This window comes from Rousettus aegyptiacus, unplaced genomic scaffold, assembly GCF_014176215.1.
Source record: "Rousettus aegyptiacus isolate mRouAeg1 unplaced genomic scaffold, mRouAeg1.p scaffold_m13_p_5, whole genome shotgun sequence".
NCBI classification, from domain to species: domain Eukaryota; kingdom Metazoa; phylum Chordata; class Mammalia; order Chiroptera; family Pteropodidae; genus Rousettus; species Rousettus aegyptiacus.
In genome coordinates, this window is record NW_023416308.1 from 53,067,892 (window position 1) to 53,139,980 (window position 72,089).

General features: G+C 35.1%; 2 protein-coding genes across 2 annotated transcripts; both read left to right on the forward strand.

Annotated features, from left to right (window-relative positions):
• Positions 1-1,559: 1,559 nt before the first annotated feature.
• Positions 1,560-31,525, forward strand: LOC107504294. The gene is made up of 19 exons (XM_016133414.2): positions 1,560-1,576; positions 1,913-2,179; positions 4,541-4,600; positions 7,654-7,769; positions 8,415-8,588; positions 8,996-9,230; positions 9,644-9,787; positions 12,112-12,221; positions 12,685-12,781; positions 13,993-14,094; positions 14,527-14,634; positions 19,371-19,625; positions 23,233-23,354; positions 24,177-24,350; positions 25,540-25,774; positions 26,646-26,789; positions 27,732-27,841; positions 29,296-29,399; positions 31,044-31,525. Exons 2-18 carry the CDS (start codon positions 1,915-1,917, stop codon positions 29,392-29,394), a joined length of 2,550 nt encoding a protein of 849 aa, XP_015988900.2. The 5' UTR covers positions 1,560-1,576; positions 1,913-1,914; the 3' UTR covers positions 29,395-29,399; positions 31,044-31,525.
• Positions 30,710-49,578, forward strand: LOC107504291 (caspase-12-like). Its single transcript, XM_036221564.1, is given in 14 exon segments — positions 30,710-30,735; positions 36,927-37,064; positions 38,255-38,334; positions 38,749-38,934; positions 38,937-38,996; positions 40,308-40,367; positions 40,535-40,723; positions 43,260-43,354; positions 43,773-43,946; positions 44,722-44,959; positions 45,305-45,451; positions 48,279-48,388; positions 48,792-48,911; positions 49,496-49,578. Coding segments are annotated over 13 exon segments (1,602 nt in total). The 3' UTR covers positions 48,891-48,911; positions 49,496-49,578.
• Positions 49,579-72,089: the final 22,511 nt, after the last annotated feature.

Sequence of the window (72,089 nt, forward strand, 5' to 3'; positions counted from 1 at the left end):
GGGATTCTTGTTTGTCTTCCCTTTTTGAATATGAGGTTATGAGGACAAGAGACCATTGTCTCTTTTGACTGAAACTCTGACACCTAGAACAGTGTCTGACCTGGAGTAAGTCATTCATAAATATTTGCTAAGTGAATAATGAATGAGATGCACGAGGACTTGCACAAAAAATAAATTTAACTAGATAATCTTCAAATAATTATTCTTGGATATTTTTCTAGTGTAAAATATTTGTATTAATAATAATAATAATAACAAATAATAACATTGTGTGCTTATGATGGGCCAGGCAATGTTTTATGCAGTTTCTACATTTCCACTCGCTTAATACTCAAAGATGTATAGGTGTGTACTATTAATGAAATTATTTTACAAATAAAGTAACCAATACATGGGAAAGTTCAAAACCTTGCCCAAGAATGAAAAGCTAAAATGTTAAGTCAGACATTCTGAATCTACTGCCTGAGCTGTTAATCTCCATAGTGTCCCTCAAAACAAAGTCATCTGAAGAGAAAGAGTATTAGATTAGGAACTATTTGATTCTGGTGAAAATGTTTCCATTCCTAATAGCAGAACTGCTTCACAATGATACATAGTTCCTAAGACACAGCCCAGAGCTGTGGGATGCGGGCATGGGTTTCAGTGGTTCAACTTCTCCAAATGCTATAGATTGAATGTTGGTCTCTCCCAAATTCACATGATGAAAACCTAATGCCCAAAATAAAAGTATTAGCAGGTGGGGCCTTTAGGAGTTGAATTGATCATGAGGGTAGAACTCTCATGAATGACATCAGTGCCCTTATAACAGAGACCCTTTCCACCATGAGAGGACATGGTGAGAAGCTGGAAGTCTGCAACCCCGAAAACAGCCTTCACCGCTACCCAACCATGCTGGCACCCTATCTTGGACTTCCAGACTGCAGAACTGTGAGAAATAAATTTCTCTTGTTCATAAGCCACCCGGTCTGAGGTATTTTATTACATTACCCTGAATAGACTAAGACAACAAAGGATGGGTTACTTTTCTAGATCACACTTTCTAATGAATGGGAGATTCATTATTGTGTTAGTTTAATTGTGAACATACTTTCTTATTCCTTTCTTATTCTCTAAGGCCTACTTCTTCCTACCTTGACCTGATCCAAGTGTTGCTGAAGGAAATTAACACTCTTTGATTCACTCCAAGGTTAAGCAATCTAATTATTTCTTCGGGTAAAAAAATAAAGGCATGCATATTCATGAGCAGTGGTTATTTCTCAATATATGTATACGCCCTGCTAAAAGGAAGGTAACACGCTTTCAGTTTCATATCACTTATCGAGGCTAAGAGAGAAAAGTCATGGCTGGTGAGTTTTGTTTGTGTTTGTTCAAAAGAACATGTCTTGGAGAAAAAAATTTGGAAAGGGGCTTGCTTTTTCAGAAGCCATAATTAGGTTCTGTGAATGTTTAGGTAAACAGAACTGAAGGAGTGGAAAGAAGAGGAGGAGGGAGGGCAAAAAGAAGGAAGGAAGGGGCCCAGAAGACTTTCATAATTCTTAAATGTCATGTCTGACAGAGGGTTCAGAAGTAGCACTAGATAAGTATTAGCAGCTATTGTCCCCAAAGGAAATAGGCTATCACTGTTTTATTATTTTATTATGCAGAGTTGAATAAGCATGGGTCAGTGTCAGGATGATCCCTGGTTTTCAGGAACTCATTTACAGATAGTAAATTTCAGACTTGGGGCCACTCAGTGAGTATAAGAGGGTAATAGTGAGGGAAGCATGAGAAATGTGGACATCCTCAGGATGACTGAACTGTGAAGAGAGGGACATTTTATGGATTAAATCTAAAGGAGGCTATTCCCTGTTGCCGACGTGAGAGGAAAATGAGATTGTTTTCATGGCTTGAGGAATCCTTGTGCTTCAAACAGACATGCTGCTGAAGCAGAAGAGGAGGCTGTTTATCCGTTCAGTGGTTGCAGGCACAATAAATGGCTTATTGGATGAACTATTAGAGAAAAGAGTGCTGAACCAGGAGGAGATGGAGAAAGTAAGATATGAAAATCCTACAGTTATGGATAAGGCTCGAGCTTTGATTGACTCTGTCATTCGGAAAGGGCCCCAGGCGAGCCAAATATGTATCGATTATATTTGTGAAGATGACTGCTGCCTTGCACAGGTGCTGGAGCTCTCCTCAGGTAAGACTGATGACTCAGACTAAAGTTCACATCGGCACTGTGTCTTTGTGCCCATATCTGATTCTTTTATTGGCCACGTTAGTTTGCAGACAACTGTCTTACATCTGGCTTCTGGGCCTCATTTCTGTGGTAGTGCTGTTATTGCATGTCCCCTGTTTCTTTTCCTCTTTGTTCCTGTTCCTTTGGTCTCAGAAGTCTTCTTTTGATTGAAACTCATTTCTCATCCTGAGTACATGATAGCTCATTTGTTGAAGTTCATGAGAATTTTCTGAAAAGTTTCATACTGTATTCTCCAGTCCTCCTGCCAAGGCACATTAGTTAGTTAGTTAGTTAGTTAGTTAGTTAGTTAGTTAGTTAAAGTCTAGGGCTCTCTAGGAATTTATGTAGTTATCTGACACAAAAACTTAAGATCTGTAACCAGATAATTCTTATAACTCCTCTCCAAAATTTTGTTCTCCAGAAGGAATAGAATGTATTTACTGATGGTGAACCATTCAAAGAATAAATTCAATGTTTACTGAAAAGCAAAGCTTTTTAAAGCAGACTCTTCTAATTTCCCCCTTGCATTTTCTTTTGAGCAGCCTTGTTCACTAGCATGAAACTAGGCTGTGGACCATTCGTAAGCCCCCAAACCTTCAATTCCTCTCCTCCTGAGGGCTTGATCCAGGACTTGGATGTCTGACCTGCCCCTTCTATGGTCCCTTAGTTCTTCCACACAGCAAAGATGTAGGTTCTGGTAGACTCCCAGTTACTGGTCTCTTTTAGACTTCCTAAAGTCATTAAAAAGGAGTTGTTCTTTGAAAGCATGAAGACTTTTTTCCTAGAGATTGGGAGAAGCCCATGCCTGTTTGAGTGACATAATACATGCTCATTTACTATTTTTCTTACAATACCTCTTTTTCATTTACTGCCCCCCCTCAAAATTAAAGACAATTAATAAATAACAATAAGCATCCAGAATAATTGTTTAACAGCGAACATTTCTTCTGTCTTGTCTCATTCCTTTCACTCCATAGTTCGTAAATCTTAGAGATACTTGTATAACCTACTATGAGAATTATAACACCTGGAGTCTACCTCTTTACTTCTCAGATGATGCCTGCTCAGTCAGAGTTGTCATGACTTTGTCTTCCCCTCAACAACTTGACAATTTTTTATTTGAAGCCACAGATTGTGATAATTAGATGTAATATTTGAATGACTCTAATGGGAAAGTTTTTTCTAAAAGTAAGTTCTTGGCATGTGCACTACTGCTATAACAAGGCCTCCTCCAGAAAACGATCTTGAATTTATCAATAGTTAATTTAGTCCAGCAGTCTAGATGGTAAAGAGGGGATAAGCTGCAGCATGTTGCCTTGGGCTTGAAATTTTGTGGGACAGCCTACGACTTTCCTTCATTCAAAGCAGAGAAATGGACCATATTTTGTCTATGGAAATCTTGTCTTAAATAGGTATTATAGAATGAAGACTCAAAGTTTTTCTCTTCTGTTAGCCCATGCCAGTTTTTAAAGTCTCCAGAATAAGCTTCTCAGGTGGGTATTATTAGGTGAGATCTTTGTAAAACTTAAATTTAAATTCAATTTTTGTCCTTGAAATCAACAATCATAATGAATAGTGATCTCAGAGGATATATTAATAAATTTGAGAGATTTTATGTAATTAAATAATATGACTGAGGCTTTTCCCCCACTGCTCAGAGTGTGCCAAATGAGTAGTGCAAGTGCAGATTACAGAGACTGTGGTCAGGGCTTCTGTCACATGCATAATTGTACAGTGCCTTTTGTGGGCTAGCAGAGTAGCTTAGTGAGTAAGAGCCCAAGATTAATAGTTAAGACAGATTTGTGTTCGTCTCTAGATCCACCACCTTCCTATTCTCTGACCCTTAGAAAATATATTTAACGCTCATCGAGGGTAGACCTCATCATTTTCTGCTGTGATACATCTAAGTTTAGATGACTTTTCTTGTTAGTTTTATCTGAAGTTAAGGTCAGCTCTGAGTTAGACAACTTCACTCTGTACACATCTTTTATGCAGTAGTAGCCACCTCAGGAACCACCTTGAAACGTGTATATTAAAAGAATTCTTGATTCTATAGCCAATGATGTCTCAATTCCACTTTTATCATAGATTGCAGAAATCAAGGAAGTCATGTCCAGATATGCTTTTTTTTTTCTGCCTCAAATGTTAAAGTCCAGTAATTCATGTGCAGAGGTTTTTGTTTCCCAGGGATGAGTGTGGTTCCAGGAAAATCACATTTTGACCTGCCAAAGTTATTTTCAATAGGGAATGTCCAACACATTGGGACGAGATTCTTCGGAGGTGACAAGTGACTATTTTAATGTTTTTTTAATCTTTCCTCAGGTCCACAATCTGGAAATTATAATACACAAGACTCCCCAGCAGTGATTCTTCCCTTCCTGGGTAATGTTATGTTTAAAAGCGAAAACATTGTTGAACCCCTTGTTCCTTAACATTAACTATAGATGCATGGGATAATCCTGGGGGGAAGAAGCTATGGGTAATTTTCACGGATTGATCTCATGCCCTTCCCTCTTCTCAATCTATTTTGCTTTGGCAGTGGCCACTCCTGCAGCTTCACTATCATGTTTACACTAACAAATTCTGAACCCGTGTTTCAAATCCTGACTACAAATTTGAATGTGACATTTCACTATTCTAGTGCCTTCTGAACACACCCACTCACTTCTCCACAGACACCTTGATCCATATGTGTCCTAGCTGAACTTGCTATCCATTCTTTCCCTCACCTTGCTTTTCTCCAGTTTTCCCTATCTTGATTAATGGTGCCATTATTGGCCAGTTTTTCAAAACAGAAACCTGAAATTATCTTTAACTCTTTCTTCTCCCTCATTTCCAACATTCAAGCAGTGGCAAGTTTTATTGCTTCTTCTCTCAAATCCAGATCTGTCTCTTCTCTTCTATTTCAAAGCCCCTATTTCTACAATGTCTTAGTATTCTCCAGACATAACTCTCACTATATTTTTCTTGATTTTTAAAAAATAAATTCATCATTTTCCCCCAGTGGACTTTAAGCTTTATGAGGAAATAGGACATGTCTGACTTAATTAAAGGCATGAACTCATCTAACAATAGTTGACTTATAGTGTGCATGCAATAAATATTTGTTAAATATTGTTTTACTAACTAATTTCATCAAGATTTCTATTATGTACTAGGCCATTAGAAAAATACTTAGCTCATGCCAACTTTGTTAGAGATCTTATTCTACAAACTCTTTAGAGAGTAAAACAAACATCCTGATTTTATTGAGAAAGTATGAACACACAAATTATGAATGATTAGATATTTAAGAATCTTCACCATCAAATTGAAACCACCCAAAAATTTAGGCATGGATATGACACTACACACATTCATGTCAATTAAGATTATATGGAATGGAGCAAAAAAATCAAGCATTTTTAATGGCTTGGATATGATAGAAACTTATATTTCATTCATAAATGAGCATCCTCCATAGCAGAGAGCTCTCTTCCAACCGCTAACTCAGATGCCTATGCCTCTTCCATCCTATGGCTCTGATATCTGCAACATACACTGCCAAAGTAACTGTGGTCATAACCATCCAGTTAATGGTATTGCAAGAAATATGGAGGATCCTTTATGAGACATTTTGCCAGGCTTGGCTTGGATGTGCCACACCATAACTCTGCTTAGATTCCATTGTCTAGAACTCAATTACATGGCCACGCTCAACTGCCAGCGTGGTTGCCACCACAGACTAGCTGTGTGTCCAAGAAAAGGTGGTGTCTTGTTGAATAGCTAGCCAATCTCTGCCATAAAAATTTAAAATTTTCATTCCACATAATATTGGAGGTAGCACAGGAAAATCCTAGGACCCGGATAAAAAGGAAGATCTTAAAAATATTTCCGTCCTCTACTCTGAAAAATAGTCTCAGTTTTATTTAGTCTTGACAAGGTCAATATGTATAAGGTCAACATTCCTTATTAGTAAACCTTATTTTTGTATGAATCTAGTCTCTTGCTTACTAAATAATCAGTGTTTTATTTGTCTTAGAACAGTATTTCACCCACAATTCTGGAATTATTTCACCCAAAAGTGACTTTTTTCTCTTAAAATAAAAGACCTTACATTTAAAAGAAACTTAGAGGCCATGGAAGCAAATATTTCACCATATTCATAAATTACTGTAGTGAATCTATTAAGGGCAGTTATCCCATGCATGTTTTCTTAGCTATTTCATGGAATGAAACATTCATTATACAACCAATTCTCTATTCCTTTACTAAGAAAAGTTATCTCTAATATAATCCAAATCTTTCTCTTTAATTTATTCTATTATTCTCCAGACTCATGTATGAAGAAATAGAACATTTTTCCACCTAATAATAATTACTATAGTTTTCTCCAATATATTAATTCTAATTATCTCTTACTTTACCCACACTAAGCACACTTCATGCTGCCTTCATTTACCTAACTAAATATTATAGTAATTTCTTCAACTTCCTCTTCAAAATTGAATATAACTTTCTTGCTTGAATAGTTTAGTTTCTGAAAAGTCTTCCAGATATTGAGAAAACATTTCTATTTTGAAACAAAGATTATGTTATTTTTCCAGCAAGTGTATCACACTGTTGGATGGTGTTGAACTTGTTATCAAACAAACACTAAAGGCTTTACTCACATAAACCACTATAAAAACTCTTCTTTGTGTATTTGAGCAATGTTAGGTGTTATAAATCTATCCAGTGTGCATCTTGATTTTAGCATTTATCATTTTATTTTGTGTTCATTCTAGTTAATATATTCAATAATCCTCATCCTCTTTCCCACATCTTCACACAGTAGAGACATCCTACACCTCCTTCCTCCCTCCTTTCCTCCCTCCCTCCCTCCCTCCCTTCCTTCCTTCCTTCCTTCCTTCCTTCCTTCCTTCCTTTTCCTCCTTCCTTCCTTCCTTCCTTCCTTCCTTCCTTCCTTCCTTCCTTCCTTCCTTCCTTCTTATATGTCTATCATGCCTATTAAGTAAATAAATAAATAAGCATATATGTATATAAACATTAAAATAAGAGTAATTAAAACTTACTTCCATTAAATTTTATCCTCAGATTTAAATCATCAAATTTATATCAACTATTTTATCTAACATACTAATTGTTTTCTGAGAGTTCCATCATGTATGGCCATGAAAAGTTCTTTTCAAAATTTTTTAATCTAAAATATTTGTAAAAATGCTGATCCTAGGAGATAAAGATAGAACCTTGTATCACACCACTGGAAATCTCCTCTAGTTTGGGATGTGTTCCAGTGGCAGTGACTTATTCAACAGTGTTGACAACTACACCAGAGTTTTTCTCCTAAGGATTCATTTCTTCCTCCATGGCTTTCTAAAGAGATGATGTTGTGAGTAACGTCAAGTGGAACACTCAGAAATACCATCATTCATAATGATTCTTGTCTGTTGCAGCTCCTCAGGCAATGCAAGACAACCCGACTAACCTCACATTCCCAGGACCAAGAGGGAGCCTCAAGCTTTGCCCCCTAGAAACAGCTCAAAAGATATGGAAAGAGAAGTCAGCAGAGGTGCTTTGCTCTGAACACAAGGACCTGGGTGAAAGATACACTGGGGATCATTCTGAAGAGCAGTGGCACTTTTTTAGAGCCAATTTCTTTGAGAGGCTTTAGAAAATCATCCTGCTTCTTCCCTTAAAAGATTCCTATTTCTTAGAATTCTAGTTTATGCATAAAGATCCAAGTTTGGTATAATTCCTTGAGTAAATAATTACAGTAATAACAACAATGTCATTCATTGAATGCTTAATATGAATCAGATACTGTTCTAAACTTGTTGTATATAACAACAACTTGAGCCCTAAAATAGCCCATTTTAGAAATCAGGAAACTGAACATGAATTGTTAAATATTTTGCCAAAATCAGTAACTTGGAGTCAGTTTTAAGATTCTGTCATTTTGGCTTCAAAACCTGTTCACCTCTCACAATCCTACCTCTCAAAAATAATTAAGTCAAGTTCTCAGCTATCATCTATGCTTTTGCAAAATCTATTTTAACTCCTATAGTTAGATTCATTTGCTCTCTCTGTTTCTATATATGATTCATGAGATTTGGTTTCTGGATAGAACTAAGGGAGGAGAAACAGTCTTAAACCCTCAAGATGAATATTTAATTAAAAAGAACAAGGCTACTTATCCAATCTGCATTTCCTACAGATTTACCCAATAATGGAAAAATCAACTCGCACACGTCTGGCCCTCATTATCTGCAACACAGAGTTTGACAATCTTCCCAGGAGAACAGGAGCCGATGTTGATATCAGAGATATGAAGACGCTACTAGAAGGTCTGGGGTACACCATGGATGTAAAAGAAAATCTCACTGCTTCAGTAAGGCTTTTCATAATGTAGAGACAATGGTCATGTCCTCCACATTTCTAAAGAATATTTGACTATAACACCAGAAACTTCGTCTCTAAATAGTCTAAAATTTACATGGATGGTGCATAATGCCACAATAATCCCTTCAAATGTAATCTTTTAGCAAGAGTCTGGTGGAACTTTTTTGAAGGGTAAATGTTCTATTAACCAAGTAATACCCATCTCTCTCTACTAGAAATCCCTGAATGACATCCTATAACCTTATATTGCCTTTATTTGAATTGAAACTTAAATTTCCATTTCTATCCTAATGATATTCATATTTCTCAGGATTCCTTAGTGTCTCTTTATTGAATTTTCAAGATTCCATAATAATTAATTTCACAGTCCAAAATCAGTGGTGTGGTCTCTTTCAGGACATGACTATAGAGCTGAAGGCATTTGCTGCCCGCAAGGAGCACAAGACCTCTGACAGTACTTTCTTGGTGTTCATGTCTCATGGTATTCGAGATGGCATTTGTGGGAAAAACTACTCTGAAGAAGTTGCAGATGTATTGAAAATCAACACCATCTTTCAAATTTTGAATACCGGGAGCTGTCCAAATTTGAAGGACAAACCCAAGGTGATCATTATCCAGGCCTGCCGTGGTGGTGAGTGCTGATGTCTGCTAGAACACATGATATTCAAGTATTGACCTCATCATTCATATACATCCAGTATTTTTCACTTTTTGTGTGTCTGCTCCTTAATGTCAAAGAACACTTACTGTCATCAAACAAGATTGTAGTTTCTGAGAATTGTGTGAATGGATGGTAAATATTTGTTTCATTTTTAACTAAAGAGATAGCATTTTTAGCCTTAAGACTTTGATGTTTTGATGTTAGAATCTGTTGAAGGGTTGTAGAGAGGACTTATTAAAAATATAGTTCCTGAGATGTATGTGTGTATATGCATGTGAATGAAAGACAGTGACAAATAAATCAGTAAAGATGGATAAGCAGAGGTTTAGGGGAGAAAGTAGTTCTCTTGACTAGTAACAAGAAATCAAATCTTGCCCTTTCAGAGAATCAAGGGGTGGTGTGGTTAAAAGATTCAGCAAAATCTTCCGAGAACAGCTCTTCACTGCCTCCAGAAGATTTCGAGTACGATGCCATTAAGAAAGCCCATATAGAGAAGGATTTTATTGCTTTCTGCTCTTCAACACCAGGTACTTGTGTAGGACACCCTTGTGGGCATCACCAAAGCAGAAATTCACCCCTATTCACTAGAGAATAGATATCTGTTGAGCTTTCCATGAGACTTCTGAAGAACAGCTCAAGCATTCCTCCCAGTTACACCTTCAATTCCCCTTACCTACAGAAAACAAATATTTTTGCTAAATTAGTAATAAGAAAACTTCCATGGTGCAAAATATTTTCTTGGAACCATGAGGGATAAATAGAAGAGTATCTACACTGAAAAAAAAAAAAAATAGAATCTGATTCCACGTGGTAAAGGTCTGCAATGTTGGGGTCATTCAGCAGTTCCATTTGCCTTGACGTCAAGGCAGAAGAGCAGACAAGGCATATTGAGTCTCTAAGTTAAATTAGTTTAAACTAAAAGCATGGGATGGATGAAAAGACAGAAACTAATGATTTCTAAACCTAGGCTATGGATTAAGAATACTGCTGATTATATTCTGACCTCGCCATTTAGTACTTTGTAAACTAGTTCCAATTATTTAGCCTCTCTGGGCTTTCTTTGAATTTCTTGTTAACATATGTAAATACAAATATCATTGTTCTTAGGATTAAATTAGATAATATATGAGAAATATTGAACATGACAAAGAGTCAAGCACACATAAAATAACTGCCATTATTAAAGATTTTTTTACTTGTAACTTTAATCAAGGGTTTTACCTTGACTTACTTTCTGTCGAAAAGTTTAAATAAAAGTCATTCGAATTATTTTATCCACTATCATTTGAAATGTCTTGGGCACTCACATTCTTTTGATTTGCTATGGCCTTAAGGCCTTGCTTCTGGTCAAATAGTTTAATTTACAGATTAGATTATTTTCTGTAATGAGGTACCATCTCTCAGGAGAGAGCCTGGTTCTGCATTGTATTGGCCAAGTCTTAATGTAGAAATGAGTGATTTTTTTCATCAAAAATGATGACACTAGGCAAAACCAAAACATAACAAATCAAAAAATAACAAAACAAACAAAATAAAACCTCACACAATTACAGTTTGAGCATATTTAGCAGACTTTAGTATGAGAAAAAACTATTCTTTAAAATCTTTTGATTCCAGCTTCCATGAAAGATTTACCTTCGGCTACGTAATATTTTATAGACTCCTGGCTTGTCACCATTCATCTTGCTGATTTGTTTCTCCTTTTCTTTTACTGTCCTCGCCCCTCCTTTCCAGACTACTTAAAACTTCTCATCTAGTTACCTTTCACTAGTAAATGTAGCTCCACATTCTCTGGTGCTGATCTAACTACGTCATGGTGCTGTCCTGAGGAAACATGACTATTCACTCCCTAATTTCACAAAGAATTTGAAGACATACCTTCCTCTACCCTCTCTCTCAATCCCTTCCTTTTACTGAAATGAGCCTCATTAAACAGCTAGGTTTTAAATAAAATTTTAATCTCTTATTGTTATATATTTTATTGCCATTATTATTGGCTAAAACATTTGGTTAAAGTGTGTGTCCATAGTTGTATACTTAGCTATTTTACCTCTCTTCTCTTATTTATTTCTTTACATAATTTTAAAATGGCTTTATGATTTCTATGTCTCTACTTATTTTAATAATTAAAACGATTTTTCAATATTTCTCTTCCATAAGACTGTTTTGTCCTCCAGTAGAATATGATCTTTTTCTCTTAAACCTTTTCAAGATTTGTGCTTTTTAAAATATTATTACAATTTTCATATTTCATTCCTATTTTCTTTGTCCAAATATGATCAATATTATTTGATTTTAATTAATTTTTTATAAAGTAGATATTCAAAAGCTTCTAATATTACTACACTGACTAGACTGCATATTACATCGCTTATATTCTCCTAGACACTTATAATACATTGGATATCCTTTTTTTTTATTTCGTGGCAGAAATTATATATTGGATATCCTTTTTTTTTTTTTTTTTTATTTCGTGGCAGAAATTATTACCCTGCTCTTGAAATTCACATTCAGGTATTCCTTCTCCAAAACCCAATCACTTCCCTCTACCCTATTCTGCCTTTCCCTCCCTCTCTACTAGTTTTGCAGCTCCTTGAACTCAAAGACTATGCCATCTTAACATCTTAACATCTGTACCATACATGGTATCCTTCATCTGACATTAACAATTGTCAAGTATCAGTAAAAATATACTCCCTGAATGTTGAATATATTCACTAAATAATAGCATGCAGCATATACAAAACAACATGAACTCAGCGGACTCCCTCAGCTGAAGTGGAAATCCTTGCATTCAATCTCTGGACAGGCAAAAGTTTTGCATGAGATTTGGAATGTGTTCTATTCACAGATAATGTTTCTTGGAGACATCCCACACGGGGCTCTCTTTTTATCATGAAACTCGTCGAACATCTCCAAGAACATGCCTGGTCCTGTGACTTGGAGGAAATTTTCCGAAAGGTAGGTGTCTAGATGTTTCTCACATGCTACTTCCCTGGATATTTGACTATTCCAGTTGGAAACCTAGGGAGCAACTCTGGTCATGCTAATCTTGCAGAAATGCCCTTCTTTCCAAATGAACTTTGGAGGTTCTTTGGTGAGTCGGCAAAACTGAAAGACAGATCCAACTTGCTATGATCTAAAAATCAAACACCCCCTAGAAAATAATAATTTATTTTAACTTCCCTCTAGTCCTGAGTAGACAAACAAGTGGATCTGCCTGTGTCTATAGCTATTAGATCCAGCAGCAGATTTTAAAAGTCTGGTCATGCCATGCTTGGATTATACATACTGCTATTATTTTTACAAATACACAAACTTTCTGTGTTTATGATTTATTTGGCTATAAGTTTTGTAATTTTTCCAGCTTAAGTGAAAAGTCTTCCACTCAGGAAAAAATATATAGACTTTCTTTTCCTTTTAGGTTCGATTTTCATTTGAGCTACCAGATGGTAGAGCACAGATGCCCACCACCGAAAGAGTAACTTTGACAAGACGTTTCTACCTCTTTCCAGGATATTAAAATAAGTAAGTTGTATCAGTGTCTACGGACAGATTTGTGTGTGTATTGGAGTGGGGTGAGGTTGGGGGAAGAGTGTTGAAACTTCATCTTGGTTAAGTTATGAATGTCTAGTGTAATAAATGGGGTACTAAAAAGAAGCCTTTCTGCTGGTTCAGGGCAGAGCACATTGCTTTTCTCTTAAAGTTCATCAGAGTTAGATGGCCCTTCCTCAAGGTCAACTGATATAGATTGAGATATAGTCATAGACGATGAAAGTTTCATTTTATATGTTCTTCCCTTTCACTCACCAAGGCAATACTTAGACAGCATGGCCTCTTCCTGTTTATGAGTGTGTGTGTCTCCGTAAATGGAGTGATTTTTTAACTTACTTTTTTTTTTTAGCAGAAGTCTTTTCTTATGTTTGTTCTATTTCTTTTTCCTGTAGGAAACCAGGAGTTCTGTCATTCTGTACATGTTTTTGGAATCAAGAAGCAGATGTTTCCTTAAACATTCCAATAAATTTGAAATAAAAATGAAAGGTCGTTTTGGGTGTTTTTCTACTCTGAGAAGATGGGGGGTGGAATTTGGAGCTAGTATTAGGTTTAGCCTGAAGACTTGATCCATGAGAGCTAAACTGCCTAATAGAAACATTGTTTGTTCCTAGAGACCATTTGCTGGCATTTCTGCTTTAGAGCTATAGATGCAATCACAGTAGGTACCTGTCTTCAAAGAATTTGAAGTTCTGAAGGAGAGATAAAGAGAAGGCAAACAGTGTGATAAGTGATTTATCTAAAATTCCAGAGTTTACTTCTAACAAAGCTTTGGCTAGAAACTACATATTTCTAGACTTCTTTAAGGTATTTGAGGTCTGCAAAGTAATTTTGATTTGACCCCAGGCCACTAGTAGTTTATAGTTTTATTAAGAAAACAAGATAGTCAACCAACATGAAACAATTAGCTGACAATACATGACACCCCATGAATAAGCACTCAAATGTGTTGTGCACGAAGTAATGTCTCTGTTGTGGTACAGTGGTAATGAGTTTAGGGTAAAATTCTCCACTCAGCTATGTTAGAATTAAGAAAATAATGGAAGTACTCCCCTTTCACTTGTAAGTATGAACCCTTTCTAATCCTAAACAATTAGAAGTGAAGGAAAATTTCTGATCTTTTGAAGACCTTCAAAGTTGAACGTATCAGTCTTTTTTTTTTTTTTTTTTTTCCTACTAGCTGTTCTGGACATATCTCTTTCGTATTATCCAACTTTTCTTCTGCTACACCCTGAGACTGCTTCTATGATCACTCATTATTCAGAGAATATCAAAAAGGAAGGTGAGAAGTTGCCCTCAGAAAAAAGTCAATGTGAAGGCAGGGTTAGGCAATTAAAAAAAGCATAAGGGGACAGAAGGTGAGGGTTTTTTTCAGAACTTCCATAAAAGATTAAAATGATGGGGAAACAGAGGATTGATACCAGTACAGAAATGAAAAGAGACCTGTTACTTTTAACTCCTCCATGATTTTTAGGTGAGCAAAGGAGAAATACTGAGAGATCAGAAGGAGAAAGAGAAAGAAGGAGGTATGGAGGCAATGAAGTGAGAGAAAGAAAATGAGACAAAAACACAGTCCGAGGTGTCAACCAAAAGTACAATATTTCAGCATTTCCACTTTTTTCCCCCCAAAGGATGACAAATCCATTTGTCAACTACTGGGGATTTCATGACAGTGGACTCAGAAGTGCTAAGCAGCAGTTTCCTAACCTGTGACTAAATGTCCCCGCCTCCTACAAAAAGGAAATGGCCAGCAACTTTCATTTTCAGAACTGTGGCTCTCTTCAAGGCAGCAGGAAGGGACAGAGGCTGTTTTCAATGGCTGGTGAGTAAAGGTCCTTTTCTGACTAGGGGTCTGGGGCTTGGGTCTTAAGAAACATTTTATTCATTGCTCTGTGACAAGCTGAAATAACAAAAGGGAAACAGGCAGATAGTGTGCAAGCTGAATTCTTCCCCTCACTAGCTCTGTAACTTGAATCAAAGGCTACTGCCTTAGAGGGGCTGAAGGAAAGTATGGTTTCTAGATACCTTAGACCCAGGAAAAGTTCATTCCCTTCTGTCAGCTTCTGATAAAGAAAGAATGATGAAGACAAATAGAGTATGTTATTTCTGTGTGAGACAACTCTCAAAGTGTCTAAATGTACTCTGAAATCTTCCCAGCTTCCTATTAATTTCAAATTAGTCATCTGGATCATGAACCTTGTTCCCAGAATCATATGTGAGCCTTTGACTTCCTCCTGCCCCCTTTGCCATCCCCTCTATTGAAGTACACTCTTGGTCTTTTTTAAAGTGACTCCATTTTTCCCCACATTTCTCTCCAGTCCTGGTGTTAACTACTGCAGCAGTTTTTCTTAGATTACTATCACAGTTTTGTTTTGCTTTTTGCTGAATTTTTGATAGTTTTATTTTTACTTTCTTAAGGAAACTCTGTACTGTTGTTTTCCACAGTTCTTTAACTGGTCTTCTGCTCTCCAGGTTTTAAGCCTCCAATTCACCCAGCTTTCTACTTTCAGGTCATGTTTCTTATACACAGAAACTGAAAAAGCTAAAGAGATGGAGTCATTAGTTATTTATATAGTGAGTATGCACATGTCATATCACTTTTTGGACTCCATTCTCCTCATTTGAAAGAGAAGTGTTTAAGAAGATCAGTGGTTTCTAAACTTTACAACAGATCTGAATAATCTGTAATCATTTTTCAAAATTCAGATTATTCAGATTATCCTGACCCTGAATAGTTCTTTTTTTTTTTTACAGATTTCTTTATATAATGACTTCTTCAAATCCATTACACGCTCAACTCTTTAAACATCCATCTTTCTTTTTTAAAAATTCTATTTAGCTTAAATTTATTACTTTTATTTTATAAATATATTTCTAATTAGTTAATTAATTAATTTTATGGTAGCATTAGTTAACAAAATCCAACAAGTTTCAGCTGTACACTTTAACCAGTGAACTGCGCTGGGGTAGCTGGGGGAGAGGAAGGAGGCGGGGTCGGGGTGCTAGAATCCAGCTACCTTGAGGCTTTCAGCCAGTTGTGCTGCGTTGAGCTTGGGTCTTTCATGACCATCTCCGCTTTCACCAGTAGCTGGCATAGCGCATTCACATGATCCATCGCCTTGCCTACTGCGACTCCCCACGAGAGAGCACCATGCTTGTTCCGGGAGCATAAAGCACTGATGGCTCCCTTGCTCAGGTACAAACACGCTGGTACCCAGCCTCGGAGGGCTGGGGGGTGGGGAACGCAGAGGGGACCAGGAATGGTTGAAGCTCCAACCCAGAAGGAACTGGCCTGAATTGCTCAATCTTAAATAGCCTATAGGCATTTGCAATCTTCTAAAAACCTACAGATAATTCTTATAGAGTCAGTCTGGCATAAGTTTGTCTGCGAATTAGAATCATTAGGAAAAAATTATCAGTTCTCACATTCAAGGTATCTATTAATATAATTTTCTTATTCAGGAACATGCAGTGGCTCCCTGTTGCCTTTTTTAAAATGTCTGTACTTTTCAAATAGGTATTCATTCCCACCTTTTAAAATAGTTTCCATTAATTCCTCTAAAACATGACCTTGGCCTCATAAAAAATTTTATTTACTGTATTTACCCAACTCATACTTCCTTGCTTTTGTGTTTCTTTACTTCTTTGATTCTCTCTGTGCTATAATTCTTTCCAAGGTTTATGTCTCACACAACATTTTACTTAAGTTCCTAAAATGCAAGGATTGATTATTTTCTTGTCTTCTTCATGACACTAATAGAGCATTTGGTTGGGGAGTGAGTAGTAAATTAATCAACACTCATGGCGACCACTTGGGCCAGGCAGGATGGCCTCACTGGTTATTGGATTGAAATTAGAGCATCGTTAAATAACAGATGTGAGAAACCGAAAGGCACTAGACAAAAATAAAGTGGCCCAATAAATATAAACAACTGAGTTTGGTTGGCTATCGTTAACTAATTAACAACTACAAGAAAAAAATTTGCTAGCCTAGGGAGAAAAAAGGTGTTCTGGGAGCATATACCTCTGACTCGATGTCTAGTCTGCAAGCATCAGGGGAGATTCCCAGAAGAAAGTAACATCTAACCTGAGATTTAAAGGCTAAAAGGAGCAGTGGGGAAACAGGAAGAAATGTAGGGGTGGGATATTAACTACATAGAGATCATTATGTAAGGGCTTTCTAGAAATGAAAGAAGGGCAGAGTGCTTTAAATGTAAAGACTAGGTGGCTAAAATAGCAGAGGATGAGGATAAATGAGAAGACCTAGAGTAGATTAAGTTTAGAGGTTTCATTATCAAATCTAGATTTTGGAACCCTCACTCTGCTTCATTGTGAAGAACATATTAGAAGGGGAAAAGAGTAGATTTATAAGGCTCTTGAACTAATTAAAAAAGGAAGGATGTCGGCCTGAAATAGACTAATAAGCAAATAGAAATGAAAGAAGTAGTCATATTCTGCAAATATTTAGCAGATAAAATCAATTTACTGTTTGACATGAGATGGAAAATAAGTTTTTTTTTTTATGAAGACAAGAGAGATTCACTATCACTGTATTTTACTGGCTTGATGTACTTGGTGGTTAGATATCATTTACTAGGACAGGAAACAAAGCAGGTGAATAAAAAATGAGCAGATCAGCTTTATAAAGATGAGTACAATGAGTTCGTAGAATGTAGAGAAGAGATGGATATATGAGTTTCAATTTTGGTAAGCACATCAAGGCTAAATCTATAAATTTGGGAATAATTTATTATTTAAAGATAATCATGATGTCATGAAAATGTGTAGATGACAAGAGAACCTAAGGCCAAGACTCTGGTAATATTGTTTACCATATTCCTCCCCATACCATTCATTCAGTAGACAGATACTACCTGTTGAGGGCAAAGATCAATGAAATAGAAACCCAGAACTCAGGCAGACTAAATACTCCAAACACAAACCTGCATGCTATTTGTAGTTCTTCAAACTCTCCTTTCTAATATCTGTATACTATATTGCACCCCAGTGTTTCTGCTATCTCTTCTAAGAAGGCTTTATCACTCTTCACCAAGTATCATGCAATGTTAGTTTGATGATTTAGGAGTGCGGGCTACGAACCCTTGAGTTTGAATCCTTTCTCTCTACTTACTATGCATCTTGTGTACTGTGCGTACTATTTGGGTCAATTACATACCTCTCTGTGTCTGTCTGCTTTTTGTTATTAACATATCAGTTACATGGAGTTTTGGTGAAATTTAAAGAAGAAGAATCACATATAGCACTTGGCAAAAGTGAGATCAATCACTATTAACTGTTTTTACTGAAGCTGTGTTGTAAGAACAGAATTTAAATCCTAATTTGGGTGATTTGGAGCAAATTATCCATAAAATAGGGAAAATGATGACTATTTCATTGGATTATTGTGAGAGTATGGCATATTAATATTTTTATTAGTACAAAGACTTGTAAATGATAATAATAATGATAATGATGACTTTCATTGCTCTATATGTATTTCTTTTTCAATCATAATAAGTGGGCAAGAAATGTTAGTTGTTATTAATTGTATTAGGTACCTTTTAATTCATGTTTTATAATTTCCACATTTCTCATAATCATTGCCCAATAAACATTTATTGAAAGAATAATTCCAGATAACATAGAAAATGATGCTGGTGCTTTTGGGCCCAAGTTCTTGTTCGATGTTCTGGTACATTTTCTTTTGAATGTGTCATTTTGTGTTCAAGGCTATCTTTATATCTAGATGGACTGGAAAATTACATTAGAATTAACTGAGAATTGAGGATATATCCTGCTTTCCCATATATATGTCCAAATCATATCTGCGGTATTAAAATAAAATATTTACTATTTCGACTTCTATATTTCCCTATAGAAATTCAAGTTATCCTGGACAATAATAAATTAACCTGGCATTAAATTAATCTACTATATTCAAAGACTAGTCACAAGGGGATATTCAACTCTGAATCTTGATTGAGACAAAACTTTGGATGCATTAATTCATTTATTCATTAATTTATGTATTCAGCAAGCATACACATATATTTAAGTTCTCAAGCACAAAGATATTGGTACAAAAATGTGGATTCAAAAGCATTGTGCTTTCATCAGGGAAACTAAATGCAGAGGAGGAAAAAGATCCTATGGTTCTAGAAGGAGGAATATACAGTGTAGACAAAAGCATGTACTTTCCTTGGAGAATACATTCCAGGTGGATTATCAACATCACTATGAGAAGGAGAAAATTAGAAAGAGCAATATGAGAACAGTAGATGACATTGGGCCCAGTGCCATAGAAGGGGGATGAAAAGCCATTAAAAACAAACAAACAGAAATACTTAAGTGTCAACAAATCATTAAACACAGCCTAGTATGAATTTAAGAGGCTGAAAGAACTCCATAGGTATAACGAAAGAAGTATGTACTTTATTGGGGAAATGATGAGATAGACAGTATTTAAGGAGTATTCCATATCATGGAGAGTTCTTTAAAGACAGGGCAAAACCCTTTAGATTGTGCCCACAGTTGAAGGAGTCTTTGTATTTCTGGCAGAAGAAAAACACGACAAAAAACCACTTAAGGTTTTGGAATCTTTCGGGAAAGAAATCTTAACTGGAATTTTGGATGGCTTGGTGGAAAAAAATGTTCTAAAACTGGAAGAAACTGAAAAGAAAAAATTTCAAGATGCCAAAACTGCAGACAAGGCCCGAGTCTTGGTGGACTCTGTGTGTCAAAAACGCCACGAGGCAGGTCAAGCCCTTGTCCAAACCTTCCTTAATACGAACAAAAATTCCACCAGTACAGAAGGTAAGAATGGAATAATTTGCAATGAATATCTCAAATTTTTCAAAACCAATTTTGCTTCAGTATCCTCTATAATGCTCTCCATCCTTATATTACTAAAATATCATTTTCATTAAATCTATCATTGCCCTTTGAAGGGCCTTGTTATCTTCCATGAGAGGTGATTCAATTTCCAGTTAGCTAAGAAGCTGAGTCTTTGGTGTTTAGGTTGCTCGTAGAAATAGCTAGTTATAGACACTTCGTAGTTAGGGGGATCTGAAACCAGATTCTTTCACTTTGGACACTATCCGACTTCATTCAATTTTCTTAATTTGTTTAGGCATCAGTCTTAGCATCTGTGAAATGAGGACAATTTTAGTAATTTTCATAGGCTTTATAAGGCTAGAAACACAATGGCAAGGATATGCTGACAACTCCTGAGATTTTAGCTCTCATCGAGCACTCTTCGCTGAGCTCCAGATATATTTAGCTCTAGCTGCACATTCAACATTTCCAGTAAAATATTCCCCTGGCTTCACAAAACTAAGATATCTAAAATTAAATATTCAATTTCCCCTATCAAATCTATTCCACTCTATCCCTTTTCTATCTCATTAGATGGGACTGTAATCCACCAAATTACTTAATCCAGAGTACAGCTGTTTTCTTCATCAATGAATAATAGTTTTTAGCAGAGTGCTAGGCACAAAGCAGACAAATAAATGTAGGATGAACAGACAAATGGATAACACACGTGCAAATAAATATTAGTTATCATAATTATTTGGCTTGTAATATTTAGGGCTTTTCAGTGCTTACTCATTTCTGCAAGTTACAAAATTTGATCAGGAGAATACCTATAAAGTATCTAATATATTAAAATGTTTCAAAACTTTTTACCTACACTGAATTATGAATATTACTAGAATCTAAATATCCACAGGCCCAAGTTCTCCACTGACAGACTCTATTTGCTGAGTTTAAGCTGAAATTCCAGCCCTAAATACTAGAGTTTATCAAAAATAAGGAATTATAAACCAAAGACAACATAAATTTTATAGCCCTCACTAATACAAATATACTTTTTCAATAAGCCCTTTTCTGGGGGCAGCAGCAGGAAGCAAAAGCTCATGTGACAGGTGCCCAAGACTGTGGCCTAGGCTGTGTTCTCATTAATATTTAAACTGGTCTTTGTGCAGATTCATCGTGTTCTCTAAAATCTGGATGGGACAGAAAAAAAAAAAAAAGGATTTTTTTTTTTCAAATATCAGAGATAATTCAACAAATGGGAACCAGGATTGAAGTAATAGGAGCTTCAAAATAATTTTAGCAACCCCAGGAATCACAATGAGCATTCAACTAAAACCTGAGATAACCTGCTGCATTAGGAGAGATTGCGGCAGGCAGGAGGCAGGTAAAGACCCTGTGTCATGATGTGGTTCAGTGGTTCCTTGGGCTCTGTCTACACATGGTGCCTCCAAAGTGATCCCGGACACCTATAGCACACTCACCCAGCAGGCCAGTAAGCTGGGTGAGCTGGGCTATCAGAATATATAAAAGCTCTGTTCAGGCCTTTTGGACACGGATATAATTCTGAGGGTTTCTAGCATAGTATTAAGAAAATTAAGTGGGGGATAGAAAGAATCCAAGCTATTTGTTTATCTTATTTAACAAACTCAATTAACAAACACATATATATACATGCTATGTGCCAAACACTATTACTTAGAGAGAGAAGTAAGTACTCAAATTCCTACCCACCAAGGGAGTTGGTTTTGTCTTATCTCATACCAGCTCCTCACTTTTTTTTATCAGTTGAAGGGGCGTCCTGAGTATTTCATTAGTTAACAGATAAAACTCAGATATTAAAAGTTTCATTGAAACCTCTAATTCTCTCATTTTTTTCTGCTGCACTGCCGGGCTAATGGAAAGAAACTCTTTTTGGGCAGTGGGCTGCATAATAATATTCATTGTGTTGTAATGAAAGGATTTGTTTTTTATGCTATTTTTACTATTAGATTTCAGATAGAAATACTGCCTAATTCCCAATTTTATCTGCAAACGCTGTTTATACATAGACATTAGACAACATTTCTTAAGTTGGAGAGTTTAGCAAATATGTAAATAAACTGGAACCAGAGGAGACTTTTGATGAGAAACATACTCTTTGACAAGGGAATATCTCAGTGCTCTGAGTGTCATTACATTGCTAAGATCTGGAATGCAAAGGGAGAACATGCGTCATTGTTTAATCTATAAAAATTAATGTTCAGAAAGTTTGGTTTCCTTAAAGGTTTATAATTTGCTGCATCTTCAGAGCTTAGGTTTTTAGAAAACTTTTTTGAAAGACATTTATCAAAACAAATATTATGTAAAAATTAATAGAAATAAATGAGTAAAATAGAAAAAAAACTATAAAATATAAGCACTGAAAATTTCATACAGGATAATATTGCTTTTTTTTAATTTAAATAAAATCAGAGAGTATTTTGGTTCATAAAAGCCTTATTACATTAGATCTTGATAAACCTCTCTTCTAATTTCATTTTATGAATTCCTTTTTTTCCCCCTCCTGGTGTGGTCTCTGGACTTTCCCAGTCTCTTGCACAATCTCAGTCAAAATATGCCAACTGGACTGGTTTCAGATCATATTACATTTCTCTAGAGATCAGGCCAAATGAGTCAGAAACAAACATCTCCAACGAGGGGGAGTTATTGCCTCATCTTTTAAGACATGGGCTAAAAATTTAGCTCTGGTTATTTAGCACTTTGGAGGCCAGGTCACCCAGAGTATGTTAAAATCTCTGACCAAAAAATTGTCCCTTTGTCCCCAGATATGGCATTCTGGTTACTAGGTAGCTTTTCTCCTTTAAATGGCTGACTTCCCAACTTGGTAAGGAATCACCGAAGTCCATCTCCTCTGAAAAAGTTAAGAACCCAGGCTGAGGTTGTTGAAAAATTACTACTTGGATAGCACAGGGTTCAGGATTCTATTAAGTGTGTGTTATGTGTCGTGTGAAGTAGGAGGAGACTTGGGATGTTGTACCATCCAATATGACAGCTACCAGCCACACGTGACTGTTAAGTGCTTGAATTGTGGCTAGTAACAGTTGTGAAATAATATTTTGAATGTATTATGTTAATTAAAATATTAAAATTAATTTTGTCCACTTAATTTTACTTTTCTAATGTGGGCTTTAGAAAATTTTGAATTGTACATGGGATTTATTACATTTCTAATATACTCTTGCTTAGAGGCAAGAGAAAGTACACATGGATGAGTGAATACCTTAGAGTAAAAACATTGCAAAATGCAAACTGTTTTTGCTAAACATTAAAAAAAGGCTAAATTTTACCCCAAATCATCAAAGTGCTTCTTCAGAATAATCAGAATATACTATTATATTTTTAGGTGGATCTGCTTTTTCTTACCAAAGATTTCTCTCTTCTTTCCCAGTCATAATACATCTCTTCATACCAGAAGTTAGATATAACTATGATTCCTACATTAAAAGATGTTTTAAAAAATCTTAGAATTTTCCTTCTCAGTCAGTATTCTCAGGTGAAAATTGGGTCACAGAGGCAGATATCAAAATTTATATCATGTGATGTCGTGTGATGTATCCTGCAGCTCATTTGAAAATACTGGCGGGACCAGCTGAGTCAGCAGAATCTATAGCAGAATCTATAGATACCCTCAAGCTTTGTCCTCATGAAGAGTTCCTGAAACTGTGTAAAGAAAGGACTGGAGAGGTACTGTGCTCTGTACATGAAATGAGGAAAGAGAGAGAGAAACAATTGCTTTCACTAAACGCACAATTTTTTAAAGCACTAAATGTAGAGTAGATGGGTGGGGAGGTAATTGATTTCATAGATTACAGGAGGAAATGAATAAGGAGGAAATCGTGTAACCTTATACAGACCCCAATTTTCTTTCAACCCATGATAAAATCTCACTTTGTTCATTTATTTGTTCTCTTATCTTTTGGGGATTTATCACATGCTTATAGAATCAAAATATTTATAAGAGAACATGACTGAGTAGTAACTGTTTGCATGCTAGTTGGAAAGCCTAGATGCAAAGCATATCTAAAATATAATCAAAGCCTGAAATGCATTATAAATCGACATGTTAAAAATAGTACCAAAGTAATAATGTTACCAAAGGCAAAGAATTTTCAGGTATTTATTTTTAGCTGGAGCCAATAGCAATGTCTCCTGATTTTTATAAAATTTGATCTGAACCTTGAATACCAAGAAAGCTTTGTCTAGGTGGAGAAGAGAGAGGAGATGGATAAGGTAGGAACTGGTCTAGTTTCCTCAAGATTCTTGTGTAACTATCCCAAATATGTTCTGGATCCCACTCTGGGCTCTTGAACACTGAATCACTTTCAATCCTCAGTTCTTCCTATTGTCAATTCAATCTACTACAAAGAACAAGGAAGCAGTGTCTTCTGGTACAGAAGAGAGAAGAGGGCTGCTATATGAGATCTTAACAAAGCAACAGTAATTAGTATAGAAAGGTTTAAGGGAGATTTAGATAAATCAAACTCACTGCATATTTATTTCCTGCAGATCTATCCAATAAAGGAGCGAAAGGACCGCACTCGTCTGGCTCTCATCATATGCAATACAGAGTTTGATCATCTTCCTCTCAGGAAAGGGTCTGAGCTTGATGTTACAGGGATGAAGAAGCTGCTTGAGGGCCTTGGCTATAGTGTGGATGTGAAAGAGAAACTCACAGCCAGGGTAAGGGCCCTTCGCCCACCCCAAACATGTATGCATTCAACACATATCCTCCTACTAATATGTTAGCCAAATACTTTAACAACCTTAGGCTGCATATTTGTGTGTTTGTGTGTTTATAAAATCAAAGTAATAGACATATCATTAAATTTACCTCTGTCTCTTTTGCTCTCCAAATATTCTCAATTCTATAAAATTGAACGAAAAGTGATTGGCACATGTACCCACACAATTTTTAGTTCCAAAGTGGGATGATCAGGATTTAGATTCAATAATCCTAGAAAATCCTAAAGTAATGAATGTTTAGTGGGTGTCTACTCACCATACAAACACTGAGTCCTGACTTTGTTCCAGGGGCTATTCCTGGCACTGGGAACAGGTCTGTGAATGAGACAGGAAGTTCCCAGCTTGACTTGATTTTGGTAGTGAACCTAAATGTGAACTTGGTGGAGGACAATCAAACTAAAAGCAAAACAGAAAATTTCAGAGATTTGATGTGTCCGTGTGTCTCCGTAAGAGTGAAAATAAAGTTAAAAGTAAATGAAAAAGGTCAAAGAAAACCTAAGAGTAGAGTAGTAAGTGGGGAGTAAGAACTTTGATGGAATGGTCAGGAAAAGCTTCTGTTAGGAGACAATATAGGAGCTGACAGACCACTACCAGGTACAAGATATCTCTGGAAAGATGTGAATAAAATACATTCCAAGAATGACTACAAATGAAAAGTCTGAAGTCTGACCCGAATATGAAACTGGCATGTGAGAAACATAGGAAGACCAGTGGGACTAGAGACGAGAGGAGAAGAAAGTCTGGTAGGACGGAGTATACATATGTCAGAAGGTTTATTTTATTCTAAGTACGGTGTGAAGGATTTTAGAAGGGAAGTTGCATAATGTCTTTATGACACAAGGTTCTCCTTAAGTAATGAGGGAAAGGACAGAAAATGTATAAAAAATGACAATAAGCAAATATAAAAAGTGTCAAGAGGACAATTTATATGATGTTGGTGGCAGCAGAAAGTTGTACCAACTATTCCATTATAAAAAGAAAAATAAAACTACCATTGAGTAACCATGATGTGAAAGCACAATGATTAGAACACTACCGATGTTTCCTATACTACTCATGATAAATGGGAGTTCAGATTAAATTTAATGCCTGTCCTATTAAAGTAAGACTCTGTGGTCTTTTTCAGGAAATGGAGTCAGTGCTGCGGGAATTTGCTGCCCGCCCAGAGCACAAGTCTTCAGATAGCACATTCTTAGTATTCATGTCTCATGGCATCCTAGATGGAATCTGTGGGACTTTGCATAGTGACAAAAAGCCAGATGTGCTCCCATATGACACCATCTTCAGGTTATTCAACAACCGCAACTGCCTCAGTCTAAAGGACAAACCAAAGGTCATCATCGTTCAGGCCTGCAGAGGTGGTGAGTTCTGAGTCAGAAAATCCAAAGGTCCTCAGGTGTTTGCTGAGGATTGTGATGTATGTTTTATTTTTAGGGGAAACGATCTTTGCTCCCATTAGGCGTAAGCAAACTGAATTGAATTATTAGGAAACTTCAGTTGGAGGGGGATGCAGGCGGGGGGTGGGGTGGGGGTGGGGGGTGCATGATGAGAATTTGACTTGTCAGCTGAGAAATACCTATTCAATTTAATCCAAGGTAAGTGATGAAGGAGATTGGCAGAATCTCTAAATTGATGTTAAACAAAAGTATTTCAACTTTGGAATGAAATCATTTCAATGACAGCTTTATTTGTAAATGTTTTACAGACATTCCGACATTCTCTGGCTTTTGAAGAATTTCATTTGAAAGTGAGGCTATTTTGTAATAGCAACACCTTTTTTATTTTCATACATTATCGAAGATGAAATTAGTAGGGAGATGAGGTTACATGGGATCACAATCAAATTTTTCTTTTTTTTAAAAATGACTTCCAGTTTCTTCTTAGCTTTTTGGAGCAGTGTTTGGGGGAAAAAGCAGAAATAACTTAGCTAAAATCTGGTAACGCTAAAATAATGTAAATAAGGTTTTAACTCCTTTGCTCTTCTTAGCAAATGGGTTCTTCCAGTTTTATGATGCTGTCACTATTTACTGACAAGATATTGTCACTATTAATCAGCACATTGCTTAAAGACGCTAGAAAGAGGCAAGGTGCTGTCTGTGTGGGGCGCGGGGAGGAGTTGCGCACAGGCATATGAAACTGGTGAGAATAAACATTTAAAAAGGATGAGTCAGGCAACTAAGACAGTCATACTGAGGGAGGCACACAGTATATGGGAAGTCGATGTCTCTGCAGCAAATCGTGGGGAATTGTGGGTCAGCGACTCTCCAGAAGCCATGGCAGACAGCTGTTCACAGTCACTCGAGAACCTGGAGGAGGACGCCGTTTACAAGACACACGTGGAGAAGGACTTCATTGCTTTCTGCTCCTCCACCCCACGTATGTATCTTTCAGTTGCAGACAAGAATTTGTGAGCCTGAGGCCACTTTTGAATGACTGGGACTGGCTGACCTTTCTCAAATGATCAATTTCAAGCCCTTTTCTTCATATTTCCCATGTGACACTAGAGTAGTGCCATTGCATACTCTAGTAGGAATGTGGATTCCCTTTTACAACAGGTAGAAAATGATTCTGTGGGGCTTCTTAGGCCTAATAGCAGAGGGACAGTGTTTAGTCCTTGACCTCTAGGTAATCATCTTAAGAAGCCTTATATTTGAATGTTTCTAATTTGAAAATTTTTGTTTAAAGTCTCTTTTTAACCACTTCATGGAGGTATAATTGACATATAAAAAGTTGTATATATTTAATGTATCTAACATAAAGAGTTTAGATATAGTATACACCTGTGAAACTATCAACACAGTTTATGCCATAAACATGTTCCTCCTCCATTCAAAAAGTTTCCTTTGGATCTGTTCATCTATTTTGTTTACTATATTGTGAAAGATGATATACTATAGAATCTATAAGTAACCTTACCCTAGGTGGCCATTTTGTGTTGCTTACTGTATGAACATGGGACAGTTCTTTAATCCTTCTAAGCTTCTATTCTTTCCTTTGTAAAACGGGATAATTCTAGTTATCTTTCAAGCTTCTTTTCAAAACTAAGTGAATGAACATAAGACACATGATAGAAAGTCAGTCCCAGGAATACAATACAATCATTATGTAAACTTCAGCAATTCTTTCCTTCATCCTCTGATAGTTTTTTATTTGTTTGTTTCCTCTTTGTGGAAAATGATTTTGTGTAGAAATATAAGTGCTTCCTCTAAACATGTTAATTCACAAGCTTTGCTTAAAAACAAACAGAACAAAAGTGTAAACAACAACAAAAAATAGCTATGGCCACAGCCCAAGACTTACCACTCCATATCTTCATAGATAATATATCCTGGAGAGATATCACAAAGGGTTCTCTCTTCATTGCACAACTCATCTCGTGCTTTCAAAAATATTCTTGGTGCTGTCACCTAGAGGAAGTATTTCGAAAGGTAAGCTTCTTTTTCCTTTTTAAATTATTTATTTGTTTAGTCAGACTTTATTATCATTATTCTTTGAAGTAATAATGAAAGACTTTGTCAGACAAACAAAAGTAGAGCTGTACCTGGTTTCTGTTATCCAGGGGTTTATCATCTGTTTTAGAAAGAAATGTCAATGCGCCATAGCAGGAGATAAAAACAGGACAAAATAATATAAAATATAACCTTGTATTTTTAAAAGCTGTAAGTTCTTAAAATTCTAAGAATGGAACATATCTTAAGTTAATTTTTGATACTTAATTTATTAAATAAAACTATATTAGGTGGTCTACTTGCTAATGGTTTCTATCCTGTTGACACAGGGGTAGATGAAACAAGGGACATAAGGCTACCTAGGACCTACATTTTTATGAATGATGGATACTAAACAAGTAGGCCAACAAACAAATGTCTGATTACAGATAGTGATAGGGTCAATAAAGAAAAAGATCTCAGAACAATGAAAGAAATACAGGAGAAGACATTCTTTGAGTAGAGTGTTCCAAAAGGGAAGATTTGATAGTCTTTCCCCAATTCAGGATATTCCATATTTCCCACTCCTTCCTAATTTGTTTTCCCCATAGTTCTTACCACATTCACTCAGTATATATTTTATTTTATCATTTTATTTTATTTATTTTATTTTATTTATCTGTATTTACTCACTTGAATGCCAACTTCATGAAGGCAGGGATTTGCTCAACATACTTGCACATAGGAATTAATATTTATTCAATAAGTATGAATGCATGAATGCATGAATGAATGATAGATGCTCCTCTTCTCCCCCCTCCCTTTTTCGTGAGAAAGGGGTTATTATTAAGAACACAAGAAAATGTGATTACTTTTAAATTCAAAACTACAGACAACAGTAGCACTCCTGTGGGAAAAGAGGGATATACCTTTAGTAAGTTGGAGACGATTAAAGTGTAAGGTGAGTCAGGGTCTCTCTGAATGGAAACTTAGAAAGTTAAGTCCTATTGAACTGATAAGAATTAGTCATTGTACTTTCAAGAAGACTAGAAATAGAATCTCATTGATCAGTCTGTGGTAAAAAACTTCAGAGGTCGGTTTTGTGGCTGGAATGTGAAAGTTGTTCAGTGTTCAGGCCTTAAAGACAGAATCCTGGGTTTTGGGTCTCATTGACTTGAGCAGGTAGCCTCGGTGGAGTTTAAAGGTAGAGGATCTTTGAGATCTAGCTCATGTGAACAGACCCCAAGGGATAACTGATCATCAGATTTGTAGATGAGAAATGTAAAATAGAGGAAAGGCAGTTTAAAAGGCCTTGGATTAGGCATGAGGTGTTTATTTTAAGATAAATGGTATATTCTGACATGGGATCTTACTTCTAAGAGGTAGGGTAACAGTGGCAGGGCCTTAGAAAGTGAATAGAAGATGTCTCGTCTAGAGTCTCTTTTTGTTTTCAGGTACAACGGTCGTTTGATAAACCAGATGTTAAAACCCAGATGCCCACCATTGAGCGACAGTCCATGACAAGATATTTCTACCTCTTTCCTGGCAATTGAAAAGGGTAAGTATCAAGAATTATCGGCAGGTGAAATAAATGGGAGGGTAATATTAGTGGTGAAGTCCAATGACCAATGATAGCCAATTGCTCATGTGGTCAAATTGATGGTCCTTTTTGATGTAGTTTGGTGATTAGGTGTTATCTTTTATTCCATTTATAGGAATTTGTGTTCCCCCTCCATCTCCAGAGTCAATTAATCAGTCAGTAAGTTAATCAAGGAGATAAGCCAGACCAAAAAAGGAAGTAATAAATAATGAAGGATACAGGGTAGAAATTAATAAAATAAAAATGTATTCATGCTTCCATTATTATATTTCTTTATCTTTCTCCTCTCTCTCTTTCCTCCACCTCCATCTCTCTATTTCTATCACACATAAACACACACACAAACACACACATACATACACACACCACTAGAAAACAAAACAAACAGAAGAACTGATGGTGGGAAAAGCAGGGCATTGGTCTTTTGAATGCAGGTATCACATTACTGACATTGAGTTCCCATTACCAGGCAGAATAAAATATATCCTGAACTATAATGTTTGTGTTGATGCAAACTCTGATTCTCTGACAGTTCTCACAGTAAACCACAAAACACTCAGTCTGCTGTCAGATTCTTAATTCCTGCTCAGAAAACCATTTAAGCACCCATGCTAACACACACTTTTTTTTGGTCAACATATTTTAGAATGAGCCCATCGAGTTTAGACCCAATAATTACTTTACTCACTCACAATAGCTTTACATCATACTGTATTATTATTCATCATTAATCATTAATCTCACTCTCAGAAACATAATTAAAATTATATTTTATAGTAAAGAGTATGTTGATACTTTAAATATTTATCCACCGTCTCCTGCCTCTTTTTTCTGACTCCCTGGTTGCATAATTGCAGATACTTCATCAGCTTTAATTGCCTAATTAGTCCACTAGAACCACATTTGGGGATTGAGTTATTTATTTGACTAATATTTATCAAGCATTTACTATGTTCCAAGTTCTGTTCTAGAATCTTGGAATATACCAGTGAACAAATAAATGGAGTCTTTGCTCTCAGAAAGCTCATGCTCTAGTGAGTGGACATGAAGAGATGAGTATTGTATCATTATAGGTAGATTATTCAGTAAAGGCTTCTTTGAAGTGGTGAAGTGATGAAATCAGAGTGGGGTAATGAACCTTGTGATTCTATGCAGAAACAGTGACCCAGTACAGGCACTAGCAAGTACAAATGCCCAGAGGCAGAAAAATGCCTAACATATTGAAAGAATTGTAAGGACTGCACTGGAGGAGTATGAGAGTAGGGAACATGGTAGAGACAAATTCAGAAAAATGGTGAGAAGCCTGATCACATGGGCTTTGGTGATCATATGGTAAATGTTTTAAATTTTTTATCCTTAGTAAAATAGGAACAACCCTTTGCAGTGATTTTGAACGGAGAAATGAGATACTCTAATTAGATTTCACAAAGATCATCCTGAGTACTTCTTTGGTGAATGAACTACAGGGGTCACAGAAGTCAAGGGAATTAGCAAAAGCACATGGGAGAGGATAAAAAAAGAATCATGATAAAGAATGGACTAAAGGCTTCTAGGAATTATTATCTTGACTGTCTGTTTTTTTTTTTTTTTTCTCCTCTTCAGGAAATCACAGGCAGTCCAGCTCCTCTTTATCAACTTCCAGAAGCACCCTTACCAATACTGCACACATTATTTGAACTTCAGAATTTGAATAAAAATGGAAACAAACTGTGTCTTTTGGGTCCTCTAATAGAGAATAAAACTTCAATTAAAATGGTGGATGAATGGAAATGAAGTGGAGGAAGCTAACTGAATTTTCTAGCTTTATGACTTCACTCAGTGAACAGACAACTGGCCATGACTTGCCCTCAGCAATTGGATGAAAGGAGATATGCCTATCTGGAAGCCAAGAACTGTAAATTGGCCAGCTCCTCACTTGTATACTCATCAAACACGGAGTCTAGAATGGTCCAGAGAAGTTTTCTCACTTATTATCTAACCTATCACTTCTCGACCTTTTGGCCAAATGTAATTTGTTACCTAACCAACATCACAGGTTAAAATAAATTATTTTTTCTTCAGTAAACTATTATTTTAGTAAATTATTCCCATGTGTCTTTCTTTCTTCTTGCTATAAGTTAATTCACTTTTTTGTTGATTATTTTAAGATTTTATTCTTTAACAAGCACTTGGTTATTGTCTAAAATAAATTGGGCTTTTGGTTCTAGATGGTGTAATATTAGTGGATTTGTACAGGAATACAAACATCATCAGATAAAGGACAGCAGAGAGAATGAAGACCGTTAGCAATGGAAGAGAGGAATTTTGGCAACATGGCCATCTGAGATACTAAATAAGGAGATGTATCACTTCTGTTACATACATATAGAATGCTGAATAAATATTTTAGCATGTAGCTGAACTGGATTAAATAAAAACAAAAGGATGTTCTCGGTGTCAAATACAACTATATTATCAGTATTTATGTATATTAATTACATGTCAGGATTATTGTAGGGATTTTGATTATCATAAGGGATTTTTATGTATAGGTAACTAATTTAACCTTCACAGCAGTCCTATAATGTAATAACTATCAACATCCCCACTTTACAGTTAATAAAACAAAAGAATGTAAAGCTTAAATGACTTGCTCAAAGTCATACAGTTAGTAAGTGGCCACACCAGGATTTGAATGCAATTTGACTTACTCTAGAATCTCAGTTATTAATTACTTTCTTTATGACAATGAGAAACTGAAACTGTAAGGGTTCTGAATTATAAGGTTTAACTGAATTTTAAATTGTAAGGGTTAACTAACAGTACGTTAGTTATAACATTTATATTTCTGGACTTAGCTTGTCCATGAGGAAACATGAGGCGCATCACAAAGATCCAAAATTATGTATTATAGATGCCTTATTCTACTATGCGTGATATTAGAAAACCAATAACATAAAGACTGTCACACATCAACACATAGCTGAAAAAATATATATATACACACATACGTATTGTACATACACATACAAACGTGTACCTAAGTATGCACATACACACATATAAAAACAAAACATATAAAGTATGAACTAAGCACTCAACTCGAAAAGTTAAAAAAATTCTAAATCACTAAGAAAATAGAAGAAAGCAAATAATAAGTCTTAAGTAAAAATCAATGAGATGGTAATAAAACAAAACATTAAGCAGATCACTGAAAGCAAAACTAGTCCTTTAAAAAGGTTAATGAAATAGCAGACATTCAGTAAGATCGAGTATGAAAAATTAGAATTAGCACAAAGACAATATTGGAGATAAAAAGATACTATAAATACAAATAAACATAAATACAGAAAAAAACTAGAGACTATCATACATAATATAGATAGAATTCTAGAAAAAGTGAATTAACAAAATTAATACATAAAGAAATAAAAAGCCAAATATATAAACATAAAACAGATTAATTTTTAATTGTCATATCTACTTGAAAAAAAGTGAACAGACACAAATGTTTGCAAAGAAATGTGTTATAAAACTTCAAAGAAATTGAAGAGCTCAATTTTATAGAAACACTTTCACAGAAATAAATTCCTTAAATTCTTTTACGAGACTAGTACAAAACTGATACGAAACTGGAGAAGTCGAAGCAAAGTTAGAAAAATACAAACTGATTTCTCAGGAACATTGATGCAAACATTCTAAATAAGAGACTAGCAAAGCTAATTAATCTCCAGATGATATAATGTTAATATTTTTCAGCCAGCTAGTATTTACTCTGGGAATGTTGTCAGAGTTTAATAATAGAAATATGTATGGTAGTATTTCTCAAAATAAGATATTAAAGAAGAAATTGGGATATTTTTAAAAGATTTAAAAAGGTATTCAATTACACTCAGAATTCATTCATGATTAAGAAAAACAATCTTAAAAAAATAGAAAAAAAAGCAATTCCTTAATCTAACAGCATGTATCTATTGAAAGCTTGACAGCTAATTAGAAATAGAGTAAAAACAATAATAGAAAAAATCTATTGTTTTCATGTGCAGAAATATTAAAGTATTATCTTTAAATAAGATACAAATAAAACTATTTCTGTTAAATTTTTCACTGCACTTTTAAGAAAACAAAACCAGAAGTAAAAAAGTTTGAAGTACAAAAAACAAAATCATCACTTACCCTGGAAAATAGGATTTTATTTGTTGAAAATCTCTTAGAATTAATAATAAAATCCCTACATATGCAAGAATTCAGATAAATATACAACATTTAATAGCGTTTTCTATTCAAAAGACAACCAAGTAAGAAATGTTTTTGCTTTTTTAAAGCCTCTCTTTGCAATAGCAGCAAACAATATGAGACTTTTAAAAAATTCTAAACAAATAGTTGCAAGGTATACATGTAAAACTATTTTTAGAAATTATTCATTGATATAAAAGGTTTACTTAGTGCAAGGGAAATGTCATTATCATTGATGAAAAGACAAATAAGCATAAAAGTTTTAAATTTCCGCCCAAATTAATCTATAAACACAACACAACAACGACAAAGAAAACCTAACAGGGTTTTTTTCTTGAATTTGACAGGTTGTTTATATATTCTTTGTTTAGAAGGTAAAGTAGTAAGAACAGCTAAGAAAAAATTAGAAAGGGGTTGGAATATTGACTAAATGCAAATTATAAAATCACGCCATAATATAAGCTCTATTAGTTGGCACAAATAGATATAAAGGCATACAAAGGCTAGAAATGAATGATATAGAATATAGCATGTTGCAGAGGTAAAATAACAGGTGATTTGAAATTATTTTGTAAACACACATGCACACAAATACACACATTTTTTACCTCAAACCATACACAAAAAAATACACCAGATGAAGCCCCAAATTTGAAAACAAAACTCTTAAGTTATTCAGAGAAAAAATATATACAAAAATATCTTTATGAGAGTCAGGTGAGAGATTTTTCAACATGATTTAGAGAGCACATTGTATAAAAAATAATAATTTAACAAAATTTATTAAATATTAAATGTATTAAATATTAAAACTATTAAGTTAACAAAAATCAATTTAATGAAATTTAAGAGCACCGTATACAATGTTAGACCTTGATTGTAGTGATGGTATCATGAATGTACACATATTTCAGAACTCATCAAAGTGAGTCTAGGGAAAAAATACAGGTTGCAGAAACCAGGGAAAGGACTTTTTACAATGCACATAATCAACAAAAGTCCATTCATTCAATCAATTTCAAATATTAAAAGATGTCTGTACATCAAGCATTGGCCATAAAACAGAAAACAAAGTGGATAAAGTCTCTGTCCTCAAAAAAACATGCAGTCTAATGGGAAAGAGAGAGATAATAAACAGAAACAACATAAACACATAGATAATCAGCAGAAGAAGCTTGAAGAAAGCAAGAAAGCCAGCCATAAAATATGTTAAGGCAGAACATTCATGAGGGAAAGCAAATAGAAATACCCTGAGACAGGAATGTGCTTGGTATGCTTGAGGAGTAGCAAGGAAGTTAGTGTGGCTGAAATCTGGGGGTGAAAGGCATAGGGATAAGTTAGGACATAAGACCAGAGAGAGGTGACCAAAATTCAGATGATACAAAGTACCCTTTCTATAAAAGATCTTTTACTTTTACTCTAGGGTGGAAAGTTATTGGAAAATTTTGAGCAGAAGACTAAGTTATTAGAGTTACGTTTTATCAGGATTACTCTGGCTACCAGGTTAAGATGAGAATGACAATAATAGGACCAAGGGCACTTGGAAGACTACTGCAAAAATTCAGATTTGATGGTAGTCTAGATCTAGATGATAGAAGTGAGGGTGGTGAGTAACATGCACAATTAGAAGGTAAAGCCAATAGAATTAGATAAAGTTTTGAGAAAGAACAAAGAAGTGTCCTTTGAATAACTGGAAAGATAAAAATGGCTTTAGTAACTGGAAGAATAAAATGGAACAGACTCTCAGAGATGGTAGGGCGGGGGACATGGAAATATCAAAATTGAGCTGTTTACCAGTCAGTCAAATAGATACCCAGTATGACATTCATGGAATAGGCATAAACTGGAGGTTAAGATTTTGAATGATCTTCCTATACAGAGAGACAAAAGAGTGATTGGACCTGGTTCAAAAGAGAATAAAGAGCAGTAAGAATAAACAATTCTTTTGAGGAGTGTTGGGGAAGTGGGTGGGATCGAGAGAGTTTTGTTTAATAAGGGGGAATTACACTGTATTTTTATAGTTATAGTAATGAGATGAGTATGTGGGAAAATAACAATGTAGGAGAGCAATGCGGCTATTGTTGAACAATGTTCTTGACTTTGTGAGACTGAACTAATAAAATAAAAAAAGAATTGATGACGTAGCCTTAGAATTACAGGAGCAAAGTCCAAATATATGAGATCAGGTAATGGTGAGTTGGTAGATCTTGAAATTAGATAAATTCTTTTCTAAATGGAAAGCTATTTGAAATATTGTACCCAAAGAGAAGGAAATGTAGTTCCAACATATCACTTTGCCAGATAGATTAATGTAGAAAGTTGTACTGAAGACTATGCTTTTCATTATATACTTTTCAGTACTACTGGCTTAGCTGCCTTGCCAGAGCCCGCCAGCTAAGATCAAACAACAACTAAAAGAGGAGGGTGAAGCCTAAGGAAAAAAAAAAGAAGAAGACAGGAAAGTTCTTTGGGAGGGCATACAGTCACTGCTGCAGCCTCCAGTTTATTTAACCCAGCCTATTTATACCTAAGCACAGAGTACATTACCATAGGAATGCTGACATTTACATAAGTTCTTATACACCCTTCCCTCAGGGTACAAACATTCTTGCTTTCTGGGCTATAAAACATTCCACCATCTTAAAAGGATTTCTTTAGGAGGCAAATCTCCTCACCAGGGTGAGTAATGTTTAACTTGAAACCCTGCTTAATCTCCTCACCAGGGTCAGTAATGATTAACTTAAAACCCTGCTTCCTAAAACCATTGTTTAAGCAGCTGCTTCAGTGCCTCGTAATGGCTCCCGACATTGCCTTACATATGTATTAATTTGAGAAAAATTTTTAAAATTATAATCGCTCTATACTCTTGATGTAATACAGTCATCAAAAATGGAGAGTTCTTACTGTGTCAACTTTTATAAATATTTGGCATACATTGTCAATTTTTAAAAAAATATTGATAACATGGGAAAAAATCTATAGGTAAATATGTATTTGTCAGTTATCGACTACTTAGTGACATACCCCAAAACTCAGTGTCTTAAAGCGATAGCATTTATTATTGTTCACAAGTCAGCCAGTTAACTGGGTGGTTCTTCTTGTCTCTGGGATTGAACCATGTGTCTGAGATCACATGTGAGGTTGGCCTTTCTACTGACATTTCGAGATCTTTCATATATTTGGGAAGCATCTGGCTTAAAACTTTGTCTAAGATGACCATGGCTGAGGAAACTGGGCTCCCTCCTCCATGTAATGTCTCTTATCCTCTAGCAATCTAGCCCAGGCTTATTCACTTGGGGGTTCAGGTGTCCAAGAGGGAGAGGTGAGCAATGCTTCTGAAGACCTGGGCTCAGAATTGCATGTATCCCTCTACCGCATCATGTTGGCTAAAACCAACTCTCAAGGCCAGTCAGTGGTCAAGACAAAAGGCATGGATACAGAAGGACAATGATCGGGGGAGGGGGGGCCATCAATAAAATCAATATTATATCATGTTTTTAAAAAACAGGAAAAAATTCACAAATATGCAAACTAAACATGTAACTGTGGTTACTTTGTAGTTTGAAATTAAAGCTGAATGATCTTACTCCTTTTTGTAAAATTATAATTGTTTAATTTAATGGAAATCTATTTTTTTATATATTAAGTAAATGAATCCCTTGCACATTCAGCAAATAAATATGGATATGGATAAATCACATCCAAAATTGACAAAAGAGATTATTTATTTGGGTTATTAAAACAGTGATACTTCTATCCCTGTTAAGCAGTTCTCAGTCTGTTTCTCACTCCCCCGAAAGCTTCCACAGTAATACTTCACATTCAACTTTGAGCAGGCATCAGTCAAGTAAGGCCTTCCTGACATTTAGTGGCTAAAGGTGGCAGAGAGACAAGTAAAGGTCAATTTGATTTATTAATAGTGTTAAAAATAGACTGAAAACAGAACAGACACTTTGTGTGTGTATGTGTGTGTGTGTGTTTCGTTCTGCTGACTATTTTATCAAAGAGAAAAGACAAGTTTTGCTCTCTGTTTTCAAAAGGAAAGAAACTACATAATGGACAAGAAGTCAAATTCTGTCCTGGTAAAGGACAAGAACATTTGAGAAGCTGCAGTTTCCTATTTAGGCAATATCAACACGCATGTCCACTGAGACATGCTTTTCTGCCCAGGGAGTCAGAGCAGAAAAATGGCCAGTGACTCCAGCTTTTCCATTGTTTGTGGCTATGTTTTGGGGATTTATAGTTCAGGAAGAGTGGGTAGGGGACAGGAGAACTCATGAAAGGGACACTCACCAGACACAACTATTTTACTCCCAAAAGTAGGGAATAGGGCGTTGGGGCACAGTAACAAGTATGCTGACACACAAAGTACTTTAGTTAATGTGCTACAGCTTCTTGGGAAAAAAAGAGAATGTAAAAAATCGGGACCTACATTCTTAAAATTTTCCTGTGATTTTAGGCTTTCTTTGGATTGATACTGACCCAGAATTCTCACCCGTTTTATAAACGTTCTCTTGTTTGAGCGAGAGGACATGCAGTTGAGCAGAGTGACTCATTTCTTCCACATTTCTGTTCTCTGTAAGACCTTTCCTTTGCAGCAGCAAGCAAACCAGCTGTAGTTTGTGCTCTCAGTCTCTGCGCACAGAGCCGCCCTGCCAGCCCTCCCATTCTTTTACAGGTGTAATATGTTTATGTTTGAATGCTATACATATTGAACATAATGTGTTTTTAAATTAGGTATTGATAAAAGTGACAGGAAGTGAAGGGATGGTGGGCAATGAAAAGACTGAACTGAGTCAGCTATCATTAATTTCCTTAGTGAAGTTGCTTTGTCTCCGAACCTCAGTTTCCCCATTTATGAAAAGGCATGGGTTTGAATGAAATCGGTGTTATTCCAAGTGTGGTCTTTGGCATCACCTCAGGAATTGTTAGAAATGAAAATTCACGAACTTTATCCCAATCTATCAAATCAGAACTTTTGGGAATGGGGTTCAGGAAGCTCTGTTTATCAAACCTTTCGGGAGATTATTTGGCATGTTAAAATTTGAGACCCACTGGCCTGTCCATATCTAAAATCCTATTGTTCTCACAGATAAGAAACTGAAAAAAGATCCCATCAACACGCTGAAGATGATTGCCAAGAACATGGTTGATGGAATTTTTGATGATTTGATGGAAAAGGATGTGTTAAATAAAGATGAGTTACAAAAATTAGGGAAAGGAGTGAACCTCATCGTGAATGAGACTGAAAACCTGATTGAGAATATTGCTGAGAAAAGTCAATGGTCGGCAAAATATTTATGAACCATGTCTTCAACACCAAGAAACAGCTGTGTTCAAGTGAGTGTCTTGGGCCAAAGGGCTAGTAGTAACTTGTGTATCCTTAGGCAGAGTTTGTTGTCTTCTTTCTGCTCACAAGTGGAGAACTGACCACATCTCTAGTATCTTCTTTGCCTGACTTTATTGTTTAATACTACAAAATGCCCTGACAGCCTAGAATCTGTTCAAGCATCCCCAATTGCTTTTCACTGATGTACATTTTCTTTTAAAGTAAGCAACTGTCACCTTCAATCATTCCATAACATTTCATTTACTTATTCATTATATCTCTCCCTGCTAAAATGTAAGGTCCACGTGGCATCTATCTCTGTCTGCTTGGTTCACAATTACATCCGAAACTCATAGAAATGGAACATGGTACATAATAAGTGCTGAGTAAATATTTGTTAAATGAATAAATGTGATGGAGCTGTATTAAATTCAGTGATAGTTTTTAGCTAATCTGTGCTACTGTGGCCATACACTGTGGACTGACTCTACAGTCATCTCAGATATAGAACATTTAGTAGCAAAACCCACCATCTTCCACTTCGCTGTGGCTTACCCAAGGGTCAATCTCTCAGAACATATATTTCTCCTTGTTAAAGGAGAACACAGGGAATTTGAGGGTTAGTGGAAAATAAATGTGTCTTTCTCTCTAGAGCAGGGATTGGCATGCTTTTTCTTTGCAGGGAACACAGTATTTTAAGCTTTGTGGTCTCTGTCACAACGACTCAAATCTACTGTTGTAGCATGAAATCGGCAATATATAATATGTACAAAATGAGTGTGGATGAATTCCAATTAACTTTATTTACAAAATTTTATTTACAAAAATAAGTGTTAGGCTGAATCGGGTCTTCAGGCCATAGTTTGCTGACCCCTACTCTAGAGTAAAATATATACATGAGTATATCTCACATCCTTGCACCAACCCTTGGGGACTATTTTATTTTTTGTTGTTGAAAGACTATCCAACTTTCGTACAGAGATATAGTCTCTCACCTCAGAATGAAAAATGCTATTGCAAAAAAAAAAAAAAAAAAAGCTTCAATTGAAAAATTTGATTATTCCTTGAATTATGAAAGCAGGAAGATAATGAGCTCTTCTTTGTCTCATGGAAACTCTCCCTCCGCTTTCACTTGGCAGAAAGTTACAGCACTCTAAAACAAACCCGGATCTTAGAGAAGGAGCCAGCTCTCCAGGCTCCATATGGCAGCCCCATGCTAACCACAGGCATTTCCTTGTCAGTGCGAGGGAAAGTGTTTGAAGTGTGTGGGTTCAAGAAACAGTTCTGCTAACAAGTCTTTTCCTTTTTTCATTTTATTTCAGAATCTCATTCTGAAGATGAGACTGATGAATCTCAGAACAATGAGTCATCTTCTTCGACAGGTAACGGCCCCCAAATCTCACATCACAAGTGAAAACTCTTAGATCCCTAGTGTTGTCAGAGTGTATTCTGGTAAAGACAGAGGAAACCTGTGTCTTCCATTTTCATTTTTGGAAATAACAGTCAGAGTAGAGCATTGATCCTTATCTTTTTGTTCAACCCACCTCAGAATCATCTGAAGATGAAAGTGAAGAAAATAGAGATGAGGAAAAAGCTCCTTTCTGCCCCTAACAATGTCCATCAAAAGTAAGAATAGCACATACATCTCTGCTCTTCAATTCTCCTAAGGGTAACAGTGAAGATGATGAAACTAAGAAGCATACTGGATTGTTCCAGGCATCGGTTCTACCTCTGACAGGTAATATCATAAACATATAATGACTTTATTTGTGCTAAGGCATATTAGAAAGGCCCTATGGTGTAACAGAAAGAGTAATGGAAGCCTAGAAAACCTATACATTGAGCCCATCTGCCACCAATTAACCATGTTCTGCATAATTTCAGAGAACATGCAAGAGAAAAAGAAAATTAGACTGTAGAAAGAGATGTTGTTCTTGGAGTGTGCGAGGAGGCACAAGAGCCAGGGTGGACAGCTATGAGAACTTTTTCCAGGTGAACTTTTTTCAGTAACCTGAACAATAGGGAGATAGTTGTACCAAACTCTCAAGTAAAAGCATTCCATGGAAAGTGGAAACAAGAACAAGGCTCTGAGTCTAGAATAACCTTGTCATATATCAGGGGCAGACAAAAGGCTAATCTGGCTGGAGAGTAGAAAGTAGGGGAAATGTGGTAGGAAGAACTGCAAAAGTGTCACACTGTCACTGCCAAACCTTTTTGGGCCTTTTAAAAAGTGGGAAAGAATTTGAATTTTATTTGCAATAGGAAAAACTTTAAGACGTTCTTAAGCGGAGGAGTAATAAACATAGAGTCAGAAAGGATAGTTGAAAGTTGTTTACATGTTTCAGTTAAGAGATAATATCTTTTAGATTGGAACCATAGTAATAGAGGTGATGATGAGTAGTAAAATTTGAGATCTATTGTGGAGGTAGAGTCAATAGGAATTATAGATGGATTAGATGTGGGCTAGTAAAAGAAATGAAGGAATCAAGCAAGGCTAATTTTAGGTTTTTGGCTTGGCAACTGGGTGAAAAGTACCCATTACAGAAATAGAGAAAATTTGTGATTTAGAGAAAACTCAGGAGAAAGAACTTTGTAGGAGTGCACAAATATCCAGAGTCCATCTTTGTACTTATTTTGTTTGAAAGATATGCTACACTCAAGGGTAGATGTTGAATAAAGAGGTGAATGTTCATCTGAGGAGTTCACAGAGGAATAACAGACGGGAATAAATCTTGGGATTCATCAACATGTAGCTATTATTTAAGATGATGGGACTGGAAGAGGCCATCTGGGCAGAGATGTCAATAGAGAATAACCAAAGGTCTAATATAGAACAACCTAACTTTTGGGACTATGGTAGAAAAGGAAGAATCATCATTGAAGACAGATTTAGAAAGAGCAACTGGAAAATGTGGCATTACAGAAGCCCACAGAGCAAGATATGTTCAACCACGTTAAATGCTAAGAAAGCAAAAAATGGTCAGTGGTAACTTTGATAAGTGGTACTTCATCTAAGTGATGAGAACAATTGTCAGTTTATATTGCATACAAGAAAAAAAATAAGAGTCAAAAAAATGAAAATAGTGAAAATAAACAAAGCCCTTAAGGAATTGTGCTGAGAAGTAGAGCAGAAAATTAGGACAATAGCTGGAGGGAAAATGGGGTCAAGGAAAGTTGTTTTTAAATGATAAATTGATATTAAAGCATGCTGATTTTCCGATGAGGGTTACACAGCATTAAAAGTGAGAGAAATCGATGATGTAGAATACAGGGCTGGATAAATGCCTGAGTAAAGTCCTTGTGGGTGAGAAAGAATGGAATTCAGAGCATATGTAGAGCTATCACCCTTCGATAGAAGGAAGAATATGTCTTTCTTTGTAGTGGAGGGAAAATTGAGTAGATGAGGACAGACGTAGGTAAACTGATGGATTTGTTGCTTAAAAAGGTGAAATCATTCTTAAATAACAGAAGCTTATTGCCCTAAGGGAATCACAACCAAGGGATACTGCCTAGCTATTTTCAAGTTGAAGATAACTGTTCATTAGCAGCAATTGTCAACATTTAATCTGTGCTACATATCATTTTAGATAATGTAAATACAAAGATTAAAGATATTTTCCCTGTCTTAATTAAGCTTACAGTATAATAAACATGATTAAAGTAAAATACAATAATTGCTTACATGGGAACATTTACATAAAATAATGGAAAGATACCTTGAAGTCATAGAAGAATTCATGGGCTTTCACAGGGAAAGGAATTAGACATTTTTCTCTATAGTCTCAATGCAGTAAATGCATATCAATGCTTAGAATGTTCACACTTTATGATACTCAGAACTGTTCAAAAATGCTTTAGAACAAATTCTCTATTAGTGGATATATTTCAGACAATGGTAATAATAAATAAGGGGTGTTTTAAGTGGAGTTCAAATATCTGAATAATAACTTGACTAGGCCAGATGAACACTGGGCTTCCTTCCAAATCTTAGATACTGTGTTTATGTGAGTCTCATGTGTTGGGTTTGAAAGATTAATCAATGTGTGACCACTAACTAAAATAGAAATCAATGGTGGGATCAGTAAGAAGCAGAAAGAAAAGAGTACTCAAGTATTTGTTTTAGTCATTTTAAATATGAAATGATTCTCTGATTATATTAAGCTTTTTTGGCGAGAAGGCAGTAAGCATTTCCAAAGTATAAGATCCCAGTCAAAGAGCTGCATGATTGTAAGGCAATGCACGTTATTGGTTAATATTTTTTTTTTCTCTTTTAGTTCCCCAGAAAACTCAGGCTTCCCAAGCAAATCATAAGTTGAAGCTTTGTCCTCATGATCATTTCCACAGACTGATGACAACAAAAGCAGATGAGGTGCTATGCTTTGGAATAGAAAGACACATAATTTGCCCATTCAAACAAAACACTGGGGACACACTGGAAATTTTAGTTGTTGTTATAAATGCCTTAAGGTCAGGCCAAAGGTATGGGATGTTATCTAATCACGTTATCTAATTAAGTGGTCTTTAGGTTATCAGATTGTTAGGTCATGTTAGATTTCCTGTCTCTTCCATTCCATCCTGGCACAAACTCTAAACTAACTACCATAAAACCAAATCCAAGTTCCTAGTACATTTTCAGTCTTTGATCTTGTCTCTTTCCTCATGAGGACATATTTCCATTCCCAAGCTCTCTAGCCATCCTCTTATAATCATAAAGGCCTGTTTTGTATGGACTTTGAAGTCAAAAGGGAGGAAGCCTGGGGAACTCATTCTGTGTCTGTTAATTACAGATATATTCAGTGATGGAGAAGGAGGGCAGAACACGCTTGGCCCTCATCATCTGGAACAAAGAATTTAATTATCTTTCTAACCGATATGGTTCTGAAGTTGACCTTCTGGGGATGTAAGACCTGCTTGAAAGCCTTGGATACTCAGTGGTTGTAAAAGTGAATCTCACAGCTCTGGTAATGACTCAGGGAAGTGGGACAAGCTTCCTTTCCTCTTAAACAGTTTTGAACTTCTTCCTTAGCAGCTGTAAGAACAAAAAGCATGTTACAGGAATTATATTTGCTCTAGAATAGGATCTCCTGGATTTCAGCCTCCTCTGATGCACAATCTCATATCAGAAATTTAGAGCAGCTCTTTATAACAGTATTTCACTAGAAATGTTGGCTCTTTCTAAAGATTTCAATGTTGGAGACCTCTATTACTTGATAGTCTGGGTAAGATGAAAGATACAGGCCCTGAAATTTCCTGATACCTACAGAATGAGCTCATGAGGCTTTTATAATTTCAGTGTCTATAATATCATGTGTCTAAATGTAAAAAAAAAAAAGGTATATAGAAAAAAGTTTATATACATACAATTATAATTCTGGCTCTGCCAAAAATATCCTGAATGATCTTTGACAAATCATTTTAAATTTAAGTTTCTACTATTCCATGATAAAGGGATTTGTTGTTTTATAATTTTTTGTCAGTAGAAAACTCTTTATCTCTGCCTCTTTTTTTTTTTTTAAGGAAAAAAATGGTAATGTCAACATATAAAACAGATGAAATCAAAGCCTTCTTATTAGTGTCATCTCACTTGCCCTTTATTTTGCTTCATCTCCCAGCATCTTCTTAGGTCCAAATCACCTGATTCCTTGGTGCCTACTCCTTTTTGTAAACTCCATCTACATTTGAGTGCAAACTGCACATAGAGGGGTTCTTTTATAGTAATTCTGCCGTCTCTTTCAGGAAATGGAAACAGAGCTAAGGAAGTTTGCTGCCCGCCAAGAGCACCGATCTTCAGACAGCACAATCCTGGTGTTTATGTCACATGGCATCCTAGATGGGATCTGTGGGGTAAAGCACAGAGATCAAGAGCCTGATATTCTTCGTGATGATAGCATCTTCCAAATTTTTAACAACCGCAGCTGCCAGAGTCTAAGAGATAAACCCAAGGTCATCATCAGGAAAAAAAAATGCACACACAAAAACAAACAAACAAACAAAAAACCAACAACAAAAAAACATTTAGTACCTCTCTTAGGCCCATTCCAGAAATTGTACTAAGTCTTTATTATTTCTAAATAAATAAGTAGCCTAGAATAATTAAGAACGCCTCGATCATTGGAGACCAAGCTGTCAAGTTTATCTTAAACTTAAGCGGGCTCTGTATGGTTTCCAGTGAGGTAGTTTTTCTAGTAGTAAGATACTTGGATTTTTAATAAATTCCATATTGAAATGTACTGAAGTAAAGGTACAATGGCAAAAAAGATTTTGTGTATGTATGTGTTCGAATACAACATCTTTCATACAATATGGGTGTCTTTCTCAGGAGGTGCTGGGACTGTTTGGGTGACTGACATAGGAGGAGACTCTGCATGTACATATGACCATACCTATCAGTGTTACTTCTGGAGTGATGCCGTCACAAAGACCCATGTGGAGAAGGACTTCATTGCTTTCAAATCTTCAACTCCATGTAAGTGACTTAGAAGAAGATAATTTCTTAATCTATTAGTTCCTATATTATACACTTGGATCTGATTATATCCTATTACTAATATAAGAACATTTTCTCTCTAACGAGATATTTTGGGTAGAAAAGACATATAAAATACTAAAATTTTCATAGCTAGAAATCTATAAGTCTTGATTTGGGAGGAAATTTTTGAATTAAACAGGAGCTTGGTGAGAATCAAGACTTAAAATAGTCTAACTATAAATAAAATAAGAGGTTTTATTTTTTTAAATATACTCATGTTAAAGAAATGCCTCATCTTCTCATGATTTGATCCACCTGATCATTTACTAGCAATTAAATGAGCTTATCAGGAAAACTGTAATACTTGCTCCACAAATCCTAGAACCTCTTGGGCCTGTTATTAGTAAACATTCAAATACCTACCTTCAGGATAATGCAGCCAATGACTGAAAACCCTTCTTTGGTAGGAAAATCTTAGTAGGGGATAGAAACAGCAAATATCCCCAGTCGATCATGGTCTAGACTATAGGAACTGTTTAACAGTCATCCATGATACTGTTTTAGCAGCTGTTTAGATAACAAGGGCAATTTTATAAACCTAGGTTACACAAGTCAGAGTTTTAAGTGTAGTAATCACAAGCTTTAATGTGCATAGAAACCACTTGGGAATCTCATTAAAATGTAAGTTTCTAATTCAGTACATCTGGAGAAGGGCCTGAGATTCTGCCTTTCTGAAAATCTCCATGGTGATGCCAGTGCTGTTGATCCATGACCATATGTGAGTAGCAAGGGACTAGTGGACCCTCCGAGTCTCGCCTGGCAAAACAGGAAAAAGGCCATGCAGCCAATTCCCACTGCACTGCTGGAATAGGTGGACCTCACTTTATTTTATATATTGGAGACTACATATTTAAAAGAAGAGCTCTACACTTTTTGCTATTAAAGGTACTTAAAAAATCATATACAGCCGGATGCATATTTTAAGAGATTGTTTAATTTAGTTCAAAAAATAAAGTCTACTATGAAATTCTTGCATTCATTTTTTGGACACATACCGTATACTAGGATTGGGCTAGGTGCAGCACATATGATATACAACTAAAGTAGATAAGGTTACTGAACCTTATGGAGTGTATATTCAGGCCAGAGAAGTAGAAATTAATTGGGGGAAGATATATACTCTACATAACAGAAATAAATAATGATTGTCAACTGTGATAAGTGATTTAAATAAAAATTTGTGCTCATATTTGAAAGATGAAGGAGTTAACCACGTTAAGGCTAAGAGAGGAACATTACAGATAGAAAAAGCAGTGTACACAGAGGACTTGAGGACAAAAGGAGCTTGGAAACAGGGCCAATGAGGCTGGAGCATGGAGCCAGTGGGGAGTTACCAAGATGGAGGCTGAAGAGGTAGGCAGGAGCCACGCAATTGAGGTCTCATATATTCGGAAAGGATTTGGTATTTTATACTATTACACTTTATTACTAATATTACTTTATACTAACATTAATAGAAAATTTTGGTGAAATTCAAGCAAGGAAATGATAACATTTTTATTTTTAAATGATCGCTCTGGGGATTTCATGGGGAACGGATTACACTACAGTAAGTGCAGATATAAGGAAACAGGTTAAAATGTCATTGCTGTATTATAAGCCAAATGTGATGATAGTCTTGGAATGAGGTAAGTTGTTGCATACAAGAAATAATTAGTATATAGAAATTAATATGACCTTGTGGTTTAGTGGATAGGGCAGGTGAAGAAGAAGGTATGATTGAAGTGACTCAAGTTTAAGAGTGGATAACTGTGGTGCATTCACTAAAATGGGAACCCTTCAAGAAGTTTGAGATGCCTTTGGCATATTTCAAGCTGAAATGAAAAGTAAAGAGTTACATAGCTGTATTTTTCAGAGGAGAAATCTATGTTAGAGTTTTGGGAGATCCTTGCCTAAGGATGATATTTAATATTCTAAAAATTGATAAAACTATATAGGAACAGAGAATAGAGTGAGAAGAGATCCTTCAGCTAAGACTAGAAGAACTCTAGAGTTCAAGATCAGAGGTAGAAGTATTAGTTGTCAAATTAGACTAAAAAGGTATGGTCAGGGAATCAAAAAAAACTGGGAGAATGTGTTGTCAGAGTTACCAAGAAAGTTGTAATTACCAATAGTTTCTGATGTGAATGAGAGATCAGGTAAAGGTGAGGCCCAATCAATTGCCATTAGATTTAATGACTTGGAGGACATGGGAGGCTTTGGGAAAGCTATTTGGTAAATGCAGTGTGGGAGGAAAAATCTGCACAAGAGTGAGTAGGCTAGGAGAAAATAAAGATGGTGAATAGAGACACATTTGAGAACTTTAAGTATAAAAAGGAAGAAGATATCATGAGATAGCTGCTGATAAACTGACAATAGAATATTAGCTTTGTTATGATAAAAGGTATTTGATCACATCACAGTGGTAAAGAGAAGTATTAATTCAAAAGATATTTACACAACAAAACTATACGTGTAAACAATTATACTAGAAAATTGTCAAGATAGAGAGCTGAAAGGACTTACATTCTTTCCCACTACTTGCAATCCTAAGGTCCATAACTTAGGCCTTGCTACTAAAAAAGCCAAGGATATGTATGATTGAGGTTCCATGATAGTTTTTCCTGGGCTGCTATGAAAGTCTGAGGTCCCAATTATATCCAGATTTGGTCTCCCTTTTCCTTCCAGATCAGCAAAATCAAACTTTTTCCAAAAGCTATGGTTCTATGAGTTGTATACATTTAAAGGCCACATCCTCCAACATATTTTAACACTTTATTTGCAGATAATATTTCTTGGAGAATGAACACAAATGGCTCTCTCTTCGTTTCCCAACTTATCTACTAGTTCAAAGAATATTCTTGGTGTCATCATTTGGAGGAGATATTTTGAAAGGTAGAAATCTTCTTGTCCTTTTAATTTTATGCCCCAGAAAACTTTGTAGAACCATTCACAAAAGTTTTTTGGGAATCCTGAAACTCTTAAGTCCTCTCGATGCTCCTTCCTATAGTTCAAATTTATTTAAAAAGAAACTAACTATTTTTATTTACTACATATATCTGGTGCGAGTTTCTCTGATTCTTATAGCTTTACTCATTCAGGGACTACTTTTGAGGGTTCTAGTTCCTTCGTACCTAGTTCCTGGGTATGCACTGTACCCAAGGAACATGTAAAGGTTTCTTCTGTTGATACTGTCTGGTCACAGCCTTAATATATACCATAAATTTTCTCACTCTTCAGAGAGAAGTTCCAATTTCCTTTTTTAGGAATTCTCTAAAGGTTTTCTTTACTACTTTAGGTTCCACATTCGTTTGAGACACCAAACGTGCTAACCCAGATGCCCACAATTGAAAGAGTATCTATAACACGATATTTCTACCTCTTCCCTGGAATTTAAAACTTATATGAAGCATCTCAGGTAAGTGAATCCAAGTGGATTTATGGTCTCCCAGCTCAGAGTCTGTACATCAAGTCTACATAAAGTGGAGAACAATAATATAGTGCCGTGCCGCTGCCCAATGATCACTAAGGCTCACTTTTTCTGCATTTTCTTAGTGGCCCTTGGTGAAACCCTGCTTTGATTTGACTTTGATCATAGTATAAGATGATTGCATAAAAGATGATAAGAAAGCTAGAAAAACACTTCAGTTCTTATTTCTCTCAAGATCCTACTCGGTGAGTAGGAAATATTTAGTTCTGATGCATGTACAAAACAAAATAATTGGACATGTTATGGTGTTGTTTGGCTTCCTCCCCAAGAAGTCAGTTTTGCTGAGTCACATCACTCCTCTGTTAGTGATGAGGCCTGCTCGTACCACCATGTCAAATGACTACCACTGGCTTTACCCTGAGGCAATAAGGCCCTAGTACAGACCTTCCCATTTGCACATACAGCTCCATAGCTCTTTTGTGAAGATATATCTCACAGCAGAGGTTAGTTCTATTTATATCTTACCTCCAAAAGTCCACTTACTCATGTTCCCTTCTCTCTACTTTTTCCAGGAAAATAGCATTATGATCTCTATGAATCTACTATTTTACAAGGTCAATTTTAGACTAAGAACATTTTTGAACCAAACTTCCCAACTGCCCACCCTCCACAAATACCAGGCTAAAATCACTACCATAATGTTATGTAAATGAATGCTCAATAAAAGTCCTTTAAAAGTAGGCTTGTTTTCTCATTTTATCATAAAGGTAAGTCACGCTCATCACAAAACAAATTTTAAGTGTAGAGAAACATAAAAACATTTTATAATGAAGAAACAATGTTTCTTAACCTTCTTGTAACTCTCTTTGTAATAAGCCCAACTTGTTTTTATAAAGTTCATTAACTTTGTATGATTGATTCTGTTTCTGTTTTATTTTTCATCATCAATTAATAGCATAAAAAATGTCCTAAATATGATTTTTTTGTTTTATAATATTCCACCAGGCATCATAGTATATATTATATATATTATAGTACATATTATTTGAACTTTTAGATTTTGTTTTCAATATTTATTTCCCACACACTGTGTGATGATGAATATTTTTATGCTTTTACTTTGTCTAGGTATAAGTTTATTTTCTTAGAAAGCATTCCTAAAAGTGGAATTTCTAGATGCAAGTATAAATACGTTTACACTTTTATTATCAAAATTTTATGCCAAATCTTATCAATACAAGAAATCTAAGGTAATGAATGTCAAAGAAATTAAATGTCTCTTTTTAATCAAGGTACTAACTTCATATATGAAAATAAAATTCATTGGTACATTATTTTTCCATTGGCATTTTTTTTTGTTATTATTAGACTTTTAACATTTTTATTAGCTAGTTTTTATGTGAATTATTAGTTAATATTATTTTCCTATTTTGTTACAAGTCTTGTGTGTTTTTCTTATCAACTTATGTAAATCCTTTCTGTATAATAACAGATTAGCTCATGGTCACATATTAGCAAGCATTTTTTAGTTAGTTGTTTGATAATAAATTTTGTATATATTATGTGACATATAATCCACTCAGATTTTTAGTAATAGAATTCAGGTACATTTCTTTCAGTTTGCTTCTGTTTTTAAAGCTTAAGTACTGTACTACTCCAATTATAATTAAAATTATAATGTCATAATTTTTTTAAGATTTTTTTTCCTTCTCTAAAATATATATATAATTTATTTGCTATGAACTATGGGGTTTTATTACTGAGTGTATACTATTGAAGTTTTTCAGTGAATGTGAAAGATAAACTACTTGAAGCATGCTTCATTTTCTTACAAAGTGTAGCATTGTCTTTAACATTAGTAGAATGTATTATGGGCTATTTGTTTTTGGAGGCTATAAAGTAAAGATGCTAAATTTGATATGTATGTTAAGGAATATTTCACTATCAGAGATGGAAATCAACTCAAACTAGCTTTAAAACAAAACAAAACAAAATAAAACAAAACAAAACAATAGCATTAATGTTAGCGGGTAATCTGATATCCTTTCAGATAGAAAACAAAGAATAGTCAGGCATCTGAAAATATGGTCTAGAAAATTGTAAGTAAGCAAATCATTCTCTCTGATTAGCATCTCTAATGTAAAATCAGTCCTTTTATATCTTACATTTATAAAATACTAATTGTGGTATTTTTAAATACATTAATTAACTTATCTGACACCAGTTTCTAGGCACGAAGCGGGTACACTAACACTTGACTCATGTAGAGCAGGTACAATATTCTGTGTATGTTTTGCCTCCCTGTTGCACTACCTGTCATATAGTGGGCAACTATTTATGGTAGAACTCATACTGTTACATGCACTGATTTATCTTTCAGGACTATGGCACATCACATCGTTTAATCACTGTGGTTTTATAATCATCATCACTAGTCCTCCATTATTCACACTCTCCTTAGTTGTTCTTGTATTGTATGTGCTCCTAGGTGAATTTTAGAATGATGTCATAAGTTTTCTGACAATTAAAATGAGATTTCAGTGGGAATTAAATATGTATGTTTGGTTACCTAGGGTAATATTGTATACATTAAGTAAGGCACATATTCTTTTTTATCTTTAAGCAGAGGTTTATATTTTTTTACATATAATCTCAAATTTTGAGATGAGGATATTCCTGGACAAATTGTATTTTCTTAAAATTTTAAGTGAGAATTTTTTCCTCCATAGTTTCCAATTGATAGTTGCTGCGAATGTTAAGAAAAGAAAATGGCAGGCACTATTAATTCTTAAATAGAAATTTAGTTCAAGATCTATACTAAACATTCACCGATCCAGAGAATTTTCCTTTTGAAAATTCTACATATAAAATTTTATCATCTGCAAACCATAGATTTGTCTCTTTCTTGCCAATATTCACAGCTTTCATTTCATATTCATGAAGTGCTATATTTATCATATACCTCTAGATAAAACAGGACGACTAAGTTAGTGACAGTGGACACTCTTAACTTACTTAAATGGAAATGCCTCCAGTATTTCATCATTAAGTATAATATTTCCTGATAATTTAAGCTAGATTTTTGGATAATAAAATGTATATTAACATTGTTATTTTTCATACTGTTTGTCTCTCTCTCAAGAATGAATGTTATTTTGGGCCCTTATGTAGAAGAGAATAAATAGAAAGAAAGTATGATCATTTTATTTGAACTACTGTTATTATATTAATAGGTATGCTGATATAAGCAATGATTATAGTCTTAGGATGAAATACTCTTTGTCATAGAGAATCATTCATTTACTCTCCTCTTAAAATAATATTACTAATTTTTGTTTTAGAATGCCCATATTTATAATTATTGATTGGATTCTCATTTATTTTATTTTTGATTTATATTGATTTGATTTATTTTTTCTTATTTCTAACTTGGTCATAGGTTATCTTAAATAATATTTTTCAGTGAACTAAGTCATATTTTTAATGAACCCTAAAATATCTGAAAATGTTTTATCCATGAACTCACTTATAAGTTCACCTAAAAACACATATAAGGGTCATTCTATATTTATTCCTTAATAATAGCTTTTAAAAATTATCAAAATGTAAAATTAAAAAAAAATACCAATATATATCTGTATATGTGTATTCATTATTTTACTTTTCAATCTGTAGACAAAAGCCAATTTATATAAGCACTAAAAAAATGCTTTACTGTTTTAATATTGAGAACATTAAGACTATGTAAAAATATCTCATTACATTTGAAAGTTATAAAGAGGGAAGTGAAGATCACCTGTGTTTCACAAGATGATTTGTATTCTCTCTCTTCCATCTTACTGTCTTTATCTCTCTGTCTCCACATATATAGACTCCCAGATATATTTAGAAACATACTGTACAAGTTAATTTATGACTTGTTATAAAAAAATATCGCCTAGGATTAAAGTAACAGAGATGTAAAGCATCAATAATGTAAACAGCATATGCTTAAAAATCGGGAGGAAGGCAATCTAGCACTGATTTGGTGGTAGTGGTGGGGTTTCTCCCTTGTGTCTTCACCCCTTTCTGTCATTCTTCAATGAAATCCTTATATTTCAAAGGTCACTTCTTGGTTCAATGTGTCTGTTGGAGCTACAGCCTTTCCTAGCATTGAAGCACAGCACTCCAGCCAACAAGAAAGAGGAAAAGACAAAAAGTGCATGAACCCTTCCTTTTGGAGAATCGTTTCTTCCTATAAGCCATTAACCGTAACTTAGTCACAAAGGAACTTGTAGCTGAATGGAAGCTGAGAAATCAATTGTTTATCGCACATGCCTAACTGAAAAAATTGGGGTTTTTATTAGGACAGGGAAAAGATATTGAGACTCGAGTGGCTCTTTCTGCCTTAGATTATTTCAATAATTAATGGCTGCCTAATATTCTACTTAATGGATATATTAGAATGTATTTTACTAGTTTAGGTAACTCCCAAATTTACTATCATCTTAAAATAATTTTATAATAAAAATTTCCTTGTTAATAAACCTTCAGCTTTCTCTCTGATAACATCATTGGAATAAACTCTCAGAACTAAAATGACAGGATCAAATGTATTAAACTTTAAATTCTCTATGTAAGGTATTGTTCAAAAAATTGTCCAAATATGCACTTCTTATGAGGCAAATGTGAGATAGCCCATTTTCCTCTCTTTTCACCAACATGATGCATAATCTGTCCTATTAATTTGTCAAACCCAAAACAAAATTACCTTAACTTTTGTTTCTTCGCTTTATAAATTGGTTAAGCATCCTTTCCTGTGGTTATTGGTCACTGTATAAATGTTAGATGTCAACTGGTGCCCCCTCATGCCCACAAATTTCACACAGGGCTGCCTTCAACTCACAGGAATTTGCTCCTGGGCTCCATTTCTGGCTTTAAGCCCTACCTGGGCTGTTCCTCTTACTTGACAAGCATATTCTCTTGCCGAGAATTTTCTAAATCCTCTACCTAAAACAATCCCTTCTCTCATCCCCATATCTATGTGACTTGCTACTGCCTTTCTTTGGGTCTCACTTATAACTGAGGCTTTCCCTCACCACTCTGAATAAAAATAGCATGCCCTTTCTGTCTCTGATACTCCCTAAATCCTTTCCCTCCTTCATTATCTTTCCACAATACTGGTTATCATAAGGCACACTACATAACTATCTGTTTCTATTTATATGCCCATTTCATCCCATAAGAATATAACTTTCATGAGGGCAACGACTTTGTTTTATTTGTTATGGTACTTACAGAGCTTAAAACAGTAGCAGGCACAGAGTAGACACTAATTTTGTTTTGTTTTGTTTTGTTTTTGGCTAGATAAATGAATCCATCTAGAAAAAAATTATTCCTTAGAGCTATAGAGATAGAATATGTAATATATTTTTCAAATGGCTTTTCAATAAAACTCTTTATTTTTTGCAATACAAAACAGGTTTTATTTTAGCTGAGGATTTTCCCCTCCCCCCAATTTTATCAAACCTATTCCATTTTTTCTAGATTCTTATTTGAGAACATATACTATTTGTTAGAAATTCATAATACATTTTTTTCCTTCACAACCAAACATCTTTCATCCCCTAAATAGTGTTTGTATGCTTGTTCTCTGCCTGATTGAATAGTACTTGTTTGGGATATAAGAATAAAAAATGCTTGCTACTTATATAGAGCTTATTATTTATTTGTTTGTTTGTTTGTTTCTTTTGCTACTCTTATAGAGCTTATTTCACAAAAATATCTCAAACACATAGCTGTCTTCTGATTGTTTGTGTTCCCCGCCCCCTGCCTCCACCAAATTCGTATGTTGAAATCCTAATGATCAATATAATGGTATTAGAAGGTGAGGCCTTTGAGGGAGGTGAGTAGGGCAGGGGGTGAAGCCCTCATAAATGGGATTAGTGCCATATTAAAGAGGTTTCAGAGATCTCCCTAGCCACTTCACTTATGTGAGGATGCAAGGAAAAGTCTGACTCAGAAGAGGCCCTTCACTTGACCATGTTGGCACCAAATCTTAGACTTTTAGCCTCCAGAACTGTGAGAAAAAATTCCTGCTCTTTATAAGCTACCCATTGTGTGGTATTTTGTTTTAGCAACTCAAATGGACTAAAACGCATAGCATGCTCTAAACTTAACTAACAATCTTAGTCCAGCTCTGTTTTTCTTTCCAGAAATATTATGCTGATTGCTGACATTTCCACCCACACATTTGCCTTTGCCAGAAATCTAGCTTCACAGTTAATTCCCTCTTTTTTTCTTCTCTACATCAAATCAATCACCAAACATGCCAACTCTACTTCTTAAATTCCAAATCCATTTTGTTCTCCCAATACTTGTTCTCACCAGTTTAGGTCAAACCTTTATCTCTCATCTGAAATAGTGCATAGACTCACCTCTGGTCAACCTGAACTCACATTTGTCTCCCTCTAATACACAACTAGACTACCATGGAAGAGGCTGCTCTGAAATGAATGTCATTCATCAGTTTATTAGTTCCATATCCACTCAGAACAAAATATAAACATATTCTCATAATTCACAACTGCTATTTTGTCCGTATTTCCTTCAACTTTTCCTGTTCTATTTTGAAGTACTTGCAATTTTCTGTTACTCTACAGGCCTTTATTTGTTCTGTATGCCTTTCTGTCCACTAATCTTGCTTCTCTGGAATGACCACATTCTTTATTCCCAGAACTCTTAGCTGTCTAGTCCTTCATTAATCATCATAATGGTAATAATGGTAATAACAAAAATAGTTACAACAATAGCGACAAGAGCAAACATGAGAAAAAATATTCATTTCAAATGTTTTTATTTATACTAGGAGCTTCACAAAACATCCTATAATTATTTTTTCATTGAAGATTCAGCTCAGATACCAGCTCCTTAAGGAAATTTTCATTGATAATTTCTCCCAACTCTTGGGTACTCCAACATGTTTTCACATGTTCTTGAGAGACAGTATTTATCAGACAGGGTCCACATGAGACAAAAGGTGGGGAAAAGGAAGCTGGATGTGGCTACAAAAGTATAGCAACTTGTTATTATAGTAGTGGTGGTAGTTACTAAAATCCACACACATATTAAAATTAACTAGAATGACACACACAATGAGTGTATGTAAAACTAGTGAAATCTGAATAAGATCCTTGGATTTCATCAGTATCAGTTTCTTCATTTTAATATTGTACTATAATTATACAAGGTGTTACCACTGTGGGAAATTGGATGAAGGCTATACAGGGTATCTTTGTGGATTTTCCCTCAGATTTTATATTCTTTTATTCATCGCGTACTTGTTGAGAACCTTATGTAGAAACTCAGTGTTGAATAGCTTGGATGAGACTAGAATAACCACATTAAACAATGTGAAATTGCACACTGCAATAAGAAAGAAAATGTTGTGGGAAAGGGACGGTCTATATTGGCACAGACTTAGAGGAAGATTTAGGGCGCCCGAGTGTCTTTGTGATCCTGGAATGTAGCAGGGAAGTCATAGCCTAGACAGCCTGTGCTTCCACCATGGCTCAGAGCCACTTCATGTGTGTGTGCACATGCATGTGTATATGATTAAATTCATATAACACAAAATGCACCCTCTTAAATGTTTAAAATGTGCAATTTAGTGGCTTTAGTATATTCAAAGCGTTGGGAAACCATCTCTCCCGATTTCAGAATATTTTCATCACCCCAAAAGGAAACTCTATGTCCGCTATGCAGTCCCTCCCCGTTATCCCCTTCCCTAGCTTCTGGTGACTAGTTGTCCTGTCTTTATGGAGTTGTCTATTCTAGCCATTTCATACATATAAAATTATACCATAAATTATATATGGACTTTCATGTCTGGTTTCTTTCATTTAGCATAAAGTTTTAAAGGTTCATCCATGTTATAGCATATATCAATATTTCATTCTTTTTTATGACCAAATAATATCTCATTAAATATATTTACCACTTATGTTTATGCATTTTCCAAATGAAGAACACTGGGGCATTTTCACTTTTTGGCTCTTATTACTAATGCTGCTATAAATATTTATATACAAGTGTTTGTTTTAGTTAACATATGTTTTCAAATCTTTGGGAACACCTAGGAGTGGAAATGGTGAGCAATTCTACATCTAATTTTTTTGATTAGTCTATTGCTTCCTCTAACTGTATCCTTTGGCCCAAGCAACAGCAATATTACATTTGCCTTTAAATAATTTTGATAAATGCTACCGGGTAATCTCCTCAGTGCTATCAGAGTACTGAGTTAGGCAAAATAGAGACAAGCCGTTTGGGCCAGGGCCTAAGCCACCGGGCAGGTCAAATAAACTATAATCCTTTGAGAGTAAAGTCCACTTTGCTCCCTCTGGTATTAGACACTTGTACCAGGAATTATGACCGATGTATTTAAGATCACTACCAAGTGGGGAATCAGGGGGTGAGATTAAGGTAAGTCAAATGCTACAAAGCTCTCTTACTGAGATTTAGCTGTTTTTTGTTTTTGTTTTTCCTTGATTAAGCATTCCCATTTGGTGTAGGCTTTTGAGTAGTATTTTGATTCTAACAGTTTTTATCAGCTTATTCATTGGTTTTATTGGTGAGACAGACTTTTGGTGTCCCCTATTATGCCATTTTCACTGATGTCTACTCTGTACATATTATTAGAACTTCCTATAAATCTATAATTACTTAAAAATAAAATTTTTTTAAAAAAGCCTGAATCTCCCATATATATTTGATGAAGTATTGAATAAACAAAGAATAATAAGAAATAAAATACTAATAACTAAGAAATGAAGTACTATTTAAAATGTAGTTTTGCATCCTTCCACCAGCCAAAATGTTAAGGTACAAATTTTTTGTCCCTTTCTTAAAAATTTTTGTAGAAAACATGGTAACAAAAATACATGAATTGTGTTAAAAATCATTGTTAATTTAATGTGGATCTATTTTATTCTTTCACCAACATTATGAGATATTAATTGTTACTATCTTCAGAGATTTTTTTCATCTCTGGAGATGGGAATAAAAAGGGAGAGCATATATTTTTTTAATGTAAAAAGAGATAAAATAACTTGAATACAGCAATTACGTCAGCTGCCTATCAGTATGTTTTTATTTTATTTCCTTTTGAGACAGTGTTGATTTCTATATTTATATGAGGAATATTTAAACTGCAGTTTCTTTAAAGAGGCATGTATTTCAAGTGTAGAGTAAGTGCTGATTCTGCAATTATTGTTAATTGGAGAATTTCCAACTTGCTTGTTGTGTTGAGAGCCTCATGATTTTGTCATTATTCCTTTCTCTTTTGTACCTCAAATTTGTGCAAAGAAAAATATACTAAACTAAAATTATACTTACAAGTACATAATACTATAACTAAACTACTTTTTATGCTTTACAGATGGTGCAAACTCCACAGTGACTGATCTTGCATATCAATGACTCTTCTTTGCCGGTTAGTCAGAATCATGTAAAAGTTATTTGTGGTACTGAATTTCACTTGACAAAAATAATTTTAAAAAATAGTTTTTACTTTTAGTATGAATTTTTAACATACATTTAAAAATAAAATTATAATATATTTTATTCATTTTCAATTTTTAATAAAAATTACATATATTTAAGGTGTATGGCATGATATTTTGAAAACATATAGTAAAATATTTGCTGTATTGAAGCTAATTAACATATCCATTTCATCACATAGTTATTATTTTTTGACTGGGTGGTGAGAGCACCTGAAATCTACTCTCGGCAAATTTTCAGTATATAATAATATAGTATTATTAGCTACAATTAACTGTACATTAGGTCTTTGGACTTATCCTACATAAGTGCAACTACAAATACCTTTTTTAAAAATAACTTTACTTATTTAAATTTTTAAACTTATTTAAACTTATTTAAGTTTCAAGTATACAGTACATTAGTTAGACATCTATAATGTTCATAAAATGATTCCCCCAATTGCTCCTTCCCTCCCTTGGCCCTGGACTTAGCCATCATATTAATACAACTACATTCCTCTTCCATGTTTCCCGTACCCAACTATCAACTACTAATTTGCATTCCTTTAACCCTTCACCCCATTCTCCCAGCCTCCCAACTCCCCTACTCCTCTGTCCATCACCAAATTGTCTACTATATTTGTGAGTCTGTTTTTGATTAGTTTGTTCATTTTGTACCTTAGATGCTGCATATAAGTGAAATCATATGGTATCTATCTTTCTATGTCTGACTTATTTCACTCAGCATAATAACCTCTAGGTCCATGCATGTCATTGCAAATGGTAGGATTTCATTTATTTTTAATGGCTGAGTAATATATTCCATTGTATATGTGAACAATAATTTCTTTATCCAATCTTCTGTTGATGGGCACTTAGGTTGCTTCTATATCTTGGCTATTGTAAATTGTGCTGCCATGAATATTGGAGTGCATAGATCTTTATAAATTATTGTTTTGGTTTTCTTTGGATAAATACCCAGAAGTGCAATTGCTGGGTCAAAAGGTATATCCATTTTCAATTTTTTGAGGAACTTCCATACCGTTTTCCATAGCGACTGTACCAATTTGCAATCCCACCAACAATGTATGAGGGTTCTCTTTTCTCCGCATCCTCGCCAACATTTGCTGTTTTTTGATGTATTAATGATAGCCATTCTAACAGGTGTGAGGTGATATCTCATTGTGATTCTAATTTGTATTTCTCTGATGATTGGTGACCTCGAGCATCTTTTCATATGTCTGTTAGCCATCTGTATTTCCTCTCTGGAGAAGTATCTGTTCAGGCCTTCTGCTCATTTTTTAACTGGACTGTTTGTTTTGTTGTTGTCGAGTTGTATAAGTTCTTTATAAATTTTGGACATTAACTCTTATCAGATGTATCATTAGCAAATATCTTCTCCCAAACAGTTGGCTATCTTTTTGTTTTGTTGATGGTTCCTTTGCTGTACAAAAACTTTTTAGTTTGATGTAGTCCTATTTGTTTATTTTTTCTTTTGTTTCCCTTGCCCAAGGAGATATATCTGAAAAGAAATTCCTGTTAGTTATATCAGAGAGTTTACTGCCTATGTTTTCTTCTAAAAGTTTTATGGTTTCAAGTCTTACAACAAATACCTTTTGACAAATAGCTTCTCATTTCCCCTTGTCTCCCCATCTTGATGACCACTGTTTTACTCTATGCTTCTATGTATTCAATTTTTTCGATTCCACATAGAAGTGACATCAAGCAGTACTTTTCTTTCTGTGTCTGGCTTATTTTGTTTAATATAATGTCTTCCAATTTCATCCATGTTGTCACAAACATAAGGATATCTTTCTTTTTTAAGGCTTAAATAAAAAAATACATATGTAATGCATATATACATGTATAAACACACACATATATATACATACATACATTATATATATATATATATATATATATATATATATATATATAAAACAAATTCTTTATGCATTCATCTATTGATAGGCACTTAGGTTGTTTTCATGTAGTGGCTATTTGGAATAAGCCACTATTTGTAGTGAACATGGGAGCACAGTTATCTCTTCCAGGTACTGCTTTAATTTCCTTTGGTTAGATCATCAGAAGAGGGATTGCTAGATCATTTACTTATAAATTTTTGAGGAACCCATGTATTGTTTTCTACAATGACTGGACCTATTTTCATTCCAACCAAGAAAGTACAAGTGTCTTCTTTTCTCAACACCCTCGAAAATAGGTTAGCATTTATCTATATGATGATGGCTATCTTAATAGATAGGAGGTGATATTTCTCATGGTTGTGATTTGCATTTCCCTGATGATTAGCGATACTGAGCACCTTTTCATACATTTGTTGGCCATTCATCTTTAGAAAAGCATCTATTAAGCAGCTGCCCATTTTTAAATCAAATTATTTTTTTGCAATTAAGTTGTATGAGAACAATATATATTTTTATTAGTGAGAAGACATTTACTTTAGGTAGCAATTTCATTTTTATTTTCACAAATCCAATTATCTTTCCAATATTGTTTTATGTTAAAGTAGCATTGAAAAAGAAGTGGTAAATATTATTATTTTTCTTTTTCTAACTTCAGGGTAAATCAAATGAAATGATTCTGATGAGGTTCAACTTATCAACATGTTACATGGTAAAATGCTCCCCTTGAAATTTCCAAGAATAGTATAGATTTTTTTAAGTTCAAAATAATTGAAGCACTGATAACAATTGTGTTCTGCCTTAGAAAATTCTGAGTTTCACGCCTTTATTATATCAAATTGGGCCAGCTTCATGTATATAACATATAGACAGACAAAAGGCTACCACAAATTCAAGAGCAATTTTATATCTCGTATTAGTAAATATCTTTAATCATTTAGTAAGCAATCTTGTTGCAGAAGGAAATGTGATAGCAATTAAATGGACCATTTTAATATTAATTCTATTCATTCAGCAAACTATTAGAAATCTTTTTGACATTGAAGGAAGGGGAAATGCACAAGATATATCTCATCACTTAGAATTTAATGGAAGATTTATACATAAGAGTGCATGAAAATACATTAACTTTAAGATAAAAATGAGATTTCATAAATGAGACTTTATGTCAGCATTATAAGGTAGAGTTTTTTTTTTATTTTGTTTTATTTGTTTATACAATTTCAGGTTGTTTTAGGTATAACTGACAAATGAAATTGTAGGATATTTAAAATGTACATTGTGATTTGATACACACATACATTATGAAAGGATTTTCACCATCTAGTTAATTAACACTATCATCTCATATATTTATCTTTTATTGCGTGACAATTTAAGTTCTACTCTCTTGGCAAGTTTTAATTATACAACACAGTGTTATCAACTATAGTCACCACACTTTATGTTAGTTCCTCAGAATCTATTCCTCTTATACCTGAAAGGTTGTACCCTTACTATTTTCTCCCTATTTCTCTCACACCTCAGCCTCCACTACCACTTTTCTACATTCTGTTTCTAAAGGTTTAACATTTGTTTTAGATCCCATGTAAAAGTCGTACCATGCAGTATTTGTCCTTCTCTTTCTTAACTTATTTCTCTTCACAATATGACCTCAAGGTTTATAGATGTTATAAATGGAAGAATTTCCTTCTTTTTATGGCTGAATAATATTCCATTGTATATATAGGCCACATTTTCCTTACCTATTCATCTGTCGTGAACAGGTTGGTTGTTTTATCTGGCTCTTGTAAATAATGCTGCAAGGAACATGGAGGTACAATATACTTGACACGGTGATTTCATTTCCTTCAGCTACATTCCCAGAAATGGGATTACTGGCTCACACAGTAGTTCTATTTTTAATTTCTCCATAGTGGCTCTATCGGTTTACACTCCTACCAACAGTGCACAAGGGTTGCCTTTCCTCTACATGCTCATCAACACTTGTTATCCCTTGTCATTTTCATAATAGCCACTTCTAACAAATGTGAGGTGATAGCTCATCGTGGTTTCAATTTGCATTTTCCTGATGATTAGTGATGTTGAGGACCTTTTTCATGTACCTAATGGCCATTTTTCTGCTTTAAAAGAAGTCTATTCAGTTTCTATGCCCAATTTTTTTAATCGATTTTTTTTCTTTCTTTCTTTCTTTTTTTTTTTTTTTTTTGCTATTAAGTTGAATGAATACTTTATATTGTGGGTACTAACACCTTTAATTCAGATGGAACTACAGAAAACCCCAAATAGCCAAATATATCTTGAGAAATAAGAACAAAGCTGGGGCATCATAATTCCTGAGAAAGATGTGCATCCTGCTATTGTTGGATAAAATATTTGATAAATGTCTGTTAAGTCTCTCTAGTTGAATGTATAGTTTAAGTCTAATATTCCCTAATTGATTTTCTGTCTGGGTGATCTGATTGTTGAAAGTGGTATAATGTAGTCCCCTACTATTCTATTTCTCCATTCAGGTCTGGTAATATTTGCATTATATATTCAGGTGCTCCCACATTGGATACATGAATATTTACAAATGTTATATTCTCCCGATGGACTGATTCCTGTATCATTATATAAAGACCTCTGTGTCTCTTATTATGGTCTTTGGTTAAACTATCTCTCTCTTTTTCTCGCTAGCTCCTTCAACTTTCTTTTGGTTTCCACTTGCATGCAATATTTTTTTGCATCCCTTAACTTTTAGCTGTATATATCCTTAAGGTAAAGTGAGTCTATTGTAGGCAGTATATAATTGAGTCTTGTTTTTTTTTTTTTTTTTTTTTTTTTTTTTATCCATTCATCTGCTCTACATTTTTTGGTTGGAGAATTTTGTCCATTTAAATTTTAAGTAATTATTGCTTTATTATTGAGATTCTTTTAATTGTTTATTGGCTATTTTGTAATTCCTTTGTTCCTTTCTTCTTCTCTTGGCATCTTCCTTTATGATTTGATAATTTTCTATAGTAGCATGCTTCAAATTCTTTCTATTTTTTTTGAATCTACAAAAAATCTACTTTGTGGTTACCATTAAGTTTATGTAAAATACCTTACATTTATAATAGTTTATTTCAAACTTATAACAACTTGATTTCATGTTTTATGTTTTATGTTTAAATACTTTTGTTTTTTAAACTCTTTGTCAGGTAAATCACTCATTGACATTTCTTTAAGATCTGCTTCTGGAGTCTTAACTTTTGTTTGGAACATACTCCCTTTGAGGCAGGATAGTTAGTTTAGAAAAGACACTTCAAGGCTCAGGATGCAGCTCTGGAATTTTCCCTCAGTCCCTTACTCAGTCTTCTCCCTGCAGCTCTGGAATGTCTCCATTGCCCCTTACTCAGGCCTCTTCCTGTTTTGATTCCAAGCAGAAACTCCAGCAAGAGAAACTAGGCAAGGGCAGGAGACAAGATAAATGACTTTGAACTGCCTCTTCCCCTCCAAGTGGTATAGGGAACAAGCCAGGACCTGAGGCAAGCCAGATAGCCTTGGGACACCCACCACCACCCAAAAAAACAAAAGTCCTTAATTCAGAGAGTTGGGGCAGACTCTCTCACTGAGCTGCCCACACTTTTCTCTTAAGTGTATACTTTCATTTTAATAAAACTTGCTCTTTCCAGCTCACTGTTTTTCCTGTCCTTGAATTCTTTCGCATGGCAAAAGAATCTGGTCACCAGAACTCTGGAGTCCGGGTCCCTCTTTGGAACACACTCTTGAGCTTCCTGGTATCACTTTGCTTCTTTCTTTCTCTTTCTTTCTCTCTCTTTCTTTCTTTCTTTCTTTCTTTCTTTCTTTCTTTCTTTCTTTCTTTCTTTCTTTCTTTCTTTCTTTCTTTCTTTCTTTCTTTCTTTCTCTCTCTCTCTCTCTCTCTCTCTCTCTCTCTCTCTCTCTCTCTCTCTTCTTTCTTCTTCTTCTTCTTTTTTTTTTTTTTTGACTCTATGTTGGTTTCTACAAATAAACAACCACCTCCCTCGGTCTTGACAGAGTCATCTCACATAGGAGATGAACCTTTTCATTAAACCTGGCCCAAGTTTCTGATTCTTTCTCATTTGTAATTATCCCACCATCTTCTATGTTCTTCGCTGTTTCTAGTATTTGAGGTTGTACCAAAACCTTTTAGTGTCCCAGGAGAGAGGATTTCAGTCACCACCCAGATACAGGCTGATTGAAAGCCAGATGCTCATGCAGTGGCTTTTAAAGTATGCAAATAGGCCTCTTTCAGGGAAAGACTGAGAGATGGAAGTTCTGTCTGAGCCCTGAGGTAGCTGATTAAGATCCGCTTCTTTGTTTGCTACAGTCCTGTTGGGCTATGGTTAGAAGCTCCACTAACCACCAGAGCCAGTTGATCAATGGGTGCATCCCCTGGGTGGCAGCCACAAAAGTTGGAGAACAAGATGTGTGCTCAAGGTCCTTTCCAGGAGACTCTAGCAACCTGGAGTGGGCTAGAAGGAGAACAGGAAAAACACCCATAGGCCATCTAGGTCTTCAGGGAGGAACACAGTCATTCTCTAGATGCCTGCTAAATTAGAAGCCTGACCCTCAGGTAGCAGCTTTTCCTCATTCTGAGAATGACTGGGAGATTAGTGTTTCTATCAACACTCTGTGCAGAGCCCAGGGGTGATAGCCTGAGAACTTTTTCTTTGTTATAGTATTGTGGGTCTCATGGTACAAGTCCCATTGGTTTCCAGAGCTAGGTGTTTTGGGAGCTGTCCCTTAGGTGGAAGTCTTGAAAGTTGGGGTGCTAGATATTAGGTCCAAACCCTTCTCTTCATGGTGAAGCTGGGAGTTGTAAGGTCTCTTACCATAGTATGTCACCGTCCCTGGGTTGGGATTTATGGCAAGAGTGCATCTCAGTTTTTCCTACACATTTAAACATAGGCCATGTGGGTATTTTCTCATTAGCTTGATGTGTAGGAGCTGCTTGGTTAATTTCTGGATTTCTTTCAGAAGGAATTGTTCCACATGTAGCTGTAGATTCATTATGTCAGTGGGAGAAGTGAATTCACGATCTGCTTATGTCACCATCTTGAACTGGATCTGCTTGTGTTTGTTTTTAAAAGTACTGTATTCATTTCTGTACATCCAGTGTTTCACACTTAGTAGACACTCAGTATATGTTTGTTTAACGAATAAAGTGCCATGATGAGAACAGTTAATTGTATGCATTTTGATTTCTAAAAGACTTTTCGGTAAACATTTAATTTCTCTGTTGCTTTATGTGAGATTTTACTCCCCCACAAAATGTAAAGCCTGGTCAATAATAATGAAAAGCGGTTGTAACTGCAAAACTAGCTCACAAGATACTGCGTTGCTTTTCAGAAATAACAGACCAAAACCACAAGCTATGCAATTGAAGCATGCGCAGAGGAGAGAACTTTGACCTCCAGAATGCCCGGAACCAAAGTCTTGCCCCCTCACTGCACCCCACCAAACACACACATGGAACCAAAGGATGAGAACATAACCAGAACTTTAATGCCCGAACCCTTTCAGAAGCAAAGGGTCCATGGTGTCCAGGAAGTTGTTGACACCGCTGTTGATACCATTTTACCATAAATGGCCAACTTCCAAGGTCCTCCAATTAAAATTGCCCCACCAGCACTTCCACATACCAGTTTTCCCTAATCTCTTACAAATCCTTAACCTAGTTCAGTGAGCAAGATAGATTTGAGGCACTATTAAGTGTCCCATTTTCTCAGTTGACACCTTCTTGATCAATAAATCTGTCCTTGCTCCAAACTCTGGCATTCTGAGTTTTGGCCTTTTGAAATGTGGGACACACAAACTTGGGTTCAGTATCAGCCATACTCCCACAATCATAAGTAAGGACACAAAGAATTAGTGAGAATGATTACAATGTGACGTGTTTTGGAGATGGTGGAAAAAGGAGTTTTGAGCATAGAATGCTGTCCTTCCACATTTCCTATCTTCTGCTTAGAGCCACATGGCACTTGCATAACTCTTGTGTAGGTGTTTTGTATAACCACAGCTTCTCTTCTTCTGCTGACATATTCTGAAATAATCACATTTCTTCCAACTAAAAAATTACAAACTCCTTTGCAATTGCACCATTCAATAACTTGTTGCAATTTATATTCTCCATTTTCTAATGTCTCCTCATTTCTAAAGCAAACTATAATCTGACTCCTTTCACAACCACTTCATAGAAAATACTCTTGTCGGAATCACCAATTATTCCTAAGCTCAAAGTAAAAATTTTTAATTATTTGACTTCTCTACAGCAAATGTGGCTGATTTTTAACCTCCTATACACTGGATTCTGTAGTGCTTCTCTCATGATTTCCCCAAAAGCATACTCTGTTCTTCTTCTACAAATAATTTATATTTGGCATTGCCAATCTCTTACTTCTAGGCTTGCTTGTCTTGTTTTACATGTTTTACTTAGACTATCTTATTACCTTGTAAGGATTCAACGGCCAATAGACATGGCTTCAAATCTATATTTGCTGAGCTCTAAACCTATAAATCCAAGTCTTTGTCCAACCTCTAGTGAATGTATTACAAAAACAAATTTAACTATGTTGTTATCATATCCCTGAATAACTAACCTGCTGCATGTTTTAATTTCTCCATTGAAGTTAACATTACCAACATTAAAGCCAGAAACAAGGTCCCCTCCTTGTCATTTCCCTTTTTTTCCCCCATCCACATCAAATAAATCTCTAAATCCTATTTCTCAAAGCTGTCCATTGATGTCCATCTCCACTGCCAGAATTTTCATTAAGGCCAATATTATCTCTCATAAAGAAAAATTTTTCATAGCTCTTTACCAGACTCCTTGTCTCTATATTTTTCCTGCTTTAAATTCTCCAATATTTGTCCACAATCCTTAGGATAAGTCTTGGCTATGGGGATAAAATCTCCCATAGCCAAGCCCTGGCTTACATAGTCCCCTAGCCACTCTCTGCCTTGTATGCTAAGATCTCGTCACAACCAGTCCCCCTTTAGAGCTTCACTGTTCTTGCTTTTGCATAGACACGCACCAAGCCTCTGCTTGTGATGGCCACTTGATGTGCATCTCCGCTCTCCTTCATTTCAGTCTTAATAACAACCTATTAATTCCTAGTAAATGCCTTTTTCTGATTATCCTACTTTACTTATAAGACATTTGGGTACCAATAACTATCTATCCCCTAACAGAGCATTTATCCTTCTGTATTTCAATTGTTGCTTAATGGTATATCTCTGTTAGATGAAACGTACAAGAAAGGCATTGTCTAGCCCTAGTTACTAGCATAATGCCTAAAACAGAATATATATTCAATAAATATTTGTTGAACAGATGGATGCCTTAGTAACAACTAAATGAATGAAGTATATTTTATTTTCTCTAACTTATGCAGAATGAAATAAAATATACATATACATACATCTGCAACTAAACATAGAAAAAAGTAAAAATATATTGATTTATTTATTAAAATTTAGTGGAACACTTACATATTTGAGGTATTCTGCTATGTGCTACATATACAAAAACAAAGAATATATAGTACCACCCTTACCAGGATATAAAGTCCAGTTATTAAATGCTGATCAAAAATATGCTTATGAGATAGTGTCACTGAGCAGAGACAACTGACTTTGGTAGTCTGGTTAAATATTAATTTTTCCAATCTTTGAGCCAGATCAGATTGTGATGCATCTTTCTCTCTCTGCCATGTTAAGAGATATTTGTAATTGCCTGAGCTTGCTGAATATTTCAGCTCCAAAGAATTTTTCTTGTTAATAATAGCCAAATCTGGGTAAGGCCAGAAAGCATGAATCTTTGAAAGTGAAGATAACATTCATATTGTAATAAAGTTTTGGTGAAACTCTCTAACTCATCTTCCTTGCATCTACGTGACAGGATTACCTTAAAAAGTAGTCCAAAGACTTCTACTTTCGTTTTTCTCTGCTTGTTCATTAAAATTCAACAAAGTCTTGAAATCAAGTTTTTTTTTTTTGCTCTTGATATTCAAGTCCCTGTCTCAAGGAAAGCTTCTTAATGAAGACATTACCCTATTTCTTACCAGATCTCCCTTTTTGTCCAGTTCATGACACACTTATTCCATTGTGATCTGCACCCCAAGTTCTATATCAAAGGAGGAGAAGTGGGTACATGCTCCTACTTTGTTCAGGCCTTTTGTACAGAACTTTGCAGAGTAATTTTCTTGCACTTCTTTACATGTCTTTCTCACTAAACTGAATTGCAGAAAGGAGAGAAGAACTATTTCTTATTCATTTTTGTGTTCATGGTCTCTGTCATATTGTTGCTGAATAAATTACTTGAATAACACACATTTCATTTGTTTTGCAAACATAACATTTGCCACTTTGTTTTGTGACACTGGGAAAGATATTTAATCATATTAAACCCTAATTTCCTTATTGTAAACTAAAAACAATAATATCTCCTTAGTATACCTCAAAAAGTTTGAATGTTAAATAAAACATAGGGAAATAGAAAATAGTAAAATATTATACAGACATGACTGGTAAAAGAATTAAATCACCACACAAATAAACTCAAAATCTCTATCTTACTATTAATCTTTTCTTTCCCAGAGGATATTTTTCAACTAAGTTATTCAAAATAAAAAAGTTATTCAAAATAAAAAATTAAAAATTAAAAATTTTAATTAAGAATATCTACTGAGACACATGATTAAAAAAATTAAGTTAGAGACCTAAGAGCAGATAGATATATCATGAATCTATTTATTTAAAATTGTGTGCATATTGAGGAACATATAGAAAGATGTTCAACAGTATTGTGATTTCAGGTGCAGTTTGCATTAATTTTTTTCAACGTTTTTGGATTATTTATTTATCGTTTATATAATTTTATATATACATGTAATTTTTTAGGAAGTATATAGCATGTTAGATGGTAAAAATACTATGAGAGAATAAATAAAGCCAGGAAGAAAGCTAGGGAGCATGTGTTCTGGAGAGAGCAGAGTACAGTTGCTTTTTTAAACAGGGTGTTCACTGTGAAGGAGACATCCTAGCAGATACCTGAAGAAGGTGGCAAGCAAAGCAGGTCTCTGGAGGATTAGCTTTCCAGACGGAAGGAACAGCAAGAGCAGAGGCCCTGAAACAGGAGTCGGCCTAACTTGTTAACAAAAGAGGAAGTCACCTAGTGTGGCTGGTACAGTGTAAGTAAGAAGGAGAAAATAAAAGAACATGAGACAAAAGTAGTAGAGGATCCTGATAGGCCAATATAAGAACTTACAGTGACATAGGAAAAACCATTGAAGAGTTTAACCAGAGAAGTGATGTGATAGCTTTTAAAATGATCAATCTGGCTGCTGTGTTGAGATTTCATGTATATAAGAGTGAGATACAAAAGAACAAACACAGGAAAAAGATTGTCATTGTCTCCTTTTACTGCTTTTCTTTCTCACATTTTATTCAGTCCTCAATATTCTGCATTGTACTTGATAACCTTGTTGTAGCCGCCAGCTCCCGAAAGACACACGGACCACCAGAACTCGGTGAGTTATAGGAAACGCATTCTTTATTTAGCCAGCTGGGTCTGCCAGGGGTACACAGACCCCAAATTAAGTAGCCCCGAAATGTAGAGGTATAGGGTTTTTAAGCCCAAAATCCTATTCTTCATTCCGTCTAAACCCAAAGGTCTATTTTTCTTCTATTCACTACCTGTCGACCCACAGGTCGGATGTGCAAAAGGGGCTACAGAAGCAGAAAGCTTATTGTTAGAATGTTATGTTCCTATGCGTGACAGCCTATGTTCCTATGGACATAGCCAAGCAGTAATTTTCAAGCCAGCACAACCTCACCTCTTCAGAAAATACTCTTGAAGAGATAGTAATGGTTATTAGGTTAGCAAAAGCAGCAGACTCTTTAAAAAACAAGAAAAAGAAAAAGAAAAAAGAAAAAAACTCTTAACTTACTAGACACCCCTAAGCTATGTGACAACTTTCTCCCAAAACCTTTCCCTCCCTTATCTCTTAGGTCTTTTTGCTTTTTGCATTCAATTGTCCTCTCTTTAGATGATTTTTCTTCCTTAGTCTTTTTAAAAGATAGTTTTCAGTAAAGAATAAAATTATGACTCATATAGATATAAAAATGAACATATTTTAAAGATTTACTCACTTAGCGAGAGAATCAGACATGTTATGACAGATTCAAAAGAGAATTTAGAAACAGGCCCATTTGCAGATCAGGATATGGAAATGAATATGTAAATTGTGGCAAGACTGATTTTTCCACAGGGTAGATAATTGAACATTTACCTGAAAAGAGAATTTGCATGTCTGTCAGTGACCTAAAATTTATAAAAAGTTGTAAAATAGTTCTAAGTCAATGAAAAGTTAAAATTAAGTTATTCCTGGAAGGCTGTTCTTCATGTAGACAGTGTATGATTTTCTGTTGAAACTTACTTGTTTTCAACAGTTTGCCCTTAAATATCATTGTTCCTTTAAATTCTGTTTTTTTCTTTTTTCATTCTGCACAGTCTCTCTGCTTATCCATACTAAATTTTGATGCACTGATAAAAAGCTCAAAAATTTTTTTTAGAAACACACACACAAAAATAATCTGGCAGAGGGAGTGGTCTTCAACTTTTTATATTACTTTTATTTACAATAAATTCCCTTTCATCATGATTATTTAATCATGTATTATTGTCAAATTTGCTTTGCTAACTTGTTAAGGCTTTTTGCATCTATATTCATTAGGGATATTGGCCTGTAATTTTTTTTTCTTGTACTGTATTGCCTGGCTTTGGTATCAGGGTAATGCTGGCTTCATGATGTTACTGGATAGTGGGGTCCTCTCCTGGCACGCTATCCAGGTTCTTGATGTCTCAAACAAAGAATTGAGCAAGAAATTGAAATACAGCAGAAAAGAAAAGCTTTTTTAGAAGGGAAAGTACACTTCCAGATGTGGAAGTAGGCCTAAGCAAGAGAAGCATGGCTCAAAAGGCCTGGTAACAAAGCCTTTGGGGTTTTTAATCCATATTTGCTATGGATGGTTACTTTTCTTAAAAGGGTGGGCTTCCTTGATTGATAACTAAGATTGATAGGACTCAGTGGTTCATTTACTTTCTGCACATGTTCGTTCCCAGAATTCAGTCTCTTATAATGATAGTAATGAACTTCTGGGCATATGCATCATATTATAATGATGGTATAATGAGGCTCAGGTAAGTTCAAGGTTGTTGGGGGTCTTTATTGCACAGGTGCGAGTAACTGGCTTAAACTGGTACCTAATTCTCTGCTTACTTGTTTCTTTGTGGAAGTTACTTTTAGCCTAACAATGCCTTCTTTGCTTAATTGTGGGTGGATTAGGGCAGACCCCTTCTAAGATAGGATGACCTCAGTGTCTTTGAAGGCAGACCTGAAACTCCCTAACTTTCCCGCTGAACTCGTTCTTAAGAGCCACAAACCCCCTTATTATTAGTCTGAATACTGAAGGACCAGAGGTCTCTTCTTCTGTATCTGCTTCCTGCTGAGAAGGGTTGTGGTCCCTGCCTATTGGGGTTTCATGGGGCTCTTTCCCTTTCTGCCTTAATCAGGGCAGGATCTGGGGTTTCCTGTTGATGGCCTCCTCAATAAGAACTTGTTATTTAAATCATAGATCTATTAATTTCTATTATTGATTTGCCTATTAAGCAAGTAATGGGAAACAGGCTTGGTTAATATATTTGTTAAATATAT

Excerpts from the sequence above, each read along its gene's own strand:
- LOC107504294 (XM_016133414.2), top strand. The coding sequence starts at position 1,915 with ATGCTGCTGAAGCAGAAGAGGAGGCTGTTTATCCGTTCAGTGGTTGCA. Across the intron at positions 7,770-8,414 it reads GGAAAGAGAAGTCAGCAGAG|ATTTACCCAATAATGGAAAA; the intron begins GTGCTTTGCTCT and ends CATTTCCTACAG. Across the intron at positions 26,790-27,731 it reads TTTCTGCTCCTCCACCCCAC|ATAATATATCCTGGAGAGAT; the intron begins GTATGTATCTTT and ends ATATCTTCATAG.